This window comes from Heterocephalus glaber, unplaced genomic scaffold (genome assembly GCF_053883595.1).
Source record: "Heterocephalus glaber isolate CG9 unplaced genomic scaffold, H.glaber_assembly_v1.0 deba00000621, whole genome shotgun sequence".
Lineage (NCBI taxonomy): Eukaryota > Metazoa > Chordata > Mammalia > Rodentia > Bathyergidae > Heterocephalus > Heterocephalus glaber.
The window spans coordinates 23,568,356-23,640,444 of record NW_028258153.1 but is presented as its reverse complement, the minus strand read 5'-3'; the positions used below and the strand labels follow the sequence as shown (position 1 = coordinate 23,640,444).

Sequence of the window (72,089 nt, the reverse complement as noted above, 5' to 3'; positions counted from 1 at the left end):
AGGAATCTGCTGACACCAGTATATCATGTGCTTCTTTATCCACATAAATTTCTGAAATCCCAATTCAGAATTCAGAGACTGAGGCCTGAAACTCTGTTCTGTATTCTTTCTCAGAGTAAATAATTTCCAGGTACTTTAGTGTTAATTTCACTGATGCCTTCCAGGGCCACATGATAGTTTTAGAGAAATGATTTAGGTCATCATAGTTCTATGCACACATAACTACTTGCCCATACTTGCTCACTTACAGATTCTCTAATTCTCCTTTTTTTTCTTTTGCATCCCAATTCCAAAGCAAACTTCCTGCAACCAATTTGTAAACTTCCTGCAACCAATCTCTTTATAAACATTACTACACTTTCTTAGCAAAAGAAACTTGAACAAGTTTTGTAAACATCAGTTCTGGTTATTCTTTGATTGTCCACAGATCCATTCCCTGCACTTCTCTGCCATATTCTTTGTCCTGGGACCCTGGCCTTTGTGCACTGTGTTGTTCAGGTGGTCAGGGTGAGGAGAGGATGTCTGGATATATATATTTTCTATACTCCCTTCAACTCACTACCTCCCTCACTGTGGTTCTACCGGTGGCCACATCACCAAAACTACAGCTATCTTAGGGCTCCCTCTGGACTCTGGCTCTTCACCAAGTTCTGATAACAGCATTTCTCTGCCTTTTGTCCAGGTCCAGAGACCCTAAGTCCTCCTTGTCATTCCTTCTTGGGGGGACCTCAGCATCCCTTGCTGGATTCTCTAACCCTGCCCATACCTCAAAATCTTTTTTTTTTTTTTTTTTCTGAAAAAGCCTCTACAGGATAAAGTTGAGTGTACTAGTTCTTGCTAAGCCCCTGGCTACTGTCACCTCCTACTTTCAAGCTCTTAGCAAACCTATGATGCAGTAATAGGTGGAAGGATGAGAATCATATTCCTCCAGGCTCAAATACTCACATACATAAATCCATCAGAATTCTCCCTGTCCTCTAAGTACTCAGAAGGAAACATGATGTCAAGAATCAAAAAATACATTTGTCTAAGGTACACTATGCCTCTGGAACTAAACACTCAGAAGAAAATATAATATTTGCATCTTTTAAGGTCAACAATGGTATTTTATTTGGCACTGAAGTAGAACTTGGGAAAATAAGACTGTGGCATTTAGTTATCGCCACAACAATTCTGTGTCACAAACCACTCAGAACCCAGTACCTTACAGTAACAATCACTTGATCTTCCCAAGCTGCATGTCAGCTAGGAAACTCTTTGTACCTCTTCACCTGCCTTATCTGGTGGCTTGTCATTGGGAGTCACATTCTTCTCAAGGCATTGAAAGACAAGAGGACGGGCCGAACCACTCAAGCATGTTACAAGTCCCTTATTTTGTCACATCTACCAGGGCAAATCATATGGCCAACTACAAAAAAGTAAAGGATTAGGAGAAGGATATTCCTTTAGGGTTTCTGAAAGAGGGAAAGAATGAATATTTTTGACAATAATCTGCACTATGGATAAGCAGCAGAAAGGCAATTCAAGGGTACATTAAAGTTTGTTTAAAGGCAAGAGAAGTTTAATTACTCTCTGTGAGCTTCTTTAGTGATTAATTCTGAAAAGTATTTACTGAGCTCTAATCCCAAGTAGGAAAAACCTACCTCCCAAGTATGCAAGGAACTTGTGATCCTGGGGATGGCATTGCCCCCTTCATCTGCAGGAAAGAGAAGGAAGTACTTCCACAATTCTCTCTTGTAGGATTCAGTAATTTCTATGTCACTTTGTTCTTTTGTCAAACTGTAATGACTTGAAATCTGAAATACATGAAGTTAAATCATAGCAGCAGTTGTATGCTTTAGAAAAACTTTGAACATGGTTATTGTAGATTTCCTAAAATATTGTTGACTTTATGTAAAATGTATTTATTGAGTTAGGTTCTAGACTTAAGACCTGGTGACTCAGACATAAATAAGTCATGATGCCTTGGGAACATTTCAAGTAAGACAAATGCAAAAAAAAAGGAGCTATAATGGAAACCATGATTAATTTTGTGGTTTTAGGGAACGCCCCTGGGGTGCGAACACCCCTGGGGTGAGAACACTCATGACAGAGAACAGAAAAAAACCTCCAAAAAACAAAACCAAACACCCACTGAATAAAGGGACCAAGGTTCAATGTTGGCTGTTATCTCTTTCATTCTAGATAAGTCAAGAATCCAAGGACATACAGTACAGGTATCTGGGAGGGTGCTCTCTTTCACAACAGATTTCTCATCCCAGATCTACCACAAACCAAAATTTCAGGACTGCAGGATCAGGCTGACTAAGCCATAGACATAAAACAAAATATTTGTAAACACAACCATGGAAATGGGACAATGGAATAAAAGTAACCCATCTTTCCAGAGGAGCAGGATATGTGGTTTCTGGAGAAGGAGACATATTCTTCCAGAGGAAACAATGGAAATGTTCCAAAGTTTCAGGAACTTCAAATGGTCCCAGTCTCCTTCCCTAACCCCAAGAATGCATCAATGTCTTTTTGTCCAGCATTTGCTTTTTACTTACTGAAATATGAGTTCACTCCCTGTCCCAATTTCCTAGGGCAACCATAACGAATTATCACAAACTCTGTGGTTTAAGACAATAGAAACTTATTCTCTCTCAGTGATTAGACCACAAGTCTGGAATTGAGATGACATTAGCGTTGATTCCTTCTAGACCATTGGAGGAAGAAGATTCTCTTCCATGACAGTTCCCCAGCTTCATGAGGTTGCCAGAAATTCTTGGCATTTGTAGATGCAGCATTGCAATCTCTGCCTCCGTCTTCAAGTCACCTTCATCTGTGTTTCTGTGCATCTCAGATCTCTTCTTTCTCTTGTAAAGACACCAGTCACTGAGGGATCACCTAAGTCCAGGACCATTTCATCCCTTTACATTTGCAAAGACTTTGTTTCCAAATGAATTTACATTCTCAGTCCTGAGAGAACTTGGACAGATTTGAGGGGAAAACACTATTCAAGCCACTCTTTCCCACTCTGTTATGTACGTCCTGTGGAACGCATTCGTGGATGCTTTCTGAACATTTGTAAATGTGTTTTATCTTGCTCAGAAACTAGGGCTGAAAGACATTATCTTAACTCCCATCGGCCAGGGGTAAAATGGAGGTTCTGATTGCTCAGCTTCAGGTCTCCAGGAGTTTTCTTACCAAAATCTTAAATCTAAAATCATGAAAGAATATAAGTTCTATCTGCAAAATGTCCAGAGTAGAACATTTTTACTGGAGAAGGGTAGAGCAACTCCACACATATTTTCTTGCTTGGAACAGATTACTTACAATGTTAGTAGTTACATGATACTCTGGTTTCTGATTACATAGCTAATCAGCAGCCATAGGATGCATCAGAGTGTGGAGACTCAATGAGGAAAGCTAGCTCACAACGTTTTTTTTTGGCGGGGGGGCTAAGTGTGTTAATCTACTAGTATTGCTTCCTACCAAATCTCACATCAGTTTTGCAGAGAAATACTTTCAAAATGGTTTGAGTACAGTGTATAGCAACTTTTGCTTCACATTCTTACATGTTTCTTTTACTTTTCTTTGCTTATAACCTATTCTCAAGACTTGGAATTTAGGATTATGAGCATGTACCTAAGAAAATATTGTTTCTTAGCCAATTATTATATAATGTCTTTCTGTACCAGATTATATGTTAGCAGTTTAATTAAAGCATACCCAAAATTAATTAAATCAAATTCACCTTTACTCCATTACCTAAGCCCAAGCATCAGAATTTAGCTAAAACAAAGCACAAGCATGCTGACTGCTTTGCCTTTTAATTTAGGTCCTCTAACCTCAGATGGGATTTTTGCTTACTTAGTCATTTTTATCTATTCACCTCTTCAATTTCCAATCTTGTATAATTACTTCATACCTTCTCTACCTCCTCAATCCTCCAACAGCTCCTTTCCCCAATCACCAAATTTCAGCTGACTTCCTTGTTTTCTGTCAAACTTGTAACCCTCAGAAGCGAATTTCTGCACACTCTACCATCTGGCTGTCTCTGTGACCATATCTTTTCCCTTCTCTCTGTCACTTTTGATGCATGAATAATCTGGGCCTCAAAGGATACCCCCTCAAGTTGTGTACAGCAATCCCTCTCTTTCCCCTGCATTATGAGTTATCCCTTTGTGATTGGTTCAGTTCTATCAACATACAACAGTGCTGCAACATTTCTCATTTTAAATATGCAAATACACAAAACTTCTCTTTTAATCCATAACCCCCCATTTATCTACCATTATGTTCCTTGACAACAAAACTATTTGAATTGTCTACAGGCTGTCTCCAATTTCTCTTCACTTTTGAACTCATTTCCTACCCTAAACCACATTTCCCAAACTGCTCTTTTCAAGGTCAGCAGTGGCCTTCTGTTTGCTAAATCCCAGTGTTGATCTTCAGTATTTACCCTATTTGATCTTTCTGCTGCATTCGACATAAAATGAGCATGGTTGATCTCTTCCTTCTGCCTCAAGCACCTTCTTAACTTGGATTTCAGACCTCTGCTCTGACTTTTTCACTAGCTTCTCTTAAATACCGTTTGCTGGCTTCTTTTCATCTTCTTGACTTTTCAGTATTGAAATGTTGTAGAACTTTGGTGATTGGACACCTTTCTTTTGTAATTTCACTCTTAAGGTAAAGTCAGGTAGTCTCACGCTTGGGTGTCCCCCTCATATTCCATGGAGACTAGCTACTTCATATACTGCCCTCTGTGGATACCTCTTGATTCTCTGCATGGAGTCCTTTTGTTGGCCTGGAAACACCAAACTCTTTCAGAGAAGCCAGGAGGTCATGCCCCTGGAGCAGTCCTTGGCAAAGATGGATGGAAGTTTTGTGGATAATTATCCAAGGTTTCTGTTGCCCTGGGATAACTTTGAGATTTATTCTATATTCTCTCCCAGGGTCCTACAATGGAACTAACCTTCAGTCACCTGCAGGGGTCAGTTAATTCTTAATGTGATTTTTATTAACTTATTTCCTTTTTCTGTCCTATGTCTCCAATGCTCCACCAATATTTCTTCAACTCTCCTCCCAAATAAACTATTTCCACTCAAATTCTTATCAAGGTCTGCTTCCAGAGGACCCAAAATAAGACAAATACCATTTATGTGATAATGGGTCCTATGTTTGTTGTTGTTGTTGTTGTTGTTTGTTTTTTGGTTTGTTTTTTTTTGGTACCAGGGATCAAACTCGGGACCTTGCGCTTGCAAGGCAGGCACTGGAACCACTGAGCTAAATCCCCGGCCCAGGTCCTATGTTTTTATCTGCAGCCCAAACATCTTGCAACTTTTAAAATCATATATTGCTTACCGAGGTGCCAGAAATGCTTCTAAATGCTTTGCAAATATTAACTACTCAGTCTTCATGCCAGTCCTATGATGTGAGTTCACATGTGGTGAGGAACTTGGGACTCATACTGATGAGGCAAACTGGCCACACTGACACAGTCAATATGTGAAAGAGCCAGGATTTTGGCCCAGGTTCTAGATCCTGAAACAGTGCTATGCTGTGCCTGATAAGGGAGTAATCTTGAGAAATCTTTTTGGGGGGGATATTGGTGAGGGGAATGCACCTGAGGCAATGCACGTATATCAGTACTATATTGATAAATATAGTATCCCCCATGAATAAGCCATTCTTTAGGAGATTTGTTTTTACTTTTGATAAGAGTCTCTAGCCTGGAAGATGGAGTGAATGGAGCATAATTTGTGTGCGGACTTAGACAAGGCATTTGGCAAGATCCTTCATTAGAAGACATCAAATAATGTGAGCTGTATTTTAGCTCAATTAGATAATTCATACCCAGTTGAATGGCCATACCCATGCTGATTAATGAGTGTCCTTCAACCTGTTAAGAGGTTTCTTGTGGCAAGTCTCAGGGCTTTGTGTTGCCCTCTGTCCTATTTAAACATTTTAGCTATGTCTTCAACAAAGGACCTCATTGGAAAATTGTTCTAATTTGAAGAAGCTATGTGGAATAGTAAAGGTAGAGGATAGTTAATGTGCAGAAGACTAGAATGAAAAAAATGAAGCTAACAAGATGAATTCAATGGGTGTGAGAAGTTCTTTATTTATTCAGGTCTACTAAGAAATTATATGGGGAAAAAAAAGGCTTAGGAGTTTCCTTTGGCTAGAGGCTAAATGAGTCAACAGCATGTTGTGGCTGCTAAACTGAACCAAACCTAACAAAATAAAGTGAAGCCCTAAATAAATCTTTAGCTAGGAAAATTAGAGTTGTAGTATGTAGGCCAAGACACAGGAATTCTTCTGTTTCTCCTTCATTAGTCATCCCACAATTGCGGATCTGGGTGGAGCTTGAGGAGGGGCAGCAACAAATTTCAGGTGTCCAGAAGGGAACAGGAAGGGACAGGGATGAAATCATCTCATATGAAGATCATCTGCAGGAATGATGAAAGAAATTAGTGGGAGAATCTAGTATGTTTGTTATTTATCAGGGAGCTGATGGTCAAGAGGGAGTTTATAGGTCAGAATCACTCTCTTCTGTAGGAAAAGAACTAAAGATGAACTTAGTATCGAAATTCATTCCCCGATAAATAAAAAAATATATCATCCCAACAATTTCTTTCCTCATCCCTGCTTGTTAACATAAACACAGTGTTTTGATACTGGATTCCAGTTCCTGTTGCACTCAGGATATGACACAGAGGTGTATTGCTCACTTTCTGTACCCAAACTGGGATCATACGGGGATGGAGTAGTGGGTAGACTTAAATTTATTGGACGCTGCCAAATCCACAGGTGGTACGTTAGTAACAGGCACCTGCCTGCTTCCACTTCCTATTGCTGACTAGTAGACAGAGTAAGACCTCTAGGGCTCTCCCTGTGCACTAAGTCCCTCTTGTCTGGAAAATTATTGTATAACCACTCCCAGTCATTGGTGTAAGTCAGTCCCTGCCACTTGGTTCCTCAGTGGAGTCTTACTCCCACTTACAGTACCTTGAAGTTGAATTTATAAACAAGAACTTGAAGAAATTATTTGGAAAATACTAAAGGAATATTAAATTTTCAACCAATTTATCTTATACATTCTTAATCCATTACTGCTGCTATAACAAAATTCCTCAGACTGGATTTTTTCAAAATAAGCAATAGAAATTTATTTCTTCCAGTTCTGGAGGATAAAAGTCCAAGATCATGGTGCTAGCAGATTCCGTGATAGTATCTTGTTGCTAACATCCTGACCCTGTGGAAAAGGCACAAGAACAAATAGGCTCACTGATATCTTTTGATAACAAATTAATCCCATTTCTGAGAGCAGAGCCCTTATTGCCTAACTACTTCCTGAAGGCTCCACTTTTTACTAACATCACTTGGGAGTGTGGAGTAGGTCTCAACATAGGAATTTTGGAGGGCCACCTAATCAGCCAAACCTCAGCACATGCATAACAGTGAAATCCAAATCCTACTGCCCTGTTCCAGGACTCAAAGGAGTTTTTTCATGATTTGTTTTCCATTACCTCCCTACATGGGATCTACATTTATGTGAGACCAAGATGAACCTAAGAAACACCATCTTGGCCTGAAGACGAACTCCCCTCATAGCCCTCCTCTTACAGGGTGCATTTTTGTAACTGCTTGTTCTGCTTCTGTAAACTTGCTTCATTGCTTCTCGGAAAGGAATGGTGCCTGGTGCCTCCATTTCCCGTGAATTGCCCTAACCTGACAAGGCAGCAAGATAGCTGAGTGGTGAAAAATATTTTGCAACTAGTCAAAAAACATGTTAACCTCCCCTTGAACTTCTCTTCTTTATTTCGTTTTTTTCTTCTGGTACCGGGAATCGAACTCGGGTCCTTGAGCAGCAGGCAGCTAAACTACTGAGCTAAATCCCCAGCCTAAACTTCTCTTCTTTAAATAACACCTATGAAAGCTATGCTGTTATAACACCCTATAAAAACTGTGCTATTCCCGAACTCGGCGCAAATAAACTCCTTTCAGTTTTAACTTTGTCGTTTGTCCCAGTGTTTGGTGATTTACCGGCTCCCTTGGTACAACAATTTGCTTCATCTAAATTGTATTTCTCAATCCTGTTATCACACTGTGTTTTCTGTTGCTCCCTCTACTTGGAAAGACTATATCAAAACCAAACTCAGCATGTCAAGTTCCTCTTCCTCATCAAAACTTCTTTGACCAGCAACCCCCATTAATCCCCACATACAAGATTTTTTTTCTTTCCTTAAAGTCCCTAGGACGTAACTAAAACTTCTGTGTGGCACTTTTGTTATTACTTCCCAGCCTCCAAAACCAGTTCATACATTATGGTGTGCAGAATTAACTAATTTTATTCTCAGTATTTATAAAGACAGAATTCCTTGTGGCTTTGCATTCCATAGTGACCTATTTTAACACATTTCCTAAGTGGAAAAAACAAGCCAAAGAAGTCAGAGGCAGAGACATCCCATTTGTACCACAACTCTTGAGCAAGTAGTTTTTGAACTATTTGTGATTTTTAGTCCACTGTGAGGGAGCAGCCTGTTTTTCTTCTAACGTTGCCTTCAAAAATACTGTTGACAGTTTGTTCTATCCTTTGGATATATGGTGGGCAGACCCAGTGGCTTTCCAATCACTTTTCTTTCGTGTTTGGTTAATTAAAGTTTTATTTTTCAGGTATAAACCATACTTTTCAGTTAAAAACTTCAAACTGTAAACCATTTCAAATTATTTCCTTTCAGTTAAGAACTGATTTTTGAGTAGAGGACTTAACAGACGGCAAAGGGTATGTGGCCTCTTTCATTTTCCTTGTTCCTTGCTTTCTCCCCCTCAACTCCCCAGTTTGTCCCAGCCAGGACATCTGGAGCCATTCCTAATGAGCTGCTGGAGTATCTCCTGGAAGCTTGGAAAAAAACTGTGCCACAGTAAATGAGGTGCAGAGGCTAGAGATTTCTTGGCAGAGGAAAAGATCAAAAGATTGAAAGAGGTGAGCACGTTAGAGCTGGCTTACTGTGCCTCATCCGTGAATCACTATGTTGGGATATTTCCCAGGAAGACCTTGAAGATGCTGTCTCCTCTGATGAAATAAGGAATGCATTCAACAGAGAGATGCAGGGATTTTAAGAAACTTGGTGCTGCCTGTCCCCTGTAAGCCAGGGTTGACAGTAGGAGACATTATGAAAAAAAAAAAAAAAAAGAGCCTCCTTGATGTCAATAAGTGTGACAGGGTCAGAAATAGCAGGTTAGGGGTGACCATAAAGCTTTTAGGGGGAAGGTTAGTTTTGGTGGAATGAGTTGAGTGTGTTAATTGCCACAATAAGCCTGTGGGAAGACAGATTTAGCTGTCCTAAGGTATAACAAGGTCAAAGTGATAATCAGAGGGCTTTAATCCTCAAGAATCTTCAGCAAAGACTCATAAACCATGTTATCCTAAGGGAGAATATATGGGCATATAATGATCGTGTTTGAGTGGGTAGGCACCACAACTGAAAAACCATGGTCACTTTTCCAGTTTAAAAGGACAGAAATAGTTTTCAGACTCACAATACACTGATTGAAGGGCTAGGCCCTCTTCAAGTCCCTGTAGCACCACAGCAAGTAGTTGCAGTAGCTATTAACAATCCTTCCTCAAAAGGATCTACTGCCATTTATAGAGTAACTCTACACTATGAAAAGTAAATACTCAGACACTTTCACAGCCATAAATAAGCTGGCATGGATACCCAGTAACTCAAAACAGCATCAACCTCCTTATTAGAGTGAGAATATTTAGCAGCTGATTGATAAACTGAGTCCTAGCCCAATTCGGAGGACTGTGAACAGCTGAGAATTGGAAGAACCCGCACCTTGATCCCCTATGGAATATGTTATTATATTGGGAAAGACTTAAGTATAGGCCCCTAAAAGACCCCTTTGATCCCAATCCCCAGGCAAAGATAGTAATTTGAAAGTAATGGAGCACCCTACAGTATTTGGTGTCACCCTCAAACATTTAAAGGATGCAGTAGTGATCCCCTCCATGTATAACCACCTGATTCACCAGCTTGATCTTTCCGTAAATTAGATAGATGTTGGACAATGACAGTAGTCTGTGGTCACTCGGACATTCTTGTCATTGACTATTGTAATGACCTCTGCCAACTAGACCTGCTAGAATGTCCATACCCTAAAACAGAGATCCAGAGCTCTGAATGCTTAAGTAAGACCTATGCACCTCAGGTGATGGGAAATAAACTGTACGAAGACTCAGGGACCTGACCTGTTTGTGGTATATTTAGAGGTACAAGAGTCGAGACCAGGGGTTGGCAATCTATGACCCATGGGTCACATCTAGTCCTCTGCCTGTTTTGGGATGGTCAGCAAGCTAAGAATAATATTTTACATTTTTATTTTATTTTTTTCCATTAAGTTTATTGGTGTATTTTAGGTATACAGTACAGTTACATTCATCATTGAGATCTTGTACCTTTACATGATATATCTTGGTTCTTATTTGTTCCCCATTCCCCTGCCCTCCCTTCACCCCCTCCACCCTTCCCTATTTACAAAAACTTCATTTCCATTTTTTTCCTTTTCTCATATTTTTTTTTTCTTTTCCCTTCTTTCCTTTCCCCTACCCCTCCCACTATTTTACGTTTTTAAACGGTTGGAAAGTCAAAATAATCTTTTGTTACATGAAAATTATTCTAAATTGAGGTTTAGTATTATAAATGAAGTCTTACTGCAACCTAGCCATACTAATGTGTTTACATATCGTTTATGGCTGCATCTTAGTTTTAAGAGCAGAATTGTCAGGTTGCAACGGAGACATATGTGGACCTCTCCATCACTTTATACTGCTGCTCAGGCAGTCATAGCTCATTTCACATGGTAAGCGTGTGTATTTTGTATTACCAGTGCATATTCTTCCTTTCAAAACAGGAAAAGTAGACTTTACTTGTTTCACCTCTAAGTCACTGTAACATGTTGCTTACTTTATTGTTGAATTAGGTGGGAAAGCATGTTATTATTGTGCATCGATGCTACGTACTAAAACAATACACTGTATGTCAACATTACCAGACTACCACCATTACAATATTTCCAACTCCCAAGGGAGCAACAGGCAGACACATTAGGTTATTAAAAATGCCCCATCTCATCACAGTAGAAATAGTTCACAAGAATCACAAATGTAGATAAGGTTGAAAATGGCCCATTTGTTAGGAAGCAAAGACAGCCACTTACCAATGGTAACTTAATCAAATTGTGTTTGGTTGTAGAAGCTAAAGAAGTTTGTCCTGAAAAAATGATCTTGTTTAAATATATCACCCTTTCAGTAAGAACAGTTTCTTGAAGATTGGAAGTCACTGGGAGCAATATCAATAGTTATTTTAAAGCGAGGCTTAGGGTTCTGAGTGTCTTTCCTTGTCACCGATGAGTCAACTGTTCAGGTATTTCTGCTTGAGATACCACTATGTACCGAGTTTGAAGTGACTGAAGAATTAAGTTCTATGAATTTTCCTTGTGGAACAACTACAAGTGAATGATATTTATTTAAAAATTGAGAAAAATCTCTCTTTTTTTAAGAGTAGGAAAAATTTATTGGGAGAAAGAAAGCTTCTGTCTGAGAGAAAATTTCTTAACTCAGTAGAACCTAAAGTAGAGTATGTTAAGATGCAGTACAACTCATAGTGGTAAAATTTTGTGTGGAGCAAAAGCTTGGTTGGACAAATTTATAAAGCTTAGGGAAAAGTAAAATGTTAAAGCTTGTGATAATTCATTGTATTATTCACTAGTGGGTACTCTGAGAGAATGCTTGAATCTATCATGTGTTACTGAACTAGCAATGTGAAAAATTAATTTATTCAGTCTTGGGTACTATTTTCAGTTGTGGGAATTATTTTTGTTTTAGTGTAAGGCTGAAATTGAAAAATTTCTAATAAAAGAACTACTTTAAACTATTTTTATTCAACACTGAATAACACTGGAAAAATTTTGCTAAATTTTATGATATGATATTTAAATTACTTTTGGAATTATGTATTTGGGATTGGCTTCAAAATAATTAGCAGGAAGAGTGGAAAGAGGGCACAGAGTCAACCAGTATGTGCATAATGTTCAATATACTGTTCTCTTTAACTTCATCTGTCTTAAATTTCTGTATCAAAAAGACAGGGAAAATCCATTATTGTAGCTGACAAAAAAAGGAGTCATTTGACCATCTAGTGTGATGTTGGCTGTTGGTTTTTCATAGATAATGTTTATCAAGTTAAGTAATGACCATCTATTCCAATTTTCTGCAGGGTTTTTATCATGAATGGGTGTTGAATTTTATTGAATGCTTTTTCTGCATCTATTGAGATGATCATATGGTTTTTGTTCTTGACTGTTAATATAGTGTATTACATTTATTGATTTATGTATGTTGAACCATCCTTGCATCCCTGGAATTAAACCAACTTGGTCAGGGTGTATGATCTGAAAACCTTCATGCTAAAAACAGGAACAAGACAAGGATGTCCACTATCACCACTCCTGTTCAATATAGTTTTGGAAACATTAGCCACAGCAGTTAGACAAGAGAAAGAAATAAAGGGAATAAAGATAGGAAAGGAAGAAGTTAAACTGTCATTATTTGCTGATGATATGATACTCTACATTAAAGACCCAAAAAACTCTGCCAAAAGACTTCCAGACTTAAGTGACAGATTCCAGTAGAGTATCTGGATACAAGATCAACACTCAAAAATCAATAGCCTTCTTCTACACAAATAACAGTCTCACTGAGAGAGAAATTAGGGAAATAATCCCTTTCACAATAGCATCCAAAAAAATGAAATATCTAGGACTCAATCTAAAGAAGGAAGTAAAAGACCTCTACATTGAGAACTACAACACTCTGAAAAAAGAGATCAAAGAGGGTATAAGAAAATGGAAAGACATCCCTTGTTCCTGGGTAGGAAGAACCAATATAGTGAAAATGGCCATACTTCCGAAGCTGCTATACAGATTCAATGCAATCCCGATTGAAATCCCAACAGTGTATTTCACAGATCTAGAGAAAAAAAATCCAAAACTTCATTTGGAACCAGAAGAGATCTAGAATAGCAAAAGCAATTCTAGGCAACAGAGACATGGCAGGAGTATCACAATCCCCAACTTGAAATTATACTACAAAGCCACTGTGATAAAATCAGCATAGTACTGGCAAAGAAAACAGACCCAAGGATCAGTGGAATAGACTGTGGAATAGATAGAGAAACAACTCCAGACACACTCAGCTACCTCAACTTTGACAAAGGAGCCCACCATCCTCACTGGAGGAAAGATAGCCTCTTTAATAAATGATGTTTGAAAAACTGGATTTCAATTTGCCAAAGATTAAAACTAGACTCCTATCTTTCCATGCACAAAATTAAAATCAAAGTGGATTAAAGACCTAAATATTAAAATAGAAACACTAAACTTGCTGGAAGATATGTTAGGTGGAACTCTTGAAGACATTGGCATAGGAAAAAACTTTATGAACAAATTCTCAGTTGCCTGTGAACTAGCATAAAGAATCAACAACTGGGATCTCATCTTATTAAAAAGCTTCTGCACTGCAAGAGAAACCACAAACAGAGCTAATAGACAACCTACAATCTGGGAAAAAATTTTTACCAGCTGTTCCACAGACAAAGGTCTACTATCTAGAATATATAAAGAACTCAAAAAAAATCTGACCTCCCAAATTTAAAGACCCAATCCAAAAATGGGCATCTGAAATGAATGGACATTTCTCACACAAAGAAGTAAAAGCAGCAAATCAACATATGAAAACATGTTCAATATCACTGGTCATTCCAGAGATGCAGATGAAAACAACACTGAGATTCCACCTCACCCCAGTAAGAATGGCTGCTATCAAGAAATCAACCAATAACAAATGCTGGCAGGGTTGTGGGGGGGAAAGGAGTCCTTCTTCATTGTTGGTGGGAGTGCAAACTGGTTCAACCACTGTGGAAATCAATATGGAGATACTTCAAACAACCAGGATTAGAAGTTCCATTTGACCCATCTATTCCTCTGCTGGGTATCTTACCCTAAGAATTAAAAGAATCATACCATAGTGATATATGCTCACCCATGTTCATAGGGGCACAGTTTGTAATAGCTAAAACTTGGAAGCAGCCCAAATGCCCATCAACTGGATATTGGATAAAGAAGATGTGGTTTTTCTATAAAATGGAGTACTACTCAGCCATAAAGAATGAGAAACTAGAGACATTTATAGCTAAGTGGATGCACATTGAGACCATACTCTTAAGTGAAATAAATAGGACACACATGTGTAAATAACGAACAGTTTCTCTGATGTGTAAAACTAAAAGTGTAAATAAGGATTAAAATGTATAATTGCTATTGTGAAATAGGAAGAAAGGGTCTAAGGGAGTAGGGGAAGTGGGAGGGAAAGGGGAAAAAATAAGTGAAAAGAAAAAATATGAGAAAAGGAAAAACATGGAAACAAAGCCTTTGTAAATAGGGAAGGGAGGAGGGGATGAAGGCAGGGCAGGGGAATGGGGAAAAAAATAAGAACCAAGATACTCATGTAAAGATACAAGATCCCAATGATGAATGTAACTGTATTGTATACCTAAAATGTACCAATAAACTTAATGGAAAAAAATTCAAAAAAAGAAAGGAGTCATTTTACATATAAGTTGGTCTCAGATATGTCTTAAGGATCAAGAGACAGGCAGAAAAGTCCTCAGAGGAGCAGCCAAAAGTCATTCAGGCAGCTGAAACCTGGGGACCCACTGCAAACTTTGGCTCTGGAGCTAATGGTAGTGAGCCCAACAGCAGTGAAATCAGAGGTCTGCCTGGGTGAGTCAGGCAGGTGATTTAGGGTGAGATCTCTGTTGGCAGAAATATAGAGTCCACTGGATAAGGAATGGAAAAAAATAATCTTTACAATAATCATCTTGCCTTTGGGGACAGAAGAAGGAAATTCTAGTAGGCTGGCCAAATACCTGTGTGATCAAGAACAAGTTACCCAGGAAGCAGATGTGCAGGAATTTCAGATTTCCTGGGAGAAGTACGAGGAAGAGGAAGTGGAATAACTCCCAAGAACTTTTCAAGTTCAGGAAGGATGGAAGAGGAAGTAGGCTTTGGAGGGTATACAAACTTGCCTGGGATCACAGGAACTCAAACTGTGTAAAGCACAGGCTCTTCTCTCATACGCCACACCATGCTTTAGGAATTTAATTTTAAAAAAGAAAGTAAGGCTCTGGGGATGTAGCTCACTGGTAGTGCACTTGCCTAGCATGTACAAAGGCCTTGGTTCAATCCCCAAAATAAGAGAGAGGGAGAGGGAGAGGGAGAGAGAGAACACCAACTATTTGAAACTATATCTCACCCAGAAGTTATATCATGGACCCTCCTAAGGAACACATCTCTGAATAGAGAATGTGAATGGCCCTTAGAACTAGCTGGCCCTGAGTTCTCTGACCTCCAACTTACTTTCTTTCTTTCTTTTTTTGAGATAGGACCTCCCTATGCAGTCTAGGCTGGCCTCGAACTCATCCTGCCTCAGCCTCTAGAGTGCTGAGATTACAGGTGTGTGCCACCATGCCCAGTGTCTGACCTTCAGCTTTAACATGCTTCTTCAGTCTGTTTCATCTATGCACAACTACAGCCACTCCTTTGGTAGTATTCTCACTTAATACTCCTCCACCATCAAGATCTCTAACTCTGACATTCTCACTTAGTAATTCTTACTATTCTGTATTTCTTGTACGTTTTCTTTACTTTCATTGTGAACTCAACTTTTGAACCCTTACATCCAGATCGACCACCTCTGTCCTGGTTTCAGTCACCTCATTGCTGGTCCAGGCACCATAGACCTGTGAGGTGACCAAAGACCACTGGGTGGCACCGGAGTTCTAACTAAGCTGTCCAGTTGCTTGCTCAGAATCAGGTAAAGTAATTGTATAAAATGGATTTGCAATGAGGCCTCAAGTTTGGGAGAGTGAGACACACAATGGTGGGATTAAGCAAAGGATTAAAACCCTGGGTGCTGTGGGTCACATGTGTAGTCCCAGCTATTGAGGAGGCTGATGCATGAAGGATCCCTTTAGATTACCACAGAAGTTACGTAGTACTGATTTACAGGAGTTTGAGACCAGCCTGGGCAACATAGTGAGACCTTTCCCCAACAAGGCAAGATGAGACAAAAGATTGAGAATACAATGGGATTAGTTGGCTAAGGACAAGAAAATCTTGAGCATCCACATAAATGTAAATCATACAAATGGGTAAATCTAAGCCGTGAGGGAGGGATAGGTCCTCTCAAATACACTGTACAAAACCATTGCGTTCCTATTCAGGTCCATAGTCTTCCCCGGTTTTGAAACATTTCCTGCCCAAGGATCTGAGGATTTCTGTTTTAAGGATCTCCTTTCTTTTCTTTTTTCTTTCTTTCTCTTTCTTTCTTTCTTTCTTTCTTTCTTTCTTTCTTTCTTTCTTTCTTTCTTTCTTTCTTTCTTTCATGGTTCATTAGAAATCTTTTTATTTACTGGTATCCCTGGTGATTCTTAGTCATATGATCCTTGAATTATCATTTCACAAGCACTAATTTAGATCTAAAAGGGCAAACTGTTAAACCTATCATCTTATGTCTTCCCTGCTCTGACCCCACAAATTTTATTTATGCACAATGTCTCCTCTATGCCAACCACACTAGACTTCTGGCCTTCCCTAAGCATGCCGTACATTTTCAAGGCTTTGGAATTTAACTTCTCTTGCTTAGGACAATCAAGGAGTCATTTCTTGATTCCAATAAGCTCCAGGAACCCTCTCACCTAATTACCTTGCTAATAATTACCAGTGCTTAAAGTCAACCTATTGCTTCTGTCTTTGTAGGTAGCCAATTGCTCCTGCAGAAAGTTATAAAATTCTGCACTGTTTCAACTATAGATTCATAATATAGAACCTCTGTGGTGACCTCAAGGCTGCTCAACTTTCCTTCTTTTCACCTTTCGTTAACTCCACCAGCAATCTTCAGGGAAGCGGTTCTGAGCCTTCTCCACTCCCTGAAACCCTCTACCACATTTCAGCTCCACTGGCTGTAGCAGGTGGTCTTACATCCTCCCCTCTCTGCAGTGTTGACACTATCCGTCCTGTCCTCTCCAAAGCCCTTCTCTGCTGTAGACAGAGCACAGGAGCTAGTACTCAGTTCTCTGTGGCACATCTATAGAATTATACGGGGAAGATATCGAAAATTATACCCTCTTAAATGGAAAGTAATAAAAATGGATACCTTATATCTCATCTTTGAATCAATTTATTACTCTGAAAGGTAAGTTACAAATGTTAATGATTGAAGTGTTTCCTAAATTACAGGAAGAAGTGTAGAGTGGCAGTTTTGCAAATGTTATCTGGAAAGAAAATGCTCCCAAAATATTCAATAAGTAATCAAAAAATTAACAAAATACACTTCGGTCCTTCTAGTCCTTCAAATTTCAGGCCTGGGATTTAACCCAGTGGTTCTGCGACCTGCCTCACAAGTGCAAGGTCCTGAGTTCGATCCCTGGCACAAAACAAAAAAAAAAAAAAAAGGGTTTCTTTATGAAGAAATACAAAAAAAAAACAACAAAAAGACTGGCCATATCCTATCCCAGTGATTTGTGATTAGTTTATTCCATCATTCGTTTAATAAATACTTACTGCCTTTACAGCTACACATCCTGCCAAATATGGAAATGAGATGATCGAGGTGACAGTTTTGAAAAAGAACAGTCCTTTGTCCAGAATTTGTTAGAATCTCCCTCCTGCATTACTGAGAGAAGACTCGCTCACTGGCTAGCAGGCACATACCTGGGTCTGCACTTGTTAGGATCAATTGAGACAGCGTGTGGCTAAGGCTTACTTTTTTTATTATTATTATACTCACTGTTCTTACATTCAGTTAGTTTTCCAAAACGTTCTGTTTACTGGAAAGATACTGTGTGACCAGCGTGTACAGCTGTGTTCCAGTCTGCATGATGGTTATAGCTCTTAGAATAGAGAAAATTACAATTCTGTCTTTTACATCAGTATTTCATGAGCTGAATTATGATGGATCATCCCCAGGGTCATTCCTGAGAAAAGTAAAACTAATTTTTCAAAGTGAATTTTTTAATTTGCAAAATTGGACATTGGGCTGTGGTCTCAGAATAAACCTACCAATACGCTGACATCCTTGAGATTTAGCTTCAGCCTCTCCAGTCTGTGTCTTAACACTATTACTATGACTCAGACATGTCAGTTTTAAACTGTATTGGTTGGTTTAATTAATTTAATGGATTTATCAATTTAATATTAATAATTTAGCCAATAAGCTGGTTTGTTCATAATTTAAATCAATAAAACTGAATTTAAATTAGTTGAGTTTGAACTGTATTCATTAACTGGAGATATTTATCAAAAGCAATTGAGTATAACATGGAACCTAACAACCAGATTAAATATTTGGAAGCATTTCTTGGGGAACAGTATGAGACATGTGCTATGTTGTCACAGCATACAGAATTGAGATCTACAGGTGGAAAATACAGGAAGACACATGAGAAGAGCTTTTCTAAGCACAAAGTGTTAATAAGTATTTGTTGGGAACTGAATTCCTGGTCACTGAAGGCATCTGTTATTAGCCAGACTGTGAGGCTGAAGCCACAGAGGGACCGCAATGTGGCTTAGCTCCACCATCCTCAAGAATCTAGGGCTCCGACTGGCTGCAGAGGCTGAGGGCCCTGAATCTGTGGCCCAGAGCCCACATCTCTGTGTTAGCCTTGAAGGTACGCGCTGCCTAGGCTGCCAGCCTCAGGAAAATGTGGGCATGGAAGTGGGCCTCCATTGAGACGAAACAAAACTGTTAGCTCCTCAGAGCAGGTTGAGCTGCCCCTGTGAAAGAACAGCTTCCTAACTGGTGAATTCATAATGAAAGACATTGCATGGCTAATGATTATAATGAAGCAGGTGTGTTAAATCCTTATCTGAGTGCTTGGCTTCCAGCTCACTAGTAGGATGGAATTAAGTTACCAAACTTAAGAAAATGAAAATCACAGCTGGATTTTCTGCTTAAGAATATTAACTGTTTGCTCATAAACAAATTCAAGCAATGCTGAAAGACAGAAGCTGCACCCTTCCTGTTGAACCTAGAGAAGACAGGAGTAGAATGATTTTATTTTCCTGAGATCACTTTTTCCTCTGAAAGCCCAGGAAAATATTGAGGAAATGGGTTCAAGAGATCCAGGGCTTTCAGGACTAGCGCTAGATTATTGCCAAGAAGTAGAGTATAGAGTATGAAGGAGCTTTTATTCTGAAGCTACTTATTCTGGGAGATAAGCAGAAGAGAGGGATCTTATTTTGATAGAAATAGAATTATTAATACTTTAGGAAGACTTGTAGGTTCTCATTGCCAATTTCTAAATAATTATTTTGTACTTTTAAGAAAACACTTGCTATGTGAAGTATATGTTACCTTCTTTCTATACAACAAAAGGAAAAGAGGTTTTTAAGAGAAAGAATAAGCTGGGACTTGTAAACTGCAAGCCTATACTTTATCACAGCTTTTGCCTTGGTAAGAGAGAGTGTATTAACAATTTATCTTGTATGACAAGAAACAAAAGCTCCAAACTGAAAGAGAGGCTAAGGAAAATGAGTTTGCAAAGTCATAGTGCTGGGAACTCAGCCAACAACTTCACAGTTGATAAAGATTATATTTGGAAATTAGTGTGAAATGCAGAAAAACAACCTTTGCAAAAGTCAATAGGACATCCAAAATGTCTCAGGTAATATGTAGAGACTGGTTTATAGTGTTACCAAGACAGTAAGACACCGAAGTCTAGGTAATTTTTGTTTTCACAGAAATCAAAAGATAGCCCCTATGTATGTATCAAGTGTTAAATTCCAGGAACCAATAAATATTCACTGCCTATAAAATTTTTAAAAACTCCAACTATTATAAGACCTTTTTAAATATTAGTTTACATTAAAGGAGGCATTATCTTTCTGTAACCACAGAGAGGGCCCTAGAAGTTTGACAAGCACTTGCCATTTCTATGTTCTCTCTCTCTCTCTCTCTCTCTCTCTATATATATATATTTTTTTTATATATAATATATATATATTATATATAATATATATATTTTATATATATATAATCTATTTATCTATCCCAGGACCTCACACATACTAAGGACACATTTGCTACTGAGCTACACTCTGAACCTTTCAATATACTTTTAAAAGCATTAGTTACCTTGTTAACACAAACTCTGTTTTCCTGTCTGAGTTTTAGCTTTGACATTTTGATAACTAATTGAGAACTACTCAGATCAGTTTTCTGGTTCACTCTAATTCAGTAATTTCATTCCAGTTAGCTTTCCTCATTTTTACTAACTGATATCACAAAGGGAGACAACCCTCTTATATTTATTTTTAAATATTCAAAATAAAACAAAATGGATTCTTAAAAAAAAATGTGTGATTCCAAAATCATTTCAATTCTTCTGCAAATCTAGTTTATCTTTTTATTGACTAATACTTCTTTTCTTTTCCTTTTGATGATAATTTCAGAAAATAATTCTGAAATATTGCAGGCATAGTACAAAGAACATTTTTTTAAACTGAGTAGTTTGAGAGTAATTCGCTGACATGATATGCCATTACCCTTGAATACCTTAGTATTTAATTTTTTATTACATTACAACCATTGAAATAAGGAAATTAATCTTAATACATTATCTTTTTTTTTTTGGTACCAAGGATCAAACTTGGGACCTTGTGCTTTCAAGGCAGGTGGCAGAACCATTGAGCTAAATCCCCGGCCCACATTATTATCATTTAATTTCAGACCTCATTCAAGTTTTACCAGTTGCCCCAGTAATGTCTTTTATAGCCAAAGGATTCAGCTTAGAATCACACACTGTGTTTATTTATCATGTGTTCTTAGTGTTCCACAGCCCTCTGACTTCCTTAATTCTGACTATTTTCAAGATTATAGACCCCTAATTTTGTTGAATAACTCCCTTTGTGGATTTGTCTGATGTTTCCCAGTGTTTAGAATCAAATTATGCATCACTGGCAGAGAGAACACAGATGTGAAGCTGAGTTCTTCCTGTTGCATTCTATCTAGTAATGTTAAATTGATGACTTGATGAAGGTGGCATGGCAGACAGTTTTAAGACTGCCCTGCAATCTTGGCTCATGGTGTTTCTGCTCCAAACGCACATTGCAGTTTGTTCACACAGAACACTGTCACTGTCCTCTGAGTCTTTCCTTGAGTTTTTTACCATTGAAGAGTAGAATGGAGACAGGGACCTGATAGGTAATTTTTCTTAACCTCTCTTACTCTGCTGTCTGAGGCAGGAGCAGGCCATCATGACTCTGTAGGAGGACACCTGGTGCTGGCTACTAGGAGGACTGAGCAAGGGGCCAGGCAGGGCTGGCAGCTGAATGAGTCAACATAGGAGTCCGTGTCAAGGTTCAGTCCTTGGTTCACCAGGGGAGGGGAACCTGTTAGAATTCTTAGTGGAGGCAATGGTTTTCTGGTTTTTTTTTTGTTTTTTTTTTTCAGGTACTGGGGATTGAACTCAGGACCTTGTGCTTACAAGGCAGGCTCAGTGCCACTGAGCCCCTGGCCCAAGGTAATGGTTTTGAAAAAGAAATGAACTGGGTAGAATTTTAGCATTTAAGTTTGTAAAGTGAGGGGGCAGACCCTCATTATGTTATTCTCTATATATTTCTATTTAATTGGGACATTTCATAAAAGGAAATATTACAGAAGAAAATAAAAGCTTCAGATTAATGGCAATAGAAAGCATTTTTATTGTTTAGTCTCTCCTGTTTTTCAGCCAACCCTACTGGGATGCTTCTCTGTCACTGAACAGTGGTACCTTTGTGGGTTTCACAGGCTCTGCCACCGCCAGCATTGACTCCTTGGTGTGACAGCTTGTTAAGGGCAATGTGGGAGACCAAGAATGGGAGAGTAGAGAAAGGAAGGAGAGGGGCCGGGAGCAGAAAGCAGACAAGTCACCTTGAGCTCTCCCGGGGCCACCTATTTTTCAAACTTGGTCAGCCACTTACTACCTGGGTGGCCTTGAGCAAATTCCCTGGCCTCCCTATGCTTCCATTTCCTCTTCTGTAAAATGTGAGTGATAAGGGTTGGATTCAATGAATCCGCCCATGGGAAAAGCACTTCAAAGTGTTTTGGTGCATAATAAACTCAGAACTTGTTGGTTAATGTTATTATTTTTTATTATTTTTATCATTGTATCCTCAATGTTAGCAGAGTTCGTGACATTTAACAAACATTTGGACAGATCAGAGAAGTGAAACAAAGTTGTCATTTGAATCACACTTTGCAGTGATATCTGCTCCTTATTGAACAGAGGCTCTAAATACATCACTACCTAGAATCTGATTGCAACAAGACCAGGTGAAGCATGGGTACAGAAAACCTTGGCTGAAACAGGGCTCACAGGAAGCGAGTTCCACAGCAGTGAGAAGGCAGCATCCTTCTGGTCATCTCATGTGATTTAGCTTCAATATTCGGCATTGAAAGGATACTCCTCCAAACAAGATGTGCTGCAAAATCAGGGAGAGACAAAATGCCAGACAAATGCAACAACTGTGGTCTACTAGGCACCCTTCTCCGATGCACACTGCCATCTTTATGCTCCTTCAGCCCTCTTCCCCCACTTCAAGACTTTGTGAGTTCACAAGAAGGAACTCACTCCCTGACCTTCCCTCCACTTGGTGGGAAGGATGTTTGAGAAAGGAGAGTAGGCGACTAAGTAGTGACCATGGCACCAAAATAAGCTCTTAATACTGAGAAACAGCCCTGCAATTGATGCTTGGTTATTCTTGTGGATAATGAATACAGGCAAAAGGCATAGGATCCCTGTATCGTCTACACCCACAGAAGTTTATTCCTGAGCTCACTGATCCAAGATTATTAAACTATGCAACATTTTCTCCTAGATATCCAGCAGTCATCACAAGCATGTCTCAAGCCAAACCCCTGATTTCTTTTCCTCGATGGCAATTCCATTCTTGTGTTATGCAGGCAAAAGCAAAACCAAACACACACAAACCCAAAGTCATCATTGACTGCAAATTTGTCAGCAAATTCAATTGGCTCTATTTCCCCAGTGTGTCAAGAATCTTGTCATTCCACATCTCATCCAATTCTCCACCCAGGTCTGCTCACTCTCATCTCCTGCGTCAGCATAATAGCCTTCCTGTAGTCTCTCAATCAGAAGTCAGTGTGGTTCTTTAAGAACATAAGTCAGGGCCAGGGATTTAGCTCAGTGGTGCCACCGCCTGCCCCACAAGCACAAGGACCCGAGTTTGATCCCCAGAACCAAAAAAAAAAAAAAAAAAAATGAACATAAGTAAGTATGTCCTCACTCGGTTCAGAAGCCTTTGATGACTTCTAAGCTAATTCAGAGCTAAAATTAAAGTTTCTCGCATGATCTGCACCATTCTGCATACTCTAAGCCTTTGACACTGCTCTCTGATGTCTCATTTCTTCTGAATATTGTCCTTGTTCATTCTGCTCCAGCCTCATTAGCCACCTCACTCAAAGGCTCTAGACACTCCACGTCAGGGCTTTTGCCCTGCCTGCTATCACTACCAAGAATGTTCTTCCCATAGAGAGCCACAGAGCACATTACTCATTTCCTTGGGGCCTCTGCTCAACTGACAGTTTAGTATCAAAACCTCTCCCAGCCCAAGCCAGCCCATACAGCTTATCGGTTTTACCAGGCCTCACTACTTCCTATCTTCTTCCTATTGCTCTCATTTTATTTTTCTGCCCAATATTTGTTATTATTTCACATATATTTTGAGGTATATGTTCCCCCCCTAGAACGTAAGTGTGTGAAAGCAGGAACTTTGTATAATGTGATATCCCAAGCTCCTACAGAGTGCCCAGCACATAGCAGATTAATAATAAATTATTGAGGGAATGAATGAATGCTTTTGCCTCCCACATAATGTTCCAGCTCTACCCCCAGAAGTTCAACAGACAGCATTTAAGGAAGTGTCTTTCCTTAGAACAATTCCCCTAGGACTCCAACATTCATTTTCAAAACAGCCAGAAAATAGTATTTGAAGAAAAAAGCCAGATGTCTTCCAGTCCTTCTAGCTAACCCTGCATTACTATGGAAAGATCCCCTGTGACCCTCCTGCTTCATCCCGAGCCACATACCCAGGTATAACACAGGACCTCCAGTTTCTGTTGAAGCTAAGGATGGCCACCATCTCCTCATCACTCAACTTGAAGTCAAAGACCTGGAAAGGTGAGTTCAAAAACATCCTTGGCAATGCATTTCCTGGTTGGAATTGTGCCATTTGGGTAGGGAGTGAACTTCCATTCACAGCATGGACAGGCTTTTCTTCCATGTGTCCACTGTATAAAAAAAGGTCTCTCAAGAACGTCCTGTACAAGATGGTGTCACCTCCCAGCATTGTTGATAGATCATATGCTCCTCCCCCCTTGTCAATTCCTAGGCTAACGGAGCTGAGATGAATGACTTGCAGGTCAGTAATAGAGGTCTAGTACTCTGGGACTTAGTGTTCCAACAGGAGGGAGACCAGCTGTGTAGGCATTAAACTTCAGTGTGCACAATGCCTATGTTTCCTAAGGGCTACATGGATTCTTCCAGAAGGACTGTTCTTTAAGTATAGCCCCTTTGTCTTCTGCTGCTGGGAGGAGGATCTGTAATCAGCACAGTCTGCTCTTTTGTGTGGCCTATGACCTAACTGCTCAAAGGCAACCCAGGGTCTTCTCAGTGTTATGAGACACTGCTGTGCTCACATCTGACAGGGCTTCTCTGCTCACTGCTGCCAGCACATCCTCAGGCCAGTGTCCATATTCCTTAGCACTTCTGAGGGCAGTTCCCTGGCCAAAGAGCTGACAACATGAGGTAAAGAGGGCAAGACCTACCCATGGACAACACAGGAATGGGCTAAGCAACCCTGTCCTCTACTCCCATGGGGAACACCAGATGACCAGCCAGGATCTTACTTGAAAGTTTTCCATAATGTGTGTAGGGGTGGCAGACTTGGGAATCACTGCCACATTCCTCTGGATATGGAACCGGATCAGAACCTGTGTGGAAAGGGGACACTGTGTTTCCATTCCTGTACAAGGACCCCTCCTAATGAGAGGAAAACTAAACTATCTCTGTAGCTCACTGTGGTGTTAGGTACAATAGCTAATAGTGACTAAGCACTTCACTGTTAGAGACACTACACTTGCCACCTCCTCTTATCTCCTCTAAACTGAGCTTCAACTCTATGATTTTTCTGTTTTAGGAATGAGAGAGGTGGCTTAGAATCATAAAGCTGAGACATGGTACAATTGGCACCAGGACCCAGATCCCTGTCTTGTGGCTTCCTGTAGATCTTGGCAGAAAGCTGACAGACAGAGGCTGTCCTGCTTCACTGATACACCTTCCGTTTCCTGGAAATCCCAACTGATTTCAAGAAAGCACTTTAGTTAGCTTCACTTCATTGTTTTTCCCCTCCAAGGATTAAGAAAATGAAGATAACACAAGGAATAAAACACAAAATTGATAAAATTTATTGCTGGATTAAAAAAAAAACATGATGTACCTGGGCTGTGGTTTTTTTGTGCTTCGAAGCGATCTCCTTAATCTTAGGATCTTCCAGCAGTGAAGGGTCCTCTGGCTTGGCCCTAGAGGCAGACAGATGGTGGGGTGAGTAATCACCATGGTCACTAAAAGAAACTCACTCCAATGACAGTCTCATAAGACCTGAGAGCTATGTGGCCCTCCTATGGGGAGGTCCATGGGCACAGGAGTCTCAGCATTTTATAAAGCCTGGTCTAGCAGGAGGGTCAAAACTGGAGCGTTCTCAGAGGCTTAGGTATGTTGTCTTTCTCTTTTGAAAACTGCCATTTTTCCCACTGTAATCCTATCTGGGTGTGCCAAGTACACTGACTTAGACAATGTTTTCCTTTCTGCTGCCTCACTAATTCAATATTAACCAGTTGCTAAATAATATTTTAAGTATCAGGAGCAAGAAGCACCAATGAGAAGCCTCACCACGGTCTATCTGGAGAGCCCAGAGGGCTGTAGGCAGTGACAGTGATGCCCTTGGAGTGGCAGTACTGGATCAGTTTGTCCTGGGTGAGGTATGGGTGACACTCCACCTGCAAGAGTGAACAATCTGCATTAGTAGGAGGTGGCCTGCTTTTTGGGTGGTTCCAAGGGAGTTCTACATGGAAAAAAGACAACCAAGTGCAGACCAAACACTGCCCATTGACTGACTTGCTAAATTAGACCTGGAGATCTGTCTTACACTTCCCTAAAGCATTGTGATCACCGAGCCCACACTTGGTGAGACTCAGTACCCCGCCCTGAACTTGACTCCAAGCACTTCAGTATTTACCATACAGCATTCACCTGGTTAGTCACTGGTTTATATTTCAGTCCAGGCTTGTTCAAGAGCTTTTCGATCTGGAAGTGGTTGAAGTTGGAGACACCAAGGGCTTTCACCAATCCCTCATCCACCAGCTCCTCCATGACCTGTCATAGAAAGGAAAACCTTCTAGAAAGCCTTGGAGGAGACTACAGAGACACTGGCTTGACTTAGTGCTCTCTGAGGAAGGAGAAATGGATCAAAGATCCCCTGCAGAAGAATTGGCTAAAGCCTTAAAACGAAGCTTCAATGCAATTAGTAGCTGCCCAGTGATTGGCTCTAACCCTACCCTGCCTTCTGAGCCCCCAGGACAAATGCCCGCAGGAGTGAAAAGTAGAGGTTGTAGGTGCTTGCCACTCTCAGTGATCTGGATTGGCCAGAAAAGAGGCTGGAGCCTGTGAACAGCCTTCATCCGTTGGGCTTCTGAATCACTCTGTCCTAGGCCAAGCATATTTTTGTTTGGAGCAGGGTTAGATAATGCAGCTAGACTGTGTCCTAAAAAGGGAGTGCATGGAGCTGAGATTGGTCCTGCTTGCCACATGTCCAGTTAAAACTGTGAGAACAGCCTATCCCCAAGGAAAGGTATCTTTTTATAATTTTTTAGCCTCTAATAGGGATGTTCTAAATGTGCCCAAAGAGACCATGTCTGGTAGCAGCAGTCCAAAATTCATCATATGTTTATTATTTATTTATTGTATACCTAGTTGCTGTCCAGGAATGATCAGCATACAAAAGTATATAATGTGCTTCTAGCTTCTGAGATTCTTTTACTTCAGTTCAAGTGCTAAGGTCCCTCTCAAAAGTGCAGTCAGCCATACTGCTGAAGCTGCTTCAGAGGATCTGACATGAGAACCAGGGGAGGCAAAGAAGGTCTGGATTCATATCCAACACAGGGGAAACTTTACAAGTGGAGTATCAATGGGGCTTTGAAAACATTATGGAGAATAAATGGAAAACACAAATGGGTTGGGAGGAAGGAGCCACGGCTTGGAGGCAGTGTGTGTTCAGGACAATTTACCCAGTGCTTCCCAATGGTGGCTGCAACTTGGAAGCTCCTGAGAGATTTAAAACAGCCTGGTGGCCCAGTGCCACTCTGAGACCTCTTACTGCCTTTGCATGGGATGCAACGTAGGCACCAGGATCTTTCAAACTCCTCTGGTGATGTCAATGCACAGCCACAGTCAAGGACCACTAGGGTTGATGAGGAAGGACATTAGGTGAAAGAGTTTAGAATTGCTGAGATCAGGACTCCGTGGAGGTCAATGAGATAATATAAATGTTTTCCTGTATCATGGATCAAGTTTGGTTTGCATGTTTCATTCATCTTGACTTCCTCCTCCCCCTACCCCTTTTTCTCCGGTGTACTCAGTGAGGTTTCTATTGAATTGGTTGTGGGTCCCCTGAAGCATTCAATGATGACATAGTCAATCCTACATGGCTCCAATCATAGCCTTTGCCTTGATCATATCTTTAAAGTGTTTTATTAGCAATCATTCTTGTATTAGTTCAGAGGATCTACCTCAGCAGGTAGATTTTACAGAGGACTATGGCATAACTGCCACACTTAGAAGAGAATCATCACAAAAGGAAAACAAAAATCTGGTGCAATAAACATTGGACACAATGGGGTCTGGGGATTTAGCTTAGTGGTTCTGGCCCCTGCCTCGAAAGTGCAAGGTCCTGAGTTTGATCCCTGGTACCAAAAAAAAAAAAAAAACAACCCTAAAAAAACAATAAACATTGGACACAGGCTAGTTTCCACACCTCAGAATGATTACTTAGATATTTAAGAGCTTCTGTTGTGGGTAATATATATGACAGAGCCTTCCTCTCAACCTAACGCACTCAATTTAATAGAAAAATGAAGGCTGACATCTGAGGCTATGTTGAAAGTCTTGTTATAATTTTCACTGTTGATTACTTTCACTTAAACCATTGCATTATTTATAAAACCATCAATCCAGAAATTTTCCTCTAACAAAGAAGTGGTTCACTATGGGAAAACATATATGCTTATGTGTGTCTACAGTTTATTTCTAGAATTCAATCTGTTTTCTTTTTCTTTTTTGCTGTACTGAGGATTGGACCCAGGGCCTAGGCCTTGTAGGTGAGCTTTCTATCACTGAGCTACATGCCAAGCCCTTTTTTATTTTTATTCAGAGACAGGAGATAGGGTCTCGCCAAACTGTCCAGGCGAGGCTTAAACCTGTAATCTTTTTGCTCCAGACTTCTGAGTAGCTGGATTTAAGATCTTCTAGTTTCTTTTTATAGCTATTATTTTTCCATTTGCAAAGAAAAAGTAATATCATTTTCATGAAGTATAAGGCTTAATATATTTATTTTTGTGACTATTTCAAACAAATATTTAGACTATTTTTTAATGCTTTGTGTGTTCATAAAAGGAAAAAGAATATGTAAATCTAAAATAAAAACCTAGCATTTTCCAATTTGTAGTTTGAACCCTTTCAACTAGATCACAGCTTGTACATTCATGGTGTTCTGCCACTTTCTATATATTGAAAGTACAGGGCTGAGGATTTAGCTCAGTGATTCTGCCACCTGCCTCACAAGTGCAAGGACCCAAGTTCAATCACTGGTACAAAAAACAATTTTAAAAAAGAGAACATGCATGCTGAGGAGGAGCCTTCTGGGCTGCAGTACCACTGCCCCCAGTGCCGAGGAGCAGAGCTGCTCCCAGCACTGAGGAGGTGAACCACGCGCACACACTCCCCTGCACACCCCCACCATTGAAATGAGAAGACTTAAACAAATTTCAAAACCAGACTTTGAGATCACCTAAAGCAACCCCAAAAGGAAACAAGATGGAACAATCTGACACTCAACCACCTGGACTCCCTGAACTGGCAACGAAAGAGGATCTGGAAAAAATGAAATAAGAAATAATTTCTCAGATAACAGCAGAGATTGTGCCCACAGTGCAAGACATGATCAATAAATCTAGAGAGGACACAGGAAAAAAAAATAGAGGAACTGAGGAACATGATGAAATCCCAACATAGGAAACAAATGGAATCCATAAAACAGGTGCAAACACATTTCCAGGAGATTAAAAACTCTATTGAAAGTTTACGGAGCAGAATGAACTAGTGTGAGGACAGAATTTCAGATATAGGAGATAAGATGGCAATTATTGACCAGGAAAAGAAAAATTTCTTTAAAATAGTAAGGGACTATGAGAAATCAAACCAGCAGCTGCTAGATGATGCAAAGAAGAATAACATAAGACTGATTGGAGTCAATGAAGAAAAAGGAGAGAGTGCAGATGACATAAAAAAAATTCAGAAAAGTGGTGGCAGAAAACTTCCCAAGCAGGGGAAAAGAACTTGACATACAGATAAGTGAGGCATATAGGACTCCAAATAGCCTTGATCAAAAAAAAATGTACACATAGGCATATAATAGTTAGGATTCCAGAAATCCAACAGAAGAACAAAATTCTACAAGCAGTTAGAGAAAAGAAACAAATCACACACAAAGGAAAGCCCATCAGAATCACAGCAGACTTCTCAAAACAAGCCCTCAACTCAAGAGGAGCCTGGAGTGAAGTATTTCAAGCCCTAAAAGAAAACAACCTCCAACCCAGATTGTTGTACACAGAAAAACTATCATTCAAAATTGATGGAGAAATGAGATACTTTCATGACAAAGGGCACCTTAGGAACTTCATGAATACCAAACCAGCACTCCAAAAAATTTTAAAGAATATCCTAGGAAAACACAATGTGGATCACAACCCCAGGAAGCCCAGCAGAAGGAATCCATCAGGAAAGGGGGAGAATCCAACAAAAAGAAAAAGTCATGACAATGATAAGTCAATATGTATCAGTTATTACCATCAATGTTAACAGTCTCAACTCACCAATCAAAAGAAACAGACTGACAGAATGGGTCAAGAAGCAAGATCCAACACTATACTGCATACAAGAAACACACTTAATTCAAAGAGAAACTCACAGACTGAAAGTGAAAGGGTAGAAATCAATACTCCATGCAACAGGAACACACGAAAAAGCAGGAGTAGCTATCCTCTTTGCAGATCAAGTGGAATTTAAACCAACACTGATTAAGAGAGACAAAGGACACCACATCCTTATAAAGGTAACAATCCAAGAGGAAGAGATGACAAACATAAATATCTATGCACCAAACACTAGTGCACCCAACTGTATAAAGCAAATACTAACACACAAGAAAAATCATAGAAGCACTAATACAATAGTAGTGAGGGACCTCAATATTCCACTGTCACAAGTAGATAGATCAACTAGAAAAAAATAAGCAACGAAATAATAGAACTCAATCAAACTTTTGAACAAATGAACTTAACAGATGTTTACAGAGTGTTCCACCCCACAAAATCAGAACACACATTCTTTTCAGCTGCACGTGGGTCGTTCTCCAAAATAGACCACATGCTTGCTCATAGAACATATTTAGGTAAGTGTAAAGGAATTGAAGTTATCCCCTGTGTATTATCAGACCATAAGGTGATGAAATTTGAGATCAATGGCAAAAGAAACCACAAGAATTTCATAAACACATGGAAATTGAACAACACACTTCTGAATAACCAATGGGTCACAGAGGAAATTAAAGAAGAAGTCAGATAGTTCCTTCAAGTAAATAACAATGACAGTACAACATATTGGAATCTATAGGACACAATGAAAGTAGTCTTATGAGGGAAATTCATAGCAGTGAATACACATATTAGGAAAACAGAGTGAGCCCAATCAAACAACCTGATGCTGAAACTCAAGTTTCTAGAAAAAGAAAAGCAGGACAAACCCAAAGCTCATACAAGGGAGGAAATTACAAAGATCAGAGAAGAAATCAATGCAATGGAGACTAAGAGAATGATACAAAAAATCAATGAAGCCAAGAGTTGGTTCTTCAAAAGAATAAACAAAATTGACAAACCCTTAGCCAACCTTATCAAAAAAAGGAAAGAAAAGGCCCAAATCCATGCAATTAGGAATGAAAAGGATGAAATTACAATGGACCCGACAGAAATCCAGAGGACCATCAGTACCTACTTTGAGAACCTGTACGCCAATAAGATGGAAAACACAGAAGAAATAGACAGATTTCTAGATACATATGAATTACCAAAGTTGAATGAAGAAGACCTAAAAATTCTAAAGAACCCAATGTCAATCTATGAAACTGAAAATGTAATTAAAAACTTACCAACTAAGAAAAGCCCGGGTCCTGATGGCTTCACTGCTGAATTCAACAAGACATGTAGAGAGGAACTACTGCCACTACTGTTTCAACTGTTCAATGAAATTAAAAGGGAAGAATACTCCCAAATTCATTCCTGGAAGCAAGCATCACTTTGATCCCCAAAGCAGAGAAAGAAAGACCCAAACAAAAAAGAGAACTATAGGCCAATCTCACTAATGAACATAGATGCAAAAATCCTTAATAAGATAATGGCAAATACAATGCAGAAGGTTATCAAGAAGATCATACACCCTGACCAAGTGGGATTCATCCCAGGGATGCAGGGATGGTTCAACATACTCAAATCAATAAATGTAATACACTATATCAATAGAGCCAAGAACAAAAACCATATGATCATCTCACTAGATGCAGAAAAAGCATTTGACAAAATCCAACACACATTTATGATAAAAAACCCTTACAAAAAGCTGGAATAGACGGTCTCTACATCCTTCTGATAAAAGCTATCTATGAAAAACCAACAGCCAATGTCATACTAAATGGTCAAAAACTGAAATCCTTCACACTAAAATCAGGAACAAGACAAGGATGTCCACTATCACCACTCTTGTTCAATATGGTTTTGGAAAAATTAGCCACAGCAATTAGACAAGAGTAAGAAATAAAAGGAATAAAGATAGGAAATGAAGAAGTCAAATTGTCATTATTTGCAGATGACATGATACTCTATATAGAAGACCCCAAGAACTCCACCAAAAGTCTTCTAGACTTAATAACCAAATTCAGTAATGTAGCTGGATACAAGATCAACACACAAAAATCAATAGGTTTCCTCCACATGAACAACAGACTCACTGAGAGAGAAATAGGGCAAACTATTTCTTTCACAATAGTATCCAAAAAAACTGAAATACCTAGGAATCAACCTAATGAAAGAAATCAAAGACCTTTTCTCTGAAAACTATGGCACTCTGAAAAGAGAGATTGAAGATGATATCAGAAAATGGAAAGACATCCCTCGCTGCTAGGTAGGAAGAATCAACATAATGAAAATGGCCATACTTCCAAAACTGCTATATAGACTCAATACAATCCCAATTGAAATCCCAGCAGCATACTTCACAGACCTTGAGAAAACAATCCAAAAATTCATTTGGAACAAGAAGAGACCTAGAATAGCAAAAGTATTTGTAGGCAACAGAGACACGGCAGGGGGTAGCACAAGTCCCACCTTGAAACTATGCTACAAACTCCTGTGATAAAAACAGCATGGTACTGGCAAAGAAACAGACCTGAGGACCAGTGGAACAGATTAGAAGATGCAGAAACAACGCCAGACACACTCAACCACCTCATCTTTGACAAAGGAGCCAAACACCCTCACTGGAGGAAAGATAGCCTCTTTAATAAATGGTGGTGGAAAAATTGAGTTTCAACCACCAAAGATTAGAAATAGACCTATATATCTCTCACCGTGCACTAAACTAAAATCAAAATGGATTAAAGATCTAGATATTAAAACAGAAATGCTGAGCCAGCTGGAATAGAGATTAGGTAGAATTCTTGAAGGCATTCGTCTAGGAAAATATTTTATGAACAAAACCTCAGTTGCCTGTGAACTAGCACAAACATTCTACAAGTGGAATCTCTTCTTATTAAAAAGCTTCTGCACAGCAAAAGAAACAGCCAACAGTGTGAAGAGACAACCCACAATGTGGGGAAAAATTTTCACCTGCTGTTCCTCAGACAAAGGTCTACTATCTAGAATATTTAAAGAACCTTAAGAATATCAGACCTCCCAAATTTAAAGACCCAATCCAAAAATGGGCATCTGAAATGAACAGGTATTTCTCAGACAAAGAAGAAGAAATAGCAAATAAACATCAAAAAATGTTCAACATCACTGGTCATTTGAAGAGATGCAGATGGAAACAACACTGAGATTCTACCTCATCCCAGAAAGAATGGCTGCTATCATGAAATCAACCAATAACAAATGCTGGTGGGGTTGTTGGGAAAGAGGAACCCTGCTCCACTGCTGGCGGGAGTGTAGACTGGTGCAACCACTGTGGAAATCAGTATGGAGATTCTCCAAAAAACTAGAAGTGGAAGTCCCATTTGAGCCAGCTATTCTCCTGTTGGATATTTCCCCCAAAGAATTAAAAGAATCATAGCACAGTGTTATATGTGTACCCATGTTCGTAGCAGCACAATTTGTAATTCTAAAACTTGGAAGCAGCCCAATTGCCCATCAACTGGAGAATGGATAAAGAAAATATGATTTTTTAAAATAAAATTGAATGCTACTCAGCCATAAAATTTGAGAAGCTAGAGACATTTATAGCTAAATGGATGCACATTGAGGCGATGCTCTTAAGTGAAATAAATAGGGCACACATGTGTAAATACCAAATAGTTTCTCTAGTGTGAGAAACTGAAAGTGTAAATAAGGACTAAAAGGCATAATAGATAATGTGAAATAGGAAGAAAAGGGGCAAAGCAGAAGGGGAAGTGGGAAGGGTAGGGGAAAGAAAAGAACGGAATGGAATTAATATGAGAAAATGAAAAAATAGAAACAAAGTCTTTGTAAATAGGGAAGGGTGGAGGGGTTGAAGGGAGGGCAGGGGAATAGGGAAAAAGTAAGAACCAAGAGATTATGTAAAGGTGCAAATTTCCAATGATGAATGTCATTATATTGTATACCTAAAATGTACCAATAAAATTCATTTAAAAAATAAAAAAAGAAAGTTTGGGCAGACATGAGAAACTGATACCTTCGTAAGACTTCCCAAGAGTATTTGACTTACTTCTATCTGCAAACTCATGCTCATTTGATGATATTTTCACTAATTTATTTAGTATGGCTCTTAATTATATAAAAGTTTTAAAATTATTGCTCATTTTGACCTGCAGATCCTAACAGCAAATAGCATATTTAACAAGTTTAATGGTAGTACTACAGATAGTGCCTTGTTGTTGTTGGTAGTTTTTTGGATTTTATGTTTTTACTTTCCAGCCAACTAAGAGCTTCAGAATAGTTATTGAAATTAACCTATAGAAGTCCAGATATTTTTTTCTCATACCTCCTTGTAACAGGCTTTCTGCTCTTAGCGGAAAAGTTTAGATTCACTTGCCAGAAAGAACCCCTTTCGAAATTTCTAGGATTGCCAATCTTGTAATGATGAGGTGACGGGTTTCCTACTTCATTAACTTTTACCTCAGAGATTTTGCTATGTAAATTTTTTTACTGCTAGTTGTTGAAGTCAAAGCAGTAAGCACACTGTTCTCAGGGAGAAACACTTTTGAATGACAATCCATGAAAACGTTACATTTAATTCAACCACATCAAGTCCGAGCTCTTTCAAAATGATGTGCCCCCCTGACCTGTGCCCCCAATAGACAGCTGACAATCACACAATTAATTCTTAGAGGGTTTATGTCACATAATTAAGACTTGTTGACTTCTTCATTCACTTTGTGCTCTACTAGTATTTGCCAGAGGACACAGTGGAAAGGAAGAAATTATCACAGAAAAATCTCCATGCCTTAGCATAATTTTGAACCCAAATTATGTGAATCAGTCCATTATTTGAGCTGAGCAGTGGGGCACTGGAGATCCCTGATGTGTGGCTATGTATTTGCTGTTTGCCAGGCAGGTGCTAAAAGGCCTTAGTAGTTGTACTTGTGAGTCAGAGATAACTAGGTCCTGCGTCCAGTCACAGCTGCGCTACACAGTAGCTTCATAACCTGACAAGTCACTAACTCTTCCAGGTCTCAGTTTTATCATCTGTAAATGGAGAAGGTAACACCCCTCATAGGGTTGGATGATTAAATAGGCTCTATGACTCAAGTTCTCAACATGTTAGCTATGTTAATCTTTACCACATCCTGAAGGATGTGGATTATAAGTATGTGTTATAAGATTTGCTTTCAGATGAGGGAACTGAGCTGAGGCTTACAGAAATAAATGACTTATCTCGCTCGGGTTACTTAGCTAATACCTGTGAACCTAGGCCCAATGTCTCCCCATGGTTTCAAAACAGCATTTATATCCTCCAAATGGGGTACATTATATTTCTAGTCTTGTTAGTCTTAGTCTTTAAAATGTAAATAACATCAGGCAGACCCCAGATCCAAAGGTCATGAGAACAGGAAGGAACTGGGAAATAAGAGTGATGAAGCCAGACAAAAGTCTCATGGGCTCTTTTATACCAGGATGAGTCTTGAGGGTCACTAAAAGAATATTTTCTCTCCAAGCACATTTACAAGTAGCTGGGACCTACCTCCCAGGCATCCAAGAATGTGGCTTTACTGGGGAGGATATTGCCTTTGTCGTCTCTGGGAATGAGTTCCTTCCCAGCCTGTAAATGCAGAACCATAAGCTTATTGGAATCGCCATCTGGTTACCTGGTCCTGTTAAACAAGGCTTCAGGATTCTGACTTGTACTAAATCACTTCACAAACTGTTTTGAGAGGCTGTGGAGAACACAGTTCAAGGCAATGAGCTGCAGTAAAATCTCTATAACATCTATCTTTGTATCTAAATCTTTCTATTTTAGAAACAGCTGAATTGATTTTAAAGTGCATTGTTGGCATATTCTAGAAGCCATCATTATTGTAACAGATATTATTGTCATATACCTAGGCCCCATATAAATTTGGGGACAAACTAATTTCTAAGCCACAAGGCAAGGGTTAGATCTCAAAGGTTGTGTTTGAGGGAAGATATTAACCAACTTTTAGCCTTGTAGCCTCTAGAAGCCTGGATTAGCTGTCACAAGGGGACAGGACTGTGAATTCATGTCCCTCTCACTGCTCAGGAGTAGGTAAGGAGCAGAACCCTGGGCAATGAATTTGGTGATTTTCCAGGGAGGACTGGCTATCATCCAGCCTCGGTCACATGCAGGTTTTCACCCTTAGGTCACTCCCAGGGTGTGCTTTGGTTAACAGGAGGGTTGAGCCCTGAAACAGTGTTATGAAATAGGATCCAGAGTTCCCCTAGAAGGAACTCTGGGGCATGGAATTATGATAAAGGCAATACAACAGTTGCAGCTTCTCTGGGCTGCCCCCAAATCAGTTTCTCTCAGATATACCTGCACAAAGACAGGCAGACTCAGGCTCCCTCCAAGACCAGGGTCTTGTTGCTCTGTACAGGAGGTCTTGCTTACCCCACCCCACATCCCCACCCTAGCACAGCTGCTATTTTATGCCATCTTTTGGATGAGCAGCCCGAGATTGGGCCAGGGAGTAACTCAAACCTGAAGCCCCTGTGGAAAGTGAATGAGGTAGATGTCCAGGTAGTCCAGTTTCAGGTCCTCCAGGGTCTTCCGGCAGGCCTCCTTCACTAGGCTTCTCTCAAAGAATGTGCACCACAACTGTAGAGCACAACAAAGAGCCATTGGGACAGGAGAGAGAAAGGGTCACACTGTACCCTCTCTCCCTGCTTTGAGAGTTGCAGCCTGATCTAACTTAACAGCAGGCCATTTAAGACAAAGGTCATCGTGGTTTATGATGCAGTATGACAGGCAACTGGTGTTCAGCATGTCACTGATGTTTGTAAGGCAATTTACAATTTGAATGCTCTTAGTATCCCATTTCTTTGATCATTTAGGATATGAGGCCACTGATTAAATATTTGTGCACCTGCTTTATTCCTTTACTTGGATCCCAGCTCTCTGAGAGCAGGAATTGTGTGTAGCTTTTACATTTCAAGCATTCTTATGCCATTGGGAACAGATGGCCCTTTTGTGTACCCTCAGTATCCCAAGGCTACCAGGTTCCAAGTGCTGGCTTCGCAAGGAGTTTATCCAGATGTAGCCATTGCACACTTGTCCCACCAAATGTGCTTTCCAAGGTAGTAAGTTCTCGACCTACAAATGAGTTCCATTCCTAGAGAACATTGGTAAGTTGATTCATTTGTAATCTAATAAAGTAAGTCTCATACAGTACACCTGCGAATCTTTCACCTTATATTTGTGAATCCTATACCGTACACCTGTGAAAATTTGTAACTCAAATGTTTGTAAGTTGTAGCTAAAACTTACTGTAGCTAAAGCTAGCATCTTTTATTAAGTTGTGTGTAATACAGATACAATGGTTTTCAACTGTCTCACACATACGGAACCCCTCACATCAGCATCCCCTCTTCACTTTTTAATCTCATTTTATAACTAACCTTTTACTGAACTGAAAAAAAAATCCAAATATGACAATGAAAGCTGCTCTCATAATTTTACAAAATACCCATAGCTGAGACCTCAGTTTTGTGGCCACTGAGACCACAGTGTTGAAAGGTGGACTCGGGACCCATCCTTGACTGCATCCTTTGTCTCTGACTGCCAGGGCACAGATGGAGCCCACTGATAAAACCTGGCAGGGCCAAGGGTACCAGAGGCTTAGTGGAGCCATTCTTACTATGGGAAGCCAACTCTAGACAACATGAGAACAACAGCATCTTCCACATACCAAGCTTGGGTGTGGATGTTTGTATTCAGGCATGGGATAAAGGGCAAGTTAGAGATATGAACATAAAGGGAATACTGATGAGGTCTTGGTATCAAACAAATCCAGGTACTCCTGCCTGCCATGAAATCAAGCCTTCCCCCAATGTGGGACGCATGTACCTTGCTAACAATGAAGAGGTCCTCCCGCCTCACAGCCTTCTCTCGGATCTTCTCTTGGATGGCTTCTCCCACCTCATTCTCATTCTGATAGGTGTAGGCACAGTCGATGTGGCGATATCCTGCATCAATGGCTGCCTTCACAGCTTCTTTGACTTTGCCTGGAGGAGACTGAAAGGCAGCTGTTAAAGCCATCAGATGCTCTTATTCCAAGACCCCTCATCAGGGTGGCACAGCCCATTGTCTCCAAACGGAGGCTCCCTGGGGTCCCATTGCCAGTGGACACCTGGGAGGCAAACACTTTGGAAAACTTTTCAAAAGAAAAGAAGAAGATGATTTAAAGTCACGCTTATGACCTCATGTCCTACCCTAGATAAAAGTCAATTCCCTCTAATCTAAGCAAACCTTCAATGTCCCTCATTGGTCAGGAATGACAGATGGCTCCCACTGCCACTTGCTGAAGACCAGGCTGAAAAGTAGACTCTGGAGCAACACAGTTTCAGACCCTGGATGGTTCTAAGGATATGGGAAATGGTCTTTACAGGATGAAAGCTCTACCACGTGGCAGATGTACAGTCCTGAGCAGATTCCTCCATCTCTCCAAACCTTGGCTACAAAATCGGACTCAGAAGAGCCTTGGCCTCATGAGATCCTTATGATGCCTACTTGCTACAATGAATATATAGTTTTTTCCATTTCACCTGACACTCAGTAAGGCTCAGCAAATGCAATTAATATATAATTTTTGTTTCAGAAAAAGGAGAGATAGAAAAGCCTATAAGAATTAGGCTGGGGATAAAGCTCAGCAGTGCAGCCACGCCTACCTGGCAAACACAAGGTCCTGAGTTAAATTCCTGGTACAAAAAAAAAAAAAGAAAAAAGAATGGATTGTTTTTCCACCCTCAAGGGGAAAAAAAAAGAAAGAAGAAAGCCACATTCTGCTCTAAACTTGCCAAGTCAATGAGAAAAAAAATAATGTATACCTGTAATCCCAGTGCTCTCGGAGGCTGAGGCAGGAGAATCACAAATCTGAGTACAACCTGGGCAACTTAGTGAGACTCTATCTCAAAGTACAAAACAAAAAAAGGGCTGAAGGTATAGTAGTTAGTGTGAAGGCCCTGGGTTCAATCTTCAATATAGTCAACCTCTGGCCAAAAACAAAACAAAACACACAAAACACACACAACAAAAACTTCACAAAATTTTTATCTATTGTGAAGTAATAAACATTTCAAAGAACATAAAACAGAGCTGGGTGTGGTGGCACACACCTATAATCCTAGCACTCAGGAACTCAGGAGGCTGAGACAGGAGGATCATTGTTTGAGGCCAGCCTGGGCTAGGTAGTGAGTTCAAGGCCAGCCTGGGCTACATAGCAAAACCTTGTCTCAAAAAAACCACAAATAAACAAACAAAAAATGAGGAACACAGCTATACCAACACTAGGATGAGAAATTGTTGTGGGCAGCCCAGAAGCACTCTGGGATCCCCCTCCTATCCACAACACCCTCTTTCCCCTCCACCAATACGTATATAGTCCTTTAAAATGTACAACCCTGTATCTTGAAAACAGCTCACTTCACAACCTGCACATCTACTTTTGAAATTCTGAGAATTAATTTCTGCAAAATGTATCCACCATGAGCATATTCATTAGCGATCTGGAAGTAGTAATTATTTGTCACTTGTGTATGATTTTAAAGTTCTGATTTGGGACAAATCTTGCTATTTAAGAAGAGAGGCTGAGACTGAATGAATCGGGCATGGGTGTGCTCACTAAGAAGAACCAATAATGAAACCCAAGACTACAGAAACTCTGTGCTGAAACCAGGAGGCATCCTACCCCCCACAGGAGAGGAGATGAGAAAGTCAGTACAGAGGAAGAAAGAGAGGAAGAAGATACAATCCACAGAAGAGGCCCCAGGGAGGAGAGAAGATGAGATACAAAGACAATTCCTGGAAATTTATCACTGAGGCTCATGAATCTGCTTCACTGGGTGCTGGGGTGTGCATTTAGAGTATTTGCCAGTTGATTTAAACACAGCCAGGGCTTGATCAGAGTTCCCGAAGCCAGCCCAGGCTCTCCGGACCCCAGTGCGTCTCAGACTTTAATATGCATGGGAACCATGTGGGGATATAAGTGCCGATGCTGATTCGGTAGCATGGGCTGGGGCTGAGAGTCTGAATTTCTAGCAAACACCTGGCCCACACTAATGCCATCAGTCCAATCCCCACAGTGTAGGCAGCAAGCGCAGGGGGCAGGGCTTTCTTTCAAAGCTCTGCATCTTATCTCAGTCACGCCACCAGCTGCAATCCCATGGCCCAGCTGTACTGAGTCCCTCTAGGCTAGGCTAGCCTCTAAAGTGAGGCAGAGGAACTTTCTGGCCCCAAGGTACGAATAAGGTTCTTGCAGGATGAATCTGAATTCTACCACATTGCAGATGTTCTGGGCTGACCAGATTCCTCTATCTTCTCAGAATTAATACCAGGGAGCGTTTTAGAGGAAATAGCTGCCAAGAGAGTAACTTCCCTGAAAATGAATTTTTAAAAAAGCTTAACCCTGAAACTTGAAACTTGTTGGAAAAGCTCTCAGTGCTGATAGGGAAGGCCAGGTCTGGAGCGTCTCTGTGTAGCAGCCCTGAGAACAGAAAATCACTTGGATCCTGGTTCTAGGGCTGAATCTCATCTCTCCAACCCCTGCCCTAAGTAGAAGCGGAGAAGAAAACAGGCTGAAAAGCCCCTCTAGGGAAGCAGGGGTCCCTAGATTTGCATATTTACCTTCCAAGTGCCTAGGCCCACAATGGGCATGTTGACTTTGGTGCTGAGCTCCACAAAAGTTGCCATAGCTGGTACAGGAATGGTTGTGAGGGAACAGAGAGATGTCTTGTGTCCTAGTTGAGAGGCTGGCTCTGGCTGGGGGGGGAGGAGCTTGAGCCTGAAGGCAGACACTCAGGGAGGAAATTCATTTCAGTCTTTTGTAAGATTGATTATAGTGAATAGGGATTAGAGATAAACTAGTACAAACTCTCCTCACTACAAAACACGTGAGTTACTTTGTGAGTGACACTTAGGGTTTGTCTATCTAACTAATAGGCAGGTCAAGAATCCCCAAGATAAAGTTTATGTGAGAATGAACACTGCAGTGAGAACCTGCACATTTCTTTGTGGGTATGCAAAGAGGCTTAGACCAGGAAGTTTCCTAGGGCAAAATGAGGAAGATCACTTAAATTATTCTGAGATAATAACCCATGGCTATAAGTATTATAGACAGATGAGTTAGGTAGAAATATGACAGGCAGTCAGAGTTAGGTCCATGAAAGGGTCAGGACAGAGGTAAAACACACAATACAGCTGTGACCAGAGACATATCAGTTGGAAACAGGGCCTTGAGATAAAGACAATAACCAGACCTACATGGTTCCTCAAAGAACAAACACTGGGCCCAATGAAGTCTAGATAAACATCAACCACCCTGGTGGGTGACCAGAGACCTCTGGACCTACCACTTCCTAGGAGAATCTTTGTTCTTTCCACCCACGCTTGTTGAGTGGCTTGTTTCCCAACTGGACCATTATTACCTAAGTGACTATACTTGTAACCTTACTAGATGATCATGGCTGTGGCCCATGTTGTAACCACGTGGATTTCACTCTATAAAACTCCTCTGTGAAGTGGGGTCCCCAGCTACTCACTTGGGACCCCTTTTCCCCCTCAGAAGCTTTCCTATCAATAAATATCTTCCTACTCTTCCGTTGTTCCTAGAACTCAGTCTTTGACTTTTAGAGAACAAGAGCTTGGTGTGTCATACAGCTAACAGGTTGGGAGATATAATATTTCATATTTCATCTCTGGTATTATTTCCTATATCACATGGACCAGTAACACAGGGGATGTCAGTCCACTATTAAAGAGATAGTTGTTAGGCACATGTCTTTGCAGAAGTACTTTTTGTGTAAGATTCTCACAGCCTTTGTGCAAGCTTGGTTCTGGCATCTTTCGTGAATGGCTGTTATCATAAGACACATGTGCATAAGATCCTCTCCTTCATTTATTCTTATTTTTGTTAGGGTTTGACACAAAAGACTCCATTTTTATTCTGGCAGTGTTCACAGGTTTCACCATTTTTTTTTCTTTTGCTAGCCTAATAATTAGAAAATAAAACTGTATATTTTAACTTGTGCCTATGTAATTGCTGTAAGAGTATAAAAAATTTTCTCCCCCCCCAAAAAAATTTCTCCCAGAGAATGGAAATTATTTTGTTAACCTTTGGGAAGGATCTTTTTATGCTAATATTCTTCTTTTGTTTATTTCTTTAGGATTTGTGGCTTTGGCTAATTGTGCTTATAATGAATTTTGCAAGTTCTTGTGCCTATCTTAAACAAAACCTTTGTGGTTATAAAATACTATATATTCATTATAGAAAATGTGAAAAATATAGAAGTTTATAAATATGATAATATAAATCACTTGTATTTCCATCACTCAAATGTCACTGCGAGGCATGATTGCCCTCCCAGCTTCGCTCTCTACATATGTGTGTGTGTTGAATGCACTACATATAGTTTTAAAATCAACACCACAAAACAAACTTTTATATACATTTATAAAACTCCTTTTAAAATTGCTTTTCTACCATTTTCATGACTGTATAATTGTGAAAGATTCTATTTCATGATCACTTATTTTGCATTTTTCCTATTCTTGTACACTTAATTCCCAGTTATTTCTATTATAAATAAATAATATTTCAAGATATATCATTGTAAGTGAGGCATTGAGCAGTTTTGCTAATTTCCTATGGGTGTTGGGTTAGATTTCCAGAAGTGGGAGTATGAAAGGAAATTTATTTTTAGTTTACATCTGAAACATGTGGATCCAAACTATTGTTCTTCCCAAATGGGAAAATATTCCATTGCTATTTGTGGAATAATGTATTCTCATCCTCTTATAATTTTCAATAACTATTTAAAAAGTGTTTACAACTTTACTTTATTAATATTATGAAAGCAATGTATGCTTTTTGTAAAAAGGAAAAATGCAGAAAAAATAGGAAAAGTTATGTACAAAAGTAGAAGTCATTTGCATGCACATATTTAAAGATGATCATTGTTAATGGCATGGGGGTACACCTGGGGCTATCCAGTTGAGTAGGAAGTCCCAGGTCAGAAGAGAGCTACGCTCCACTTCCCAGGGTGAGACTTGAACAAAGCCATCCAGTCTGGGTTAGACAATGATAGTGGATTTAGGACAATGACAATGACAGCAGGCGTATCTATGTGTGTGGACCAAGGGTCTCCTCAGGGTATCCCAGGAGCCTCAGCACAGTGTTGGTGGATAAGCCCAATTGTCCATGTCCACTAGGGAAGCTGACTAAAAGGAAGAGAGCCGGCCACATATCTTATGGTTGGGGCTGTAATGTATGTAAAACCTACTGCTCATAGGTCAGGGAGTGGCTTTCTGGCTAAGGATCTGATGGTGCTACAGACATCTTGGATGCCAGCAGACAGGGGTAACCACATTTAAGGGCCAGATATATAGGTTATACCTTAGGAAAAGTCAACCTGGAGGTAGAGGTCACAGCCAGGCTCAACTCCCACACTGTGATATTTCACATGTCTCCCTGAGCCCTACTTACATGTAGAAAGAAGAAATACAATCATAGTGAGTTTTAATCCTGAAAGAAATGGAAGTCAAAATGAAATAATGGAGAAGGCAAGTGCTATGGCTTGTCCCCCTCATGTGGTCATAGGTGGAGCTTTTCAGAGTTGGCTGAGAGTGTGTGATTCTGGAATCAAGGATACAAGGCTAGGACTAAGGTTGTGAGGGCTACCTACCCTAATGTGGGTAGCGCGGTTAAGATATAAAGCACAGAAAGACACTTGCCACCTGTAGCTTGCTGCCTTCTGCTTGTGAAGAACTGTTTCTCCTCTTCATGCCCCTCTGCCATGCTACCCTGCCTTGGAGCCAGCCAATTATGGACTGAAACCTCTACAAACTGTGAGCTAAATAAACCTGTCCCCTTTTAACTTTGGGTGTTGGGTGTTTTGTAGCAGCAATGAGGAAAGTAAGACAGCAAGTGTCAGCCATGTGCAGTGAAGTTGAAGAGCTGTGTCTATACTAGAGATCTTTCAGTCTGTTTGACCTTGGCTGATAGAACATCTTGATTGTGAAGAGAGTGAACACTGTAGATCAAAATCAGAATTATCTAGTGCTATCTTTAGCTCCCTAGCAGATATCCCTGTATCTGATGGAAAATGTTAAAAAAAAAAAGTGACTTGTAGATAAAATTCCTGTAATAGCCAGGGATTTAGCTCAGTGGTTCCAGCACCTGCCTTGCAAGCACAAGGTCCTGAGTTTGATCCCTGGTACCAAAACAAAACAAAACAAAAAAACCAAACCAAATTCCTGTAATGTATCACTAAACTTGACATGTCTCCAGCCTCCATCTCTAAGCCTGAGAATGAATTCTGAATCTTATAGAAGAGATTTCCCTGCTCTCCCCTAGTCTACCTGCCTGATGTTCTCATGGATGTTATTGGTAAATGTATTGATTTAAGACTTTATTTTGTTTTGTGATTACAAAAGTTGATGTAATCTCTTTCAAGACGTCATTCAGGATAACTTGAATTCTTGTTCCCTGGTCATAGTTTTTTTTGGGGGGGAGGTCTCAGAATCTTATTTCCTTTATAGCAGAGTTGTTATTTTGACAGCTGGAAGTATAACCAAAAATTTTCAGAAGTATAAATGATCTTCCACAAGCAATGTACCCAGACCATTTTTTTATGCCATCTTAATTTCATTTATTAAGAAAATTTTTAGCCAGGTGTGGTTGCACATGCCTGTAGTCCCAGCAGTGGGGAGGCTGAGGCAGGAGGATTGCCACAAATTCGAGTCCAGTCTGGGATACATAGTGACTTCAAGTCCAGCCTGAACTACATAGTGAGACACTGTCTCACAGGAAAAAAAAAGAAAATTTTTATTTTCATAATTAACTGAGAAATCTGGCTTGGAATTTATCTGCAGGGAAACGGGATGCAAGCACAAGACTTTCTCAGGTTAAACAAAGGAAACAAAGTAGCCTTAGATGAGGCCAGGGATGATCATGAGTCTAATAAGTTCTTTTATGGTGCTGTGAAAGTTGATTCCAGAATAAAATTGTCCTTGTGAGTCCTAGACAACTGGACATGGGGAGGAATGAAAAGGAAGGGCTCATGCTGCCTGTATGAGATAAATGCTATCCAAAGTCTTACAAGAAATTTCTTTTTGTTCTACATGGGTCCCATACTTTGTAAGTCTCATATATGCAGCTTTCTGTAACAAAGCTTATATTTGGCGTTCCCTAAACTGCAGGAGTCCAAAGTGCTCTAGACAAAAGGCCCACCCAGCAATGGCACCTCCACCGGTGCCTTCAACTCCAGCTTTGGGTCTCCAAGACCAAGGGACTCTACCCAAATAGCTCATGTAAATTTTTCATATATATACTTTTTTTTTTTTTACCTCTAAAAGCTTCCTCTTGCCTTTATCTCCTTGAAAACAACATAATTTCCTGTCACACCTGTATTCCCCTTACAATTCTGTCATTCTCAAAGAAATATTCTTTGGAGAATCTCTCTGATTGTAATTTACCATGGTAATTACTTATCTGCTTCTTTATCAGGCCTTGTGCTATGTGGGTTATGTGCTATTGTTATCTCCATTTCACTGATGAGGAACAGAGACAGAGATGTTAAGTAATTTACTCAAGGTACATGGTGGCATAAGGGTCTGAATCTACCTTTTCTGACTCCAGAGCCATTTCTCTGTTTATACTTTGGTTCTCTGCTGACTTACAGGTATTCCCTAATTTGCTTGTCCTAACGCTACAAAGTGGTATTATTTTTAACCCCATTTTACAAGGGGGGGGAGACTTGTCCCAAGATCAAAGGTGAAGCTGAACACAATGTTTATAAAATTATCTACCTCAACATTAATAATTCTTGCATATCATGATAACATAGCTGCTAATACAAAGTATCATGGGTCCACACCTGGGGCATCTCATTATCCCTGTGCATATTAGATGCCATGAGAATGTAGGTATTGTTGAATTAGGAAATCTTTTGTGACTCACAGAATAAAGAAAGGCATACTATTGCTAATACTATTTCTTCCACTGAATCAGTGAAAAGGTAAATCTTTGTTAGATAATTGGCATTAATCACTAAGCTATTTCTGTGTAAGAAAGTTGTTATTCATTATAACAATAACCACTCATTTGTTTATGATTTCATGGGTTGGCAGTTTGGTCTGGAATTGGTTAGTAGCTTGTCTCTGCTTCATGTGGAAACAAGTGGGGTTGCTCTAATGTTCAAGCTTCGTTTGGCTGGGTGGGATGTCTCATTCCCCAGGAACCTAACTAGGACTACTTCCTGAGGCAGTAGCATTCCAGTTGGCCTCCTTTTGAAACATGCAATGTGACTTTCACCACATTCTGTTTTAAAAGAAAGTCACAAGGCCAGCACAAAGTTGAGAGGTGGGGTAGTAGATTCCACCATTTGATGGCAGTTATTGCAAAAGATCTATGGCAATTTTTAATTTACCTCATATGTTCTAATAAGAGCTTTGATTAGGTGCTCTTTGGCTTCATAATTTTACCAACCAATACCTGATTTGCACTTTTAAAAAACTGTATTTTTTCACTTTCTTTGTCAGTCTTGTGAATATATACACATAGTAAGTTTTACTTTGCTTACAAATAAAAACAATTGAGGGAAAATTGCATTATTCAAGAATGAAGTAGTGGTAGTAATCAATTTTTATTGCCTCTAACATTCCTATTTGAATTTATCCAATAGGAAGAGGGAATAGCAACAAATATATCTCTTGGAAAGAGGGAACAAAAAAATCTCATTCTATTAATATTCTTTAAATTTTATTCATAATACTAATGCAAACCCTAACATCACAACACTGTTTTATTTCACCTGGCTGGGAGCATAGGGGTTGGGAAGAATGACACAGCCCTAGGTCAAGTCTCCCAAAGCCATGAGAGAACATCACAGTGTTAATCAAGAAAGAGCAGTAGACCTCGCCCCTGCTTCAGCAGGATCAGGGAACTGTAGCCTGGGAGAGACAAAGAGCTCCATGCCTAGGTGTGTGTGGCCTGGGATGTTGGCATCCATGAAATCCCTGTCCCTCTGACTAGAGGAACTGGGCATGACAAGAGTGCAGGTCACAGAGGGTCTAGCACGAGAAGGTGGAGAAGACCAGAGTGGAAGAAGTGGAGCAGGCAGGACAACAAGACAATCCCAACAGACCTTACTCTGTCTTCTCATTGACAAGGAACCTTTTTTTATGATAGTCAGGTCTCAGAACTTAATCTGTTAGAGAGGGGCCCCAGAAGGGGCCCTACTGGGGCCCTGTTGCTCCTACTCCCAATACTTCTGGTAAGGATCAAGCAATTCCTTTGTTAAATATCTAAGTTCAGTTAAGAAAAATCTCACCTTAAATAAGTTGAGTGCTTAGCACAGAGACTGTCCTTTGGAAGTTGTTGGTCCTGCTGCCCACTTTACAAATAGTTTCTACCTTATAATAAGGTGGGATCTCAAAGGTATATTTGCTGGGAATTTTTAGAAATGTTTCCAACCTGCAAAGCATGAATTGAACATACCTAGCTTACTTGGGTCACATTGAGTGAAGAGGATTTGTCTTTGGCTACATATAAAATATAGTTTATGGATATAAGAAACAAAACTTCCTTTATTTACCTGTTATTATTATAATATGTCAGGCCTGTGTAACTTCTGAGGTACAAATTGGACATGACTGGAAAATGGTCTCCTGGTCCATGTGCTTGCTTCTTTCCCTTTCTTCCTGTCAGCCACCAGAGGATCTTATTTCATTGTGGTTCTGTGAAACAGGATTTTGCTGTTTTGAGTTCAGAAAACAAGTCGTGTAATCACAACTCTGTACCATTTACCCTTTATAAGGCCTCAGGGGAGAATAAATGTGCATGGACCCCCCCTGCTACCTGGCTATTTTCCTCCAGTCTCTCACCTCTAGGTCCCTCCACCTCACCTAGTAAAAGGTGATTCTGGTGATCCTCTCAACCATATCCCCACTGGCATCAATTCAGTTTTGTTTGACATACATTTAGTAATCTAGCACCTATCACGCATCAGATGGAGAACTCCATAGTAGGATGCAGTTCTGCCTTCCAGAAGTTCAGGGTGGCCCAGGCAGAGGCTAAATAGTGCAGATCCCGGCACAGAGGTCAGGGAAAGGAATAGAGCATACCTGGCCCATCTGCACCATCGACCAAATGGAAGCTTTACCCTGGAGAGGACAGGTCAGCCCGGCCTGAAGACCCTGAAGACTCTCCGTGTGGGAGATGCAGAGGCTGTGTGAATTGGTAATGGAAGCTCAGCCTGGCTTCCCTGTGTGTCTGTGGCGATCTCTCATGCCCATAGCTGGTGAAGTCATGGGGTGCCAATGACAGATGATTAATTTTTTTTTATTCATTAAGTTTATTGGTACATTTTAGCTATACAATATGACATTTATCATTGGGAATTTGTACCTTTACATGATAGATCTTTCTTATTTTTTCCCCCTTCCCCTGGCCTCCCTTCAACGCCTCCACCCCTCCCTATTTACAAAGACTTTGTTTCCATTTTTTCCTTTTCTCATATTTATTCTTTTCTCTTCTTTCCTTTCCCCTACCCCTCCCACTTTCCCTTCCACTTTAGACTTTTTCTTCCTATTTCACATTATCTATTATACATTTTGATCCTTATTTACACTTTTAGTTTCTCACACCATAAAAATTATTCGGTATTTACGCATGTGTGACCTATTTATTTTCACTCAAGAGTATGGCCTCAATGTGCATCCATTTAGCTATAAATATCTCTAGTTTTTCATTCTTTATGGCTAAGTACTACTCCATATCATAAAAAAACCACATTTTCTTTATCCAGTCTCCAGTTGATGAACAATTGGGCTGTTTCCAAGTTTTAGCTATTACAAACTGTGCTGCTATGAACATGGGTGCACATATATCAGTATGGTATTATTCTTTTAATTCTTTTAGGAAGATACCCAGCAGGGGAATAGCTGGGTAAAATGGGACCTTTAATCCTAGTTTTTGAGGTATCTTCATACTGATTTCCACAGTGTTTGCCCCAGCCTACACTTGCACTAGCAATGGAGAAGGGTTCCTTTTTCTCCACAGCCCCATCAGCATTTGTTATTGGTTGATTTCATGATAGCAGCCATTCTTTCTGGAGTGAAGTGGAATCTCAATGTTGTTTTTATTTGCATCTCTTGAAGGACCAGTGATGTTGAACATTTTTTCATATGTTTATTTGTTATTTCTATTTCTTTGTCTGAGAAATGTCTGTTCACTTCAGATGCCCATTTTTGGATTGGGTCTTTAAATTTGGGAGGTCTAATTTTTTAAAGTTCTTTATAGATTCTAGATAGTAGACCTTTGTCTGAGGAACAGCTGGTAAAATTTTTTCCCACATTGTGGGTTGTCTCGTAGCTCTGTTGGTGGTTTCTTTCACTGTGCAGAACATTTTTTTTTTTTTTCTGGTACCGGGGATCCAACTCAGGACCTTGGGCTTGCAAGGCAGGTGTGGTGCCACTGAGCTATATCCCCGGCTCTGCAGAAGCTTTTTAATAAGAAGAGATCTCACTTATTGAGTCTTTGTGCTAGTTCACCTGTGATGGAGGTTTTGTTCATGAAATCTTTTCCTATGCCAATGTCTTCAAGAGTTCTACCTAACCTCTGTTCCAGCCGGTTCAGTGTTTCTGTTTTAATATTTAGCTCTTTAATCCATTTTGATTTTAGTTTAGTGCATGGTGAGAGATATAGGTCCAGTTTTAATCTTTGGCAAGTTGAAACCCAATTTTTCCAGCACCATTTATTAAAGAGGCTATGTTTCCTTCAGTGAGGGTGTTTGGCTTCTTTGTCAAAGATGAGGTGGCTGAGTGTGTCTGGAGTTATTTCTGCATCTTCTAATCTGTTCCACTGATACTCAAGTCTGCTTCTTTGCCAGGAACATGCTGATTTTTATCACAGCAGCTTTGCAATATAGTTTCAAGTTTGGGGATTGTAATACCCCATGTCATGTCTTTGTTGGCTAGAATTGCTTTTGCTATTCTAGATCTCTTCTTGTCCCAAATGAGTTTTTGAATTGTTTTCTCTTGTTCTGTGAAGTATGCTGTTGGAATTTCAATTGGGATTCCATTGAATCTATATAACAATTTTGGAAGTATGGCCGTTTTTACTATATTGGTTCTTCCGACCCAGGAGGAAGAGATGTCTTTCCATTTTCTGATAGCATCTTCAGTCTCTTTTTTCAGAATGTTGTAGTTTTCAGAGTAGAGATCTTTGATTTATTTCATTAGATTGATTCTTAGGTATTTCAATTTTAGAAATATTATTGTGAAAGGAGTTGTTTCTAGGGTTCCTCTCTCAGTCGGTCTGTTGTTCGTGTACAGGAAAGCTATTGATTTTCTGGTGTTGATCTCGTATCCAGCTACTCCACTGAATTTGGTTATTAAGTCTAGAAGATTTTTGGTGTTCTTGGGGTCTTCTATGTAGAGTATCATGTCATCTGCAAATAACGACAATTTGACTTCTTTTTTTTTTTCGTTGTCACTTTTATTCAGTAGTAGTTTTCTTTTTCCTCATTTTCATTGGCAGACATGGCGAGGAGTGATTGCAGCCAACTGTTATTAAACATTTGTTCACGACATACACTCTCTTTACCGCTGACCCCAAACTCACTCATTTTGTGTGCTTTCATTTGTTTTTCATAATATCCCACCACTGAGACTGGGAGGAAGAGGCAAGGGTAAGAGAGATGGGGGAAGCGCAGTCCAGGAGGCCAGAGAGGAGGAATGCTACAAGCCACAGTAAGAATGAGCTGTATTTAATGTTAAAAAGGGGAAGGGGTGTACCCAAAAATGATACAGTAATGAGGATACACAGTTAAATCCCATAGCTTAATTGAAGGTGTTCACTGTGTTTGATGTCATCACAATGGAAGGCATAAAAAGTGGAGTAAATCAGTGTTGACACAGTCCAATCTAGTCCATTAGGCAAGATAGTGGAAGAAGCCATTTAAATTAAAAGTGCCCCACCCTTACCTAAATGGCTAGCAGACCTGGAGAACACAGTGAGGAAACCACAGAGCTTTCTCCATGTAGCTGCAAACACATGTTGTCGAATGGCACACTGTCAGACACTGGAAGGGATAGCGCAATGGACCTCTCTCTTATGGGTACTAGTGCTAGATTCAACTATCTCACTAAGTAGGAAGTGGGCTCTTCTGCTAGGAATGCCAACCCCAATTCACTTTGTATTGAAATAGATACAGATTGTTTGTAGTAGCTACAGCAGTGATGTTTTCCTTGGGGTGCCAGGCTGTATGAACGATTTTCTTGATGAAATCTAGGCTGTCAACACTTATTTCATCTTCCTTTCACTTGCCACTTGCACAGACTTTGTGTGGCTTCAAAACCATGTGAGACTTATTGCTTTCACGTGATGCTTCTAGGGTTATACCTCACTTTGTGTTCCTGTCAAACATTCTAAAGAAATTATTGTAAGATCCAGTCATGACAACACTGTCAGATCCATCCCAACAACATTCAAATTTGTCAAATATGCAGTCATTTTCATACAATGAACAAAGTTTACTTCTGAGGTATTCATGCACCTGGTATGTTTCCACAGGCCTGTTTTCCATATTTAAATCCCAAATTTTGACTGACAAATAATCTCTAGTCATCATATAGCAACCATTATGGCTGAATTTTACATCAGAAATAGAAGAGATGATTTCGGGGAAAAAAAGACCAGTTACTGGGGTCTTCAGGTTCTTCAAACAGTTTAGAGTGCCTATCACAGAGGCCAGACGCCCTCATGTCACAGAGCCAAATGGTTCCTTTACTAATGCTGTACACAAATGTGTTACAGCTGTTGGGATGGAATTCTGCCGGTGAGATCACTTCTGTGAGCTCTTCCATATTGGCTGGTTTGATATCCACAATATTAAAACTCCTGTCTATAATTTCCAGATGCCAAAGGTTAATCCGCAAATCATCTGCAGATAAGTAAGTTTCACAATCACTATTGATAGAAACGTAGTTGATGTGGAACGAATGAGCATTGGCGAATACTCTTTGAGGACTAGCCTCTACCATTAGGTCCATGGGGCTGAAGACTGGCAATCATAGTGTCATAACTGTAGTAGGACCTCTTTACCATCCATCTTCTTCTTCTTTTTTTTTCTCCCCCCCCATTAACTTTATTGGTACTTTTTAGGTATAAAATACAGTTACATTCATCATTGGGATCTTGTACCATTACATGAGTATCTTGGTTCTTATTTTTTTCCCCCTTCTCTTCCCCTCCCTTCACTCCCTCCACCCTTCCCTACTTGCAAAGACCTTGTTTCCATTTTTTTCCTCTTCTCATATTTTTTCCTTTCCATTTTTTCCCTTCCCCTACCCCTCCTAATTCCCCTGCTCTTTTAGACCTTTTCTTCCTGTTACACAATATCAGTTATACATTTTTTAAATTACAATATTAAGATCTAGGAGACATTACCACAGATTTTACAGAATTTAAAAGGATATAGAAAGCATATTACAAAAAATTTTTTTGAAATAAATTTGACAACTTCTAAGAAGTACCTTGGAAGACAAATTAATGAAACTAACTCTGGAGGAAATATAAAATTTGAATAGCACCTATTAAAGAAAGTATATTCCTAGCTTGAAAACCTACCTATATGACAACAGCAGGCTCATAAACATTTTAACTGATCAATTATATCAAACAATTAAAGCAGAAAAAAGAAGGAACACTTCTCCCCTCATTTTAGAAATTCAACATTGTGCTAATCCTAAAACTGGATAAAGATAATAGAAGAAGAAAGTATGAACATAGATAGAAATTTGTTTAACAAAACAAACTCTTAGAAGTCAGATCTGACAGGATGTAGAAAGTGGTTTTGTTATAGGGATGGCAGTGTTGGTTCAGCATTGGAAGATCTACCCCCAAAAGTCATCATTTTAACAGAGGAAAGGAGAAAGCCATATGATCCTGTTACTAGTTGGAGAAAAAGTATTGGACTAAATTCCACAGCTGTTCATGGTAAAAGCTATCAGGAGACTAGAAGTAGAACAGAACCTTCTCAACAGATCAAAGAAATGTACTCCATACTTCCAACAAAAACTCCTTCTATGAATGGAGACAATACAATATTTTCTCCCTAAAGTGGGGAACAAGGATATATGTGCCAACTTTTCATCTGTCCATTAGACTTTGAAACATAGGTCTAAACCAAAATAGTCTGGCAATAAAATGACACAACTAGAATAGGATTGGCATGGCAGAAGAAAAATCTTTATATGTAGATGAAATGATCATCTACAGAGAAAATACTAAGAAATCTCCAGGAGCCCCTAGAACTTGTACTTGAATTTAGCAGGATTAGAAAACACAAGGTATATATAAAAATTCAGGTCTGTGTATACTTGCTATAAATGATGAACTGCATATTGAAATTTAAAAGTTATGTAGGAGTACAAAGGACCCAGAAAAGCCAAAAACAAAAACAAAAACAGTGTTGGAAGATGTTTAGCACCCAATTTTAAGACTTCTTCTAAAGCTACAGTAATCAAGGCAGTGTTGGTGTAAGGAAAGACATATAGATCATTGGAATAAAACAGAGAATCTAGAAATAGAACCACACATATATGGTCCACTGAGTTTTGAAAGATTACTTAACATTAGCATTTTATACAATATAAACTTGATTCAAGAGCTGAGGAAGAGATAGTGTCTTCAGCAAATGGCACTAGAACACCTGGTATCCATATATAAAAAATTAACCTCAACCTTTTTTTTCCATACATGAAAATAACTTGAAGGGGTCTATGAATCTAAATAAGAAAGCCTAAAAGTATAAAACTTTAAGAAGAAATTATAAGGGAAAATATTTATGAATTCAGGGTAGGTAAGAACTATCTAGGATACAAAAAACATGATGTATAAAAGAAAAAAATTGATAAATGAGATTCCATCAAAATTTAGAACTTGAAATGACATCATTAAAATGAAAAGTAGTCCTTAAACAGACCATATTTACAATGCATATAACCTATGACCAGAATATATAAAGAATTCTTAGAGCTCATTAATAGACAACCCAATTAAAATGTAGACATAAGAAGATGATAAATAGCCAGTATAGCACAAGGAATGGGGTGCAATTCTAGAATCAGAAATATACTAATCAGTACAATAATAAGACTGAATTATACACTCATTAGGGAGATGAAGTCAAAAGTTTTAAAAGCCTTGTCATGACTTTTTCTTTTTGTTGGATTCTCCCCCTTTGTGTTTAATTTGTCACACCCAGTGGATTCATTCTGCTGGGTTTCCTGGAGTTGTGATCCTCATTGTCTTTTCCTAGGGTATTGTCTAAAATTTTTTGGAGTGCTGGTTTGGTATTCATGAAGTTCCTAAGGTGCTCTTTATCATGAAAGTATCTTATTTCTCCATCAATTCTGAAAGATAGTTTTGCAGGGTACATCAATCTGGGTTGGAGGCTGTTTTCCTTTAGGGCTTGAAATACATCACTCCAAGCTCTTCTTGTCTTGAGGGTTTGCATGGAGAAGTCTGCTGTGATTCTGATGGGCTTTCCTTTGTATGTGATTTGTTTCTTTTCTCTCACTGCTTGTAGAATTTTGTTCTTCTGTTGGATTTCTGGAATCCTAACTATTATATGCCTATGTGTAGATTTTTTTTTGATTAAGGCTAGCTTGAGTCCTACATGCCTCACTTATCTATATGTCAAGTTCTTTTCCCCTGCTTCGGAAGTTTTCTGCCATCACTTCTGTGACGAGTTTTTTTGTGTCATCTGCACTCTCTCCTCTTTCTTCATTGACTCCAATCAGTCTTATGTTATTCTTCTTTGCATCGTCTAGCAGTTGCTGGATTGATTTCTCATGTTCCCTTACAATTTTAAAGCAATTTTTCTTTTCCTCCTCACTAATTGCAATCTTATCTTCTATATGTGAAATTCTATCCTCACATTGGTTCATTCTGCTGTGCAGACTTTCGATGGAGTTTTTAATCTCTTGGAAATCTGTTTGTATCTGTTTTATGGATTCCATTTGTTTCCTATGTTGGGATTCCATCATGCTCCTCAAATCCTCCATTTTTTTTTATCTGTATCCTCTCTAGATTTATTAATCATGTCTTGCACCATGAGCAAAATCTTTGCTATTATCTGAGTAATTATTTCTGATTTCATTTTTCCCAGATCCTCTTTGTTGCCAGTTCAGAGAGTCCAGGTTGTTGAGTATCAGATTGTTCCATCTCATTTCCCTTTGGGGTTGCTGTAGGTGATCTGGAACTCTGTTTTTGAAGCTTGTTTATGTGTTTTCTCATTTCCACAGGGGTGGGGTGCTTCTGGCGCCCACGCGGCTCACCTTCTCTGCCCTAAGAGCTTGGGATGGCAGCGGGGGAGCTTCCTTCCGGTTTCTGGGACTGACTGAGCTTCTCTGTCCTAGGAGCCTGTGATGGAGGCGGGGAGCTTCCTTCCGGGTGCTGGGACCCGTTCACCTTCTCTCTGTAATCTACTCTTAAGTCTACAGAGAGCCCCAGTCTCACACACACACACACACACACACACACACACACTCAAGCATTATATTATGATGAAGAAAATTCATTGTAGTCTCTTATTGAAACATCCACAGCATTGATCTTAGTCTTTTATGAAAATAAGAAGTGATAAGAAATAAATAGTAGAATAATTTATTGAGCAAGTTTCCTATGTATTTTCAGACACACACACCATTTATTTATAAGATATTTATAGTAGTTAATTATTATTGATTGGATGTGGTATAGTATAGTTAATGCAACTTGAGGAGCTTTGCCAAGTTAAGAAAGATTACACTGATCTGAGCCTGTACCATTCATGGCTATATTCCAAAGTAGCTACATAGCTTGTATGTGAATTTTTATTCCAATTGCTACCTGGTACCTAAAAGAACAATATTTGGTAAGTTACTTTTTATACTTGAGATATAAATGTCTGTTTCCCAATACAATTATCTGTTTATCTTAGCTAGACATGTAATCATTTATGCTCTAGAATGAGATATGAATATCAGTTGTGGTGTTTTCAATTCCTACTGTCTGTGATGATTCCTGTGTGATGAAAGACTGGAAAACACTCTGCTCCAACCCTGTAATCAGATTCAGAGTTTGTACCAACCTGAGTTCTTATCTTACAATGCTGAAAAATGGAGGACAAAGGAGATAAAGAGGAGGAAAGGTTTATTAAGAGAAAGCTTCTGAGAGGTAGGAGGGAAACTCCTGAAAGTGAGTTTCCACTGAGGCTCTTTGTATTGGGGGGGGGGTTCTTAATACAGTAAAATCACATCGCAGGTTACCTTGGGTCAAACTGTAATCAACATATAGGATCACAATTAGTCGCTTAGCTAATACTGATCTGATAGAAAAGCAAGGCATGTAGCAAGGATGCATCTGCAAGCATCATTAACTTTAGTTTATCTACAACCCTTAGCACAGAGAAGGCATTTTTTTTCAGACAAAAATCACATTTATTTCAATAGCTCAAAGTGCAAATACAGCAAATCAGTTCACAAAGTTTCAAGATACAGATTTAAGTGTAAAGAAAACTTACCATACAAAAATGAAAGGGTAAATAGCAGAAATAAAGTTGAATTTAAAAAAAAATTTAAGTCATCTGAGAAACCTTTTGACTGAAATATTCCATGTACATCAAATCAGAAATGTCTTAATTTATAGACACCAACAGTATATTGCTATATAAAATAGCTCCCCAGGGCCAGGGATTTAATCAGCGGCTTGTTGCCTGCCTCTCAAGCCGAGGGTCCCAAGTTCAATCCCCAGTACCAAAAAAAAAATAATAGCTCCCCAAAGAATCACCCCAAACTGGTCAGCTCCAGCCAAGAGTTAAGAGTTCTTGGCAGTGGTGGCTGCTGATTGGCTGGCTTTTATCACTCGCTGTCTCTGCTGCTGCAGTTCCTCTCATGATATTTCTATTTTAGGTGAATTCTAAAAAATGTTTCAAAGGTAAGGCCAACACCATTATTAAGAATGACCAATATGTATCTAACAAACTTAAAGACACTGTCAACTTCAGGTCTCTGGTAGCACTGGGGGAAAAGACAAATAATACTTCTTTCAGTACTGAAAAGCCTCTTAAGTTTAGCAACATGGCTCACCTCACAAAAACTGTACTTAAATATACATTTATTTATACATACACAGATCTTGTATGTAAAATAGAAAAAGTTCCCACTAGGAAGATAGTTAAAGGTTGTTAATGTTCTTTTCATCACTTAGCAGCCAAGACACATGCTTATTTCTGCTCCCTGGAAGCAATGTTAGCTACTACTTGCAATTCAGGAAAATGTAGGTCTTCAGGAAGGTCTGCAAGAGATTTATTGTTTTTTTCTGAATCTTCTTCATCCTTTCATTATAAGTATTATATTGCTGTTCCAAAAAGCCTATCCACCATGTAAATGTCGAAGCCTAATTTCCAATGTAGTTCATGTGATGGAAATCGTGATGCCGGGAACCAGAATAGAAAGGGATGAAATTTAAAGGGTTGATAGGAATAGCATAACCACTGTGGACATCAACAGTTGTTATCAAATGCAAGGTCACCTAAACCCAAAGAAGAACTATGTGATCACACAAAAGCAGGATTCCAATGAAAAATCCAGCCCCAAGGATCGGAGTTTCCAAAGGATGTGCATATTCAGCTTCTATTCCAAATGGAGCCTGAAACTCATGATGAATTTTATGAATATATTTATATATTCTTTTGTGGTGTAAGAGTCTATGCAAGAAATAGTGCCAGGTATCTTCAATGACCGCACAGCCCAAGCATCTTGCCAAAAGAGCATAGCATCTTGGCATTGTTTCCCATCCATAAGGAATGTTGAAATACTCTGTAAAATAACAGGCTCCACAAATCAAAGGCAGCTGGATACAAAAATGATTAAAGAGAAGTACTTTAAAACATTTCCACTGGCCTCTTATAATTCTGGTTTATCCTTTTGGATTTTGTAGTTTTTCATGTAAGGTATAAATTGAAATAAAAATCAAGGTAAACACAACAAGAAATAAATGACTTCATGAACTATAAGGGATCCTCACGTTGCAATGTGGAACTTTGTGTAATTATTTAACATAGAGTTCCAAGCATTTTTAAATGGTTCTTGCAGAGGATTCTCAGGGAGAAGCGAATCTATGTACTCCACAGCCAATGATGCCGAGCTGAAGACACCAGTGCTTCCGTTAGCTGCCATTTCTCAAATCTCCGCAGGCAGCTTTCTAATTCTGCAGCGCCGCGGAGATTCAGGTCCAGCCACCAGGTACGGCAGCCTCGGAACTCGAGAAGGCATTTTTGGAAGGGGCAGGAGTGAGGCTCAGAATGTTCTGGTCATCTGTCTATGTGTTTGTTACATCATTTGGGTGCACTGGACCACATGGTGTTAATTACAGTACAACTTTGACTTGTTGTTTATCTCTGGTGGAGTGTGTGGGCCTAACCATCCTGTCCCTATTTTGGGGCCTAGTTTCTGTCAATTCAGCCCTGGACCACAGACCTGATTATCTGTTCTGACTCTGTTTTGGACCCTGTCCCTAAGTTAGCTATCTTCGGTAGCACTGCTGTACTATTTTCAGTTCCCTGGAAGCCTTTTGATTATTTTGCTTGTCTATTTTTATAAGTTATTGGTGGAAAAATTTCATAAATAGAATATTATAATAAACCCCACTTACTTATGACTCAACTTCCACTACTATTAGTGTTCTTCCATTCCTGGTTCATTTGTATCACACAGTCCCCGAACCTTTCAGTTGTAATTGCTTTTATTGTTCTTAAGGTAATAGTAACATAGGTTGAAATCCCCAAGTCTTAACTGAAAAATTTTGATGATTGTATATATCTGTGTACCTACACCTCCACTGAATTTCTTTCTCACAAGAAAGAGTCCTTCTTTGGGGTAATCTCTCCAACCCTCTAAAGGCAAAAAGTTATTTGTTTTCACCCTATATTAGTTTTACCTGTTCTAGAACTTCACATAAGTACAAACATACAACATGTACTTTTTGTGTATGGATTTTTATATCATCACTGCTTTACTCATTCATGTTGTTGCATGTATTAGAACAGTAACTAATTCCTTTTTATTGATGATATACCATGACTTGTGTTATGGTTTGTCCATATGGCTCCCCAAAGCCTCATGTGCTAATTGATGAGGCTTTTCAGAGGTGGCTGGATCTAGGATGAGCAAATGTGGATAAAGGTTATGATTATTGGATTAGTCTACTCATTAATTTAGTATTATTCTGGGTGTGAGTAATAGGAAGCCCCACCCTGGGTGTGGGTGGCACCCATCAATAGGCTCATAGCCTGGATGGAATATGAAGGGACAGAAAGAAGGCAGGCTCACTGCCTCCTGCCTGCTCTGTCATAAACTCTTTCTCCTTGCCATGCCCCTCTGTCATACAGGCTGGTAATTTCAAATTTTGGTTAAAATATTGGTTGTGAAAAATTAGATTTGATCAATATTGCTGTCAGGAGTATAACACATAATGACTTGGACAAAGAGTTTAGCAGGTTTTTGAATAAAATTAGATACGAATAATACTCTGATCCACCAATTACAGTAATTCTGATCCAGTAGTTATCTAAGATAAGTGAAAATGTATGTTTGCAAAAGGACTTGTGTGAGAATGTTCATAGTAACTTCATGAGCATTAGACAAAAACTGAAAACAACCCAAATGTCCATCAATAGAGAATGGGCAAACAATTTATCTTAGCTACTTCTTCAGTGCTGGGACAAAACAGCTGACACCCACAAGTTAAAAGAGAAAGGATTTATTTTTGCTCACAGTTTATAGAAGTTTCAGTCCATACTTGGCTGGCTCCAAGGCCAGGCAGTATGACAGAGGGGTAATTAACTAATTAATTAGAACTAATGAATTAACTAATTAATTAATTGTGAGCTAACTAATTAACTAATTGGAACCCCACTAGTCAAGACTTCTTCTTCTTCTTTTTTTGAGACAAGGTCTTGTTCTGTAATTCTGGTTGGTCTTGAACTTGTGGCTATCCTCCTGCCCCAACCTTCCAAGTGCTGGGATTACAGGCTTGCACCACCACACACAGCTCACCAATCAAGACTTCTAATCACTCCTTCTAATCATCTATCAGGCATATATAAATGTTGAGCAGCTACCTAATGAAGTGCTTATAATTATACATTTCTCATAAGTGTATCAATGCAGCTCTTATTGTCCCAAGTAAGTATAATTTTTTACTCCTGTATTTCACTCATGCATATTAATTATGCAGAATTTGCATTTTATTGTGCCATTTTCATACCTGTATATAAGATATTTCATCATATCATACTTCCTAATACCCTTCCTTATCCTCCCATCCCCTTCCACCTGATATCTTTCTTCTTGTCTAACAGTCTCCCATGTACTTTCATATCATCGTTTTCTTTTCTAGACTTCACATATGAGGAGAAACATGCCATGCTTGTCTTCCTGAGTCTAGCTTATTTTGCTTACCAGATGATGTCCAGATCAATCCATTTTCCTGAAAATGACACAATGTCATTCTTATTTATGGCTGAATAATTCTCCTGTGTGCATATGCATTACCTTCATCTGCTGATGGCCACCTAGGGGGATTCTCTAACTCGGCTATTATATATTGTGCTGCAATAAACATGGGAATGCAGGTGTCTCTATAATATGGTAACTTTAATTCCTTCAGGTATATGCCAGGAGTTCTCTACCTGAATCATATGGTAGTTTCATTTTTAGTCTTTTGAGGAAACTCCATACTAATTTCCATAGTGAATGCATTAATTTATTTTCCCACCAATAGTGTATTAGGGTTCTTTTTCCCCCTGCATTGTCACCAACACTTATTATTGATGATAGCCTTCTGACTGGGGTGAAATGGAATCACCATATAGTTTTGATTGGAAATGCCCTGATGGCTAAAGCTGTGGGAATTTGTTCATATGATTATTGGACATATGTACTTCTTCTTTTGAGCAATGTCTTTTCAGTGCATTGATCCATTTCTTGATTACATTACTTGTTCATTTCATGATAAGATTTTTGACTTCTTTATACACTCTATACACTCTGGGTGTTAATTTTCCTTTTTTTTTTTTGGTACCCGGGATCAAACTTGGGACCTTGAGCTTGCTAGGCAGGTGCCAGAACCACTGAGCTAAATCCCTGGCCCCTGGGTGTAAATTTTCTAATAGGTGATTAGCTGGCAAAGATTTCCTTCTATTCCAGTGCTTGTGTCTTCACTTTTGTTTCTTTTGCTGTGCAGAAGTTTCTAAATTTTATGTGATCCCATTTATTGATTCTTGCCATTTTTTCCTAAACAATTGGAGTCTTATTCAGGAAATCATTGCTTGTGCCAAAATCTTGACATATTTCCCTTATGTTTTCTTTAACAGTTTTGAAGTTCCAGATCTTACATTTAGGTCTGATCCACTTTGAGTTGACTTTAGTACAGGGTGGGATATATATAGAGAGATCTAGTTTCAATATTTAACAATGTAGATAGCCAGTTTTCCCAGACCATTTGTTTAAAAGGCTGTATTTTCTCTAACACATATTTTGGCACCTTTTTTGAGAATCAGATGGTTGTAGCTGCACAGGTTTACTTCTGGGTCCTCTGTTGGTCTATTTGTCTGTTTTTATGCCAGTACTATTTTGCTTTTATTACTGTGGTGTGTAGGGTGCTTTGAAATTGGGTATTGAAATACCTCCAGTACTGTTTGGTTTGTGCAAGATTGATTTGGCTAATCAGGATCTTGTATGATTCCTTTATGAATTTTAGGATTTATTTTCTAGTTCTTTGAGAAATATCATTGGTATCTTCATAAAGAATACACTGAATCTGAAGATTTCTATCAGTAATATGTCCACTTAAACAATATTGATTCTGTCAATCCATAAATAAGAGATGGCTGTCCATGCTTTGAGGTCTTTAACCTTTTTTTTTTTAGTGTTTTATAATTTGTCTTGTTTTTTTCCTTCTTGTTTAGGTTTATTCCTAGGTATTTTATTTTATTGAAACTACTGTGAAACTCCTAATATCTTTCTTAGTGGGTTCATTATTGGTGGATAGAAAATTCATCATTATAATATCCTCCTTTTCATCTCTTATTTTACTATTCTACATCTTCTCTTTCTTTATTAACTTGGCTAAGGCTTTATCAATCTTGTTTATCTTTTCAAAGAACCAACTCTTTGTTTCTTTCATTTTTGTATTGTTCTTTAGTCTCTATTCTACTAATTTTAGCTCTTATATAAGTTATTTCTTTCCTTTTACTGGTTTGGGATGGGATTTAAAATTTTTCTATGATGTTGAGATGCATCATTGGGTTGTTTGCATTATCTTTGATTTTTTAATGTAGTCGCTCATAGATGTACTTCCCTTCTAGAACTCCCTTTATTATACCCACAGGTTTATTCTCACTCTCAGTTGATGCAAATACAGAATCCATTGAAAGAGAAATACAAAAACCTGTCAAAGTCATGTTGCCTTTAGAGAGTGAAGAAGGGAATTCCTCTGTCTGAGGATCTATGTGGTCAAGAGCAAGGCACCCAAGAAGCACATATTCAGAAATTCCAAATTTCCTGCAGGGAGTATGAGAAAGGAGAATAATTAACTCCCAATAACATTTCAAACTCAGAAAGGAGGGACAACTAGGTAGGGCTTGGTGGTCAAGATATTCTTTAAGAATTTAAAGAGTGAGTGGCCACCATAGCACTACTCCCAGTGCAGAGGAGGTGAGCCACACAGGGGCCAGAGCACAAGCCTCCTGCCCCCACCCCATGTTGAAATGAGAAGACACTTAAAGAAGTCTCAAAACCAGACTTCCAGATCACCTACAGCAATCCCAAAGGGAAATGAGATGGAACAATCTGATACTCAACCACCTGGACTCCCTGACCTGGCAACAAAAGGGGATCTGGAAAAAATGAAATCAGAAATAATTTCTCAGATAACAGCAGAGATTGTGCTCATAGTGCAAGGCATGATTAATAAATCTAGAGAGGAGCTGAGGAACATGATGGAATCCCAACATAGGAAACAAATGGAATCCATAAAACAGATGCAAACAGATTTCCAGGACATTAAAAACTCCACTGAAAGTCTACTCAGCAGAATGAGCTGATGTGAGAACAAAATTTCAGATATAGAAGATAAGATTGTAATTAGTGACCAGGAAAAGAAAAATTGCTTCAAAATTGTAAGGGACCACGAGAAATCAATCCAGCAGTGGCTAAACGATGCAAAGAAGAAAAACATAACACTGATTAGAGTCAAAGAAGAAAGAGAAGAGAGTCCAGATGACATAAAAAAACTGTTTACAGAAGTAATGGCAGAAAACTTCTGAAGCAGGGGAAAAGAACTTGACATACAGATAGGTGAGGCATAGAGGACTCCAACTAGCCTTGATCAAAAAAATTCTACACCTAGGGATATAATTGTTAAGATTTCAGAAAGCCAACAGAAGAACAAAGTTCTACAAGCAGTGAGAGAAAAGAAACAAATCACATACAAAGGAAAGCCCATCAGAATCACAGCAGACTTCTCAACGCCAACCTTCAAGGCAAGAAGAGCTTGGAGTGATGTGTTCCAAGCTCTAAAGGAACACAGCCTCCAACCCAAATTGATGTACCCTTCAAAACTATCTTTCAATATTGATGGAGAAATAAAGATACTTTCATGACAAAGAGTTCCTTAGGAACTTCATGAATACCAATCTAGCAGATCAAAAAATTTTAGACAATATCCTAGGAAATGACAATGAGAATCACAACCCCAGAAAGCCCAGCAGAATGAATCTGTTGGGCAGGACAAGAAATTAAAGCAAAGGGGGAGAATCCAACAAAAAGATAAAGTCATGACAATGATAAGTCAATATATATGAGTTATAACCATCAATGATAAAGTTCTCAATTCACCATTCAAAAGAAATAGACTGGCAGAATGGGTCAAGAAGCAAGATCCAACAATATGCTGCATATAAGAAACACACTTAATTCAAAAAGAAACTCATAGACTAAAAGTTAAAGGGTGGAAAACAATACTCCATGCAACAGGAACCCCCCAAAAAGCAAGGGGAGCTATCCTCTTTGCAGATCAAGTGAATTTCAAACCAACACTGATTAAGAGAGACAAAGAAGGACACTACATCCTTGTAAAAAGAGCAATCCAAGAGGAAGAGATGACAATCATAAATATATGTGCACCAAACACTAATGCATCCAACTATATAAAACAAATATTAACGGACATGAAGAACCATATAAGCAATAATACAATAGTAGTGGGGGACCTCAATATCCCACTGTCACAAATAGATAGATCAACTAGACAAAAAGTAAGCAATGAAATAGTAGAACTCAATCAAACTCTTGAACAAATGAACTTAATAGATGTTTACAGAGTATCCCACCCCACAAAATCAGAATACATATTCTTTCAGCTGCACACGGGTTGTTCTCCAAAATAGACCACATACTCGCTCATAGAACATGTTTAAGTAAGTGCAAAGGAATCGAAGTCATCCCCTGTATATTATCAGACCATAAGGTGATGAAATTTGAGATCAATGGCAAAAGAAACCGCAAAAATTTCACAAACACATGGAAATTGAACAACACACTTCTGAATAATCAAAGGGTCACAGGGGAAATTAAAGAAGAAATCAGATAGTTCCTTAAATTAAATGACAATGACAGTACAACACATTAGAATCTATGGGAAACAATGAAAGCAGTCTTATGAGGGAAATTCATAGCAGTGAATATTCATATTAGGATAACAGAGTGAACCCAATTAAACAACCTGATGCTGAACCTCAAGCTTCTAAAAAAAGAAGAGCAGGACAAACCCAAAGCTCATACAAGGGAGGAAATTATAAAGATTAGAGCAGAAATCAATTCAATGGAAACCAAGAGAACAATAAAAATCAATGAAGCCAAGAGTTGTTTCTTCGAAAGAATCAACAAAATTGATAAACCCTTAGCCAACTTTGTCAGAAAAAGGAAAGAAAAGGCTCAAATCCATGCAATTAGGAATGAAAAGGGTGAAATTACAACAGACCCAGCAGAAATCCAGAGGATCATCAATACCTACTTCGAGAACCTATAGGCCAATAAGATGGAAAACATAGAAGAAATGGACAGATTCCTAGATATGTATGAATTGCCAAAGTTGAACGAAGAAGACCTAAAAGTTCTAAACAACCCAATATCAATCAATCAAATTGAAAACATAATGAAAAACTTACCAACTAAGAAAAGCCCAGGTCCTGATGGCTTTACTGCAGAATTCTAGAAGACATGTAGAGAAGAACTCCTACCACTACTGTTTAAACTCTTCAGTGAAACTGAAAGGGAAGCAATACTCTCAAATTCATTCCTGGAAGCAAGCATCACCTTGATGCCCAAAGCAGAGAAAGAAAGACCCAGCCAAAAAAGAGAACTATAGCCCAATCTCATGAATGAACATAGATGCAAAAATCCTTAATAAGATACTGGCAAATAGAATGCAGAAGATCATCAAGAAGATCATACACCCTGAAAAAGTGGGATTCATTCCAGGGATGCAGGGATGGTTCAACATATGCAAATCAATCAATGTAATACACTATATCAATAGAGCCAAGGACAAAAACCATATATATGATTATCTCAGTAGATGTAGAAAAAGCATTTGACAAAATCCAACATGCATTTAATGATAAAATCCCTACAAAAAATTGACATAGATTGTCTCTACCTCAACCTGATAAAAGCTATCTATGAAAAACCAACAGCCAATATCATACTAAATGGTCAAAAACTGCAATCCTTCACACTAAAATCAGGAAAAAGACAAGGATGTCTACTGTCACCACTCTTGTTCAATATAGTTTTGGAAACATTAGCCATGGCAATTAGACAGGAAAAAGAAATAAAAGCAATAAAGATAGGAAATAATTTCAATTTGTCATTATTTGCAGATGACATGATACTCTATATCAAAGACCCCAAGAACACCACCAAAATTATTCTCAACTTAACAACCAAATTCAGTAGAGTAGCTGGATACAATGTCAACACACAAAAATCATTAACTTTCATCTACACGAACAACAGACTCACTGAGACAGAAATAGTGCAAACAATTCCTTTCACAATAGCATCCAAAAAACTGAAATACTTAGGAATCAACCTAACAAAATAAATCAAAGACCTCTTCTCAAAAAACTATAGCACTCTAAAAAGAGAGGTTGCAGATGATATCAGAAAGTGGAAAGACATCCCTTGCTCCTGGATAGGAAGGATTAATATAGTGAAAATGGCCATACTTCCAAAACTGCTATATAGATTCAATGTAATCCTAATTGAAATCCCAGCAGCATATTTCAAGGACCTTGAGAAAAAAATCCAAATATTCATTTGGAACAAGAAGAGACCCAGAATAGCAAAAGCAATTCTAGGTAACAGAGCCATGGCAGGGGACATCACAACCCCCAACTTGAAACTATTCTACAAAGCTACAGTGATAAAAACAGCATGGTACTGGCAAAGAAACAGACCTGAGGACCAGTGGAACAGATTAGAAGATGCAGAAATAACTCCAGGCACACTCAGCCACATCATCTTCGACAAATGAGCCAAACACCCTCACTGGAGGAAAGATAGCCTCTTTAATAAATGGTGCTGGAAAAATTGGGTTTCAACTTGTCAAAGATTAAAACTAGACCTATATCTCTCATCATGTGCTGAACTAAAATTGAAATGGATTAAAGATCTAAAGATTAAAATAGAAACACTGAACCAGCTGCAATAGAGATTGAGTAGATCTCTTGAAGACGTTGGTCTAGGAAAAGATTTTATGAACAAAACCTCACTTGCCTGTGAACTAGCACAAACAATCAACAAGTGGGATCTCTTCTCATTAAAAAGCTTCTGCAGAGCAAGAGAAACCAGCAGTGTGAAGAGACAACCCACAGTGTGGGAAAAAATCTTCACCTGCTGTTCCTCAGACAAATGTCTACTATCTGAAATCTATAAAGAACTTAAGAATATCAGACCTCCCAAATTGAAAGATCCAATCCAAAAATTGGCATCTGAAAGGAACAGACATTTCTCAGACAAAGAAGTAGAAATAGCAAATAAACACATGAAAAACTGTTCAACATCCCTGGTCATTCAAGAGATGAAAATGAAAACATAGCCGAGATTTTCCTCACTCCAGAAAGAATGGTTGCTATCAAGAAATCAACCAATAACAAATGCTGGCAGGGCTGTGGGGAAAGAGGAACCCTCCTCAGTGCTGGTGGGAGTGTAGACTGGTGCAACCACTGTGGAAATCAGCATGGAGATACCTCAAAGAACTAGGAGTGGAAGTCTTATTTGACCCAGCTATTCCCCTGCTGGGTATCTTCCCCAAAGAGTTAAAAGAATCATACCACAGTGATATATGTTCAGCCATGTTCATTGCATCACAATTTGTGATAGCTAAAACTTGGAAGCAGCCCAATTTCCCATCATCTGGAGACTGGATAAAGAAAATGTGGATTTTTAAAAATAAAATGGAGTACTACTCAGCCATAATAAATGAGAAATTAGAGACATTTATATCTAAATGGATGCACATTGAGGTGATACTCTTAAGTAAAATAAATAGGACACACATAATAAATAGGATATGAATAATTTCTCTATAGTGAGAAACTGAAAGTGTAAATAAGGACTAAAAGGTATAATAGATAATGTGAAATAGGAAGAAAAGGGGCAAAGGGGAAGTGGAAGTGGGAGGGGTAAGGGAAAGGAAGGAAGGGAATGGAATTAATATGAGAAAATGAAAAAATGGAAACAAAGCCTTTGTATATAGGGAGGGATGGAGGGGTTGAAGGGAGGGCAGAGGAAGGGGGAAAAATAAGAACCAAGAGAGATTACGTAAAGGTGCAAATTTCCAATGATGAATGTCATTATATTGTATACCTAAAATGTACCCATAAAATAAAATTTAAAGAAAATAATTTATAGAATGAGAGGGAAAGAAAATAACTAAGTAAATATTCACAAACCTAAAATTTAAAATTAGATTTTAGTAAATTGCCCATGTGTGCCATTCATAAACAACAGCTTAAGAGTTTCTAAATGAAAATCTTGCTTCCCGAAAGTTTGCAGTAAGACCTCATGGCTGGAAAAGGTGAGCAGGGAATTTCTAGCTTTGCTGAACCCATTACAAACACACAGCAACAACCAGGGTGTTTTCTTTCACGAGGTGTGGATACCTGAGACAGTGTGGAGTGTGGGGAGACTGCCAGTGGAGACAGGATTCTTGTAAGGTGGAAATCTCTGCTTAGCTTGAGAAAAGCAAACATTGAAGACTACTGTCTGCCTCATCTCAAGCATTGATGAACTAGTTCACAGCTGTAACCTTGACCTCATCCACTCACCATTTCTGAATTTTCAATATTCATGCCAATTTAATGACCTTTTATAGACAATACATTGGGAAATAAAAAGTAGTTTGAAACTTGGACCCTAACAAAGAAACGCCCCTATCTGAATGGTGAACATGAATGGCCCTGAATTCGTTGACCTCCAATTTTAACGTCCTTCTTCAGTCTTCATCTACACACAGCCATAGCCATTCCTTCAGTATTATTTGCAGTACTTCTCTAACTTCAATTTTCTAATTCTGAAATTTTTTTAGACCACAAACTCTACTATTCTGTATTTTTTGTACTAATTTTGTTTTGTTTTGTTTTGTTTTGTTTTGTTTTGTTGGTACCGGGGATCGAACTTGGGACTTTGTGCTTGTGAGGCAGACGGCGGCACCACTGAGCTAAATCCCTGGCCCTGTACTAATATTTCTTTACCGTCATTGTGAACTGTATACAGTTTGAATCCTAAAACCGAAATCATCCAGCACTGTCTCGACACTATGCGCATATGAGATGACCAAGGACCACTAGGTGGCTACAGAGTCCTAACAATATGGTCCAGGTCCTTGGACGCAAATTCAGGTGAATTGATATTTGTCATAAAAGCCCCAAGTCTGTAGCATTGAGACAACAGTGGAATTAGACAAATGATTAAAAAGCTGGGCTCCATAGTGAGTATCTGTAGATTAAGCATTTGAGAGGCTGAGATGGATGAAACGGAAAGATTGCTTAAACCAGGAGGAGTACAGGTTAATATGTGACCATATAACTGGAGACACTTGCCAAAAAAAAAAACAAAAACCGGATATAACATGGAACCTAACAACCATATTAAATATTTGGAGAATTGTCATGAGGAATAGGGTAATAGTGTGTTCTGTGCCATATAGCATACAGAACTCAGATCTAGAAAGGCACTTGAGGAAAACCTTGCTAAACATAATATTTTTCTAAATATTTGTGTGGAACTGAATTCCAGGTAAGTAGAGATGTTTAAACATTACCTAAACTGCAATGTTGAAGATATGGGGGAACTTTTCTTCCTCTATGTCCTGCCACCCTTAAGAATCTTGGATTCTAGTAAACAAGGAATTCTTCTATATTGTAGTTGGGAAGATAAGCTAGACAAACCTTATGGAAATCAGTATGGAGATTTCTCAAAAAAACTGAACATAGAAGTTCCATTAGACCCAGCTGTTTCTCTACCAGAGAAAGAGTTAAAGGCATCATACCACAGTGATGTATGTATACCGGTGTTTACAGTAGCACAGTTTGTAATAGCTAAATCTTGGAAACAGCCTATATGTCCATCAACAGATAAATAGATGAAGAAAATGCGGTACTTGTACACAATGGAGTACATATACGCTTCCATAGAGAAGAATCAATTAATCATTTGTAGGAAAATGGATGTACCCTGAGACCATAATGTTAAGTGAAGTATATCAGATATACAAGCTTAAGTATTACATGAATAAATAAATTAAAGAGCAAAATTTAAAAAAAAGCAGGAAAAAGGAAACAGGGAGATAGATCTTCCACAAATGGGAAGGGGACCAAGATATGGAAGGAGGGGGGAAGAGGTAGAGGGACAGAGGACCAAAAAGAATTAAGATGTGTCATATACATGTCTTCAATACTCATAATGAAAGTAGCCATTATGTATCACAAACATGTGTAATAAAAAAAAGGCCCTTGGACACTGGACTGGCTGGCACAGGCTGAAGTTCCCAAATGAGCCATATTGTTTCAGCTGCAGCCTAAGGCCCACAGCTCTGTGTTAGCCTTGGAGTTGCCTGTTGCCTCCTTTGCCAGTCCTGGCTTATTCGGCGCACAGTAGAGGGCAGCCTTCAGTGAGGCAGAACAAACCTATTGGTTCATCGGGGCTAGGTAGTGTGCAACATGAATGCACTCCTAATTGCCTGGTGAATTCATAATGATGACATTGCATAGCTGATAATTTTAATAAAGCAAGTGTTTTAAATCCTTATCTTAGTTCTTTGTTTCCAGCCAAGTGGTAGAATGGAATTAAGTTATAGAACATTACATTACAATTATAGCAAAATATCCTGCTTTAGAATATTAATTAATTAATTTTGAATACCAAGGAAGGCTGAGAGACACAAGTTGCATGCTTTGTGTTAGAATCACAGGAGAAGCAAGAAGGAGTAGAATTATTTATTTTCCTAAGATCACTTTTCCCCTCTGAAGGCACAAAAAATAAGAAAATAAGTTTAAGTGTACAAGATCTTTAGAACTACAAGGTCTTTAGTTCAAAATTGTTACCAAGAGTAGAGACTATAGATTTTGAAAGAGCCTCTCTCTGGTACTATATAATCTGAGGGGCAATCATAAGACAGGGAACTTATTCTGTGGATTTGGAAATATTAACACTTTAGGAAGAATTGCGGTCTCTAACTTTACAAGTTCATTAACTTACTTTGTTTCTGTGTTCTTGGCATGCAAACTCTTGGCATGTGAAACATTCTGAAGATAATGCGTGTGTTAGGAGTGAGTTACTGTTTTGTTTTTGTTTTTATCCATAATAGACACCACCCCTCTCCACATGGAAGTAGATGGCTGTCGCGGTTCTCTTCCTGGGCAGGTAGTTCAGCTTTAGCACCATGTCTTACCACCCACACATGGGCCACAGCTTTCCTGGAGTGCTGTTCTGTGTGCATACTTGAGACAGGAAGGCAGGCATGGTTAAGACTGGCTGGGAAAGCGGGTGTGACCTGTTAATCCCAGGACACAGGCACAGGACCTTTCCAAAATCCTTGTATGTAGACTTCTATTGAGAACCTAAGCAGGTTTTTGATAGATGATGTCAGCATGGGAGATATAAAAGAGGGACAGTTGGTGCTAAGCGTTGATTATCTTCCTTCTTCACGATACCCAACCTTATGCTGTAGGATGTAATTTTATTTTTTCTTACTTTTATGTGGCCCAAATTTGCTATGCAGATCCTCTTTTTGCCTACCTTTAAGAAGTGTGACATTTATGCTTGTTTTGAGCAATTCATTGGGACAGAAAGAACCTAGAAGTCACCTCTAGAGGGAGACTCCAGGACCCTGGAGCCCAGGAACATACTACCAGACGTGCAGTAGAGGTAGGTATTTTGGGATGTCCTTGTCCTCATGTGGCAGACCACACTGACTAAGAAAGTATGCCACTGTGAACTGTGGAGGGGAGGATGGCCATCCTGGGCGGGATGCTTCACCCTGCCTTGTCTTTG

The 72,089-nt window shown here is 39.1% G+C and overlaps 1 protein-coding gene and 2 pseudogenes across 1 annotated transcript; all 3 read right to left on the bottom strand.

Moving 5' to 3' along the window:
* Positions 1-22,227: 22,227 nt before the first annotated feature.
* LOC101706493 (aldo-keto reductase family 1 member B10) lies at positions 22,228-41,168 on the bottom strand. Its single transcript, XM_004851213.3, has 10 exons — positions 41,046-41,168; positions 38,271-38,438; positions 36,906-37,022; positions 35,931-36,008; positions 26,421-26,543; positions 26,061-26,167; positions 25,609-25,690; positions 25,019-25,102; positions 24,200-24,282; positions 22,228-22,572 (listed from the first exon to the last, which is right to left on the bottom strand). The coding sequence occupies exons 1-10, from the start codon at positions 41,109-41,111 to the stop codon at positions 22,530-22,532; spliced, it is 951 nt and encodes a 316-aa protein (XP_004851270.2). The 5' UTR covers positions 41,112-41,168; the 3' UTR covers positions 22,228-22,529.
* A 10,646-nt stretch (positions 41,169-51,814) lies between these two features.
* On the bottom strand, positions 51,815-52,750 carry LOC101704696 (serine/threonine-protein phosphatase 2A 55 kDa regulatory subunit B alpha isoform pseudogene; annotated as a pseudogene).
* A 4,973-nt stretch (positions 52,751-57,723) lies between these two features.
* LOC101704352 (methylsterol monooxygenase 1 pseudogene) lies at positions 57,724-58,583 on the bottom strand (annotated as a pseudogene).
* Positions 58,584-72,089: the final 13,506 nt, after the last annotated feature.

Excerpts from the sequence above, each read along its gene's own strand:
- LOC101706493 (XM_004851213.3), bottom strand. The coding sequence starts at position 41,111 with ATGGCAACTTTTGTGGAGCTCAGCACCAAAGTCAACATGCCCATTGTG. Across the intron at positions 26,168-26,420 it reads ATAAACCAGTGACTAACCAG|GTGGAGTGTCACCCATACCT; the intron begins GTGAATGCTGTA and ends TCACTCTTGCAG. Across the intron at positions 22,573-24,199 it reads AGGTCCTGTGTTATACCTGG|CACATCTTGTTTGGAGGAGT; the intron begins GTATGTGGCTCG and ends CTGATTTTGCAG.